This window comes from Fundulus heteroclitus, unplaced genomic scaffold (genome assembly GCF_011125445.2).
Source record: "Fundulus heteroclitus isolate FHET01 unplaced genomic scaffold, MU-UCD_Fhet_4.1 scaffold_697, whole genome shotgun sequence".
Taxonomy (NCBI): Eukaryota; Metazoa; Chordata; class Actinopteri; order Cyprinodontiformes; family Fundulidae; genus Fundulus; species Fundulus heteroclitus.
Window position 1 is genome coordinate 168 of NW_023397140.1, and position 61,864 is coordinate 62,031.

At 38.8% G+C, this 61,864-nt stretch overlaps 4 protein-coding genes across 4 annotated transcripts; all 4 read left to right on the top strand.

Annotated features, from left to right (window-relative positions):
• Positions 1 to 4,586: 4,586 nt before the first annotated feature.
• Positions 4,587 to 19,486, top strand: myo1hb (myosin IHb). The gene is made up of 32 exons (XM_012849357.3): positions 4,587 to 4,613; positions 6,452 to 6,613; positions 6,979 to 7,094; positions 9,334 to 9,532; positions 9,620 to 9,700; positions 9,812 to 9,991; positions 10,075 to 10,173; positions 10,254 to 10,367; positions 10,463 to 10,534; positions 10,619 to 10,738; positions 11,649 to 11,716; positions 11,795 to 11,900; positions 12,017 to 12,097; positions 12,175 to 12,266; positions 12,371 to 12,465; positions 12,744 to 12,790; positions 14,169 to 14,249; positions 14,327 to 14,432; positions 14,576 to 14,693; positions 14,780 to 14,893; positions 15,003 to 15,079; positions 15,308 to 15,376; positions 15,519 to 15,603; positions 15,710 to 15,872; positions 15,954 to 16,037; positions 16,566 to 16,659; positions 17,218 to 17,273; positions 17,354 to 17,489; positions 18,121 to 18,191; positions 18,635 to 18,732; positions 18,823 to 18,922; positions 19,016 to 19,486. The coding sequence occupies exons 2-32, from the start codon at positions 6,488 to 6,490 to the stop codon at positions 19,040 to 19,042; spliced, it is 3,075 nt and encodes a 1,024-aa protein (XP_012704811.2). The 5' UTR covers positions 4,587 to 4,613; positions 6,452 to 6,487; the 3' UTR covers positions 19,043 to 19,486.
• A 3,111-nt stretch (positions 19,487 to 22,597) lies between these two features.
• On the top strand, positions 22,598 to 38,059 carry LOC105915296 (sushi domain-containing protein 2). The gene is made up of 16 exons (XM_036133892.1): positions 22,598 to 22,727; positions 25,794 to 25,992; positions 26,080 to 26,231; positions 26,338 to 26,505; positions 27,895 to 28,069; positions 28,214 to 28,415; positions 29,737 to 29,822; positions 30,584 to 30,852; positions 30,928 to 31,062; positions 31,148 to 31,312; positions 31,592 to 31,840; positions 32,088 to 32,271; positions 34,526 to 34,620; positions 34,697 to 34,876; positions 37,297 to 37,393; positions 37,523 to 38,059. Exons 1-16 carry the CDS (start codon positions 22,667 to 22,669, stop codon positions 37,566 to 37,568), a joined length of 2,463 nt encoding a protein of 820 aa, XP_035989785.1. The 5' UTR covers positions 22,598 to 22,666; the 3' UTR covers positions 37,569 to 38,059.
• Positions 38,060 to 39,902: 1,843 nt separating this feature from the next.
• LOC105915295 (heat shock protein beta-1) lies at positions 39,903 to 44,115 on the top strand. The gene is made up of 3 exons (XM_012849355.3): positions 39,903 to 40,525; positions 40,665 to 40,728; positions 41,142 to 44,115. Exons 1-3 carry the CDS (start codon positions 40,138 to 40,140, stop codon positions 41,296 to 41,298), a joined length of 609 nt encoding a protein of 202 aa, XP_012704809.2. The 5' UTR covers positions 39,903 to 40,137; the 3' UTR covers positions 41,299 to 44,115.
• Positions 44,116 to 44,735: 620 nt separating this feature from the next.
• taok3b (TAO kinase 3b) lies at positions 44,736 to 60,464 on the top strand. The gene is made up of 8 exons (XM_012849353.3): positions 44,736 to 45,518; positions 48,844 to 49,080; positions 49,198 to 49,326; positions 49,432 to 49,635; positions 51,387 to 51,626; positions 51,761 to 51,973; positions 52,157 to 52,339; positions 58,653 to 60,464. The coding sequence occupies exons 2-8, from the start codon at positions 48,895 to 48,897 to the stop codon at positions 58,812 to 58,814; spliced, it is 1,317 nt and encodes a 438-aa protein (XP_012704807.1). The 5' UTR covers positions 44,736 to 45,518; positions 48,844 to 48,894; the 3' UTR covers positions 58,815 to 60,464.
• Positions 60,465 to 61,864: the final 1,400 nt, after the last annotated feature.

Here is a 61,864-nt window from a genome sequence, read left to right on the forward strand (position 1 = left end):
CATGAAGCGACAGTGGAGAGGAAAACTCCCCTTTAACAGGGATGAAAACCTCCAGCAGAACCAGGCTCAGTGTGAACGGTCATCTGCCTCGACCGTCCGGGGGTTAGAGAAGACAGAGCAGAGACAAAAAAAGCACAGAAGCACACATTGATCCAGGAATCCTTTCTACGTTAGAGGGTAATGGAGGATGATCTGCCTCCCCTGGATGATGCCACACCTAACAGATAATGTAGGGCTGTTGGTTTCAAACTGTGCCCTTCAGCAAACATTGGAGTGGCTAAGTGCAGAATATGAAACGGCCAGGATGTAAGTCAGCTCCTCTTAGTCTGAGGCCATGGTTCTCAATCAGAAAAAGGAGGATTGCATCTGCCAGACTGAGATCCTTAGGAGCCTCAAGAGAAGGAGTTTGTTTGTTGTGGTGTTTTTTCCCCGCGTTAGGGCTCAGCCTTAGAGATTGGGTGTCCATCATTTGGGGACAGCTTGGAGTAGAGCTGCTGCTGTTCACCAATGAATAGAGTCAATTGAAGTGTTTCACCATCTGATCAGGATGCCTCCTGGGCACCTTCCACTTGGAGGAGACCCAGAAAACACTTGAGGAACTACATTTCTCTCTTTTGGTCTGGGGACATCTTGGGATCCCCCAGAATTACCAGTGGAGTGTTGCTGTGAGAGGGATGTCTAGGCTTCCCTCCAGGGTCTGTTTTCCCAGCCATCAGATCTCAGATAATTAGAAGATTAGATTTTATTGGACATGTTTAAAATACACACATTATATTTCTAATAACTATGTGATTATTGGTCTATTTATAGCACTCCTTTTGGCTATATGCGGATGTCAGTATTGGTGGAATATTAGGGCAGAGATGTTTTAAATTAATCGTATTCATAATATGGTGCAGTTTAATGAGGTTTTTTTGTTGCAGGTTTGCTATCTTTAAACTTGTTTACTCTTACAGACTTAATTTACTTAAATTCAGCTACTGCTGAAGGCTGCTTGGTACAAAATGTGTTTGAATAACTATTCAGGAACAAACTTGAATCAAATGATTAGTCAGTCCTGACAAACAAACATTTTATTTTGAAATCTGTCAACATGCAGTACGCCTAATCTCTAACACACAAAGGTGAAGACATTCAGCTGGACTGTGTGTAACTCCGGGAGGTACATTTTGGGACTGGTGCCTTTGAAGGACTTATGAAGGTCAGGTTTCTCCAGACACCTGCAGCCCCCCTAAACTTATGTTGCCCTTGGTGATGTGTGGTGTCACTCAATGGCCCATGAGGAGCGCTATCTCTTTCAGGAGGCTAACCGCCACTTTGTGACCGGGTAACAGGATCCAGCAACCATACTGGACAAACACGGACAATGGGGCGTCCTCTCAGGTGATGATGTTCAAGTCAGATAGGCTTTCCTGTTCAGATATATATATATATTTATTTATTTTACTGTGTGTGGTCATACTGATATGTGGCTAGTTAGTTTATCATTGTTTTTTTATTTTTTTTATTTGGCTTACAGTTTGGCAAGTCAGCACCATTTAATGAAATAAGAACATTACCAGTAAAGTGATTGCTTCCTTTAGTGGTTTTTGTAACATTCCAGCATTGTGTTTTGTCTTCCGTCTGTTTTCAGAGGTCACATTTCCTTTGATTAGCAATCTGTCTTCTGCACTCAATGATACCCGATAACTTAGATGCTCAAAGAAGCATGACGTGCCGACAACAGCCTTGATGCATCTCAACTTGTTGCCATGCTAATTTCAGCACTTTGCTTCATACTTGACAATTTCATCTGCTAAAGCATGGGCTGCCACCAGCGTCTAGAATATGATTAATTGATTCAATACTCTAAAAAAAAAAACGTCTGTTCTTAATATTTTTATTCGAATGAGCCAGATTAACTCTTCACCTTTTAACATGTGATCATACAGGTTTTATTTTATTATTTTTTTAATTTTGACTTTGGCTGTTTTGTCTATTACTTGTTCTAACTGGAAAGTGCTGAAAAAGAGGAGGGAAGTCTAAACATCTATCCATAGAGGTTGAAACTTACCTGAAATAGATCTCTTTAAGGGAGAAAAACATCCAGCAAAAACCAGACAGGACCTAGGAGATGCATGCACCTCTTTTGTGCTAAATAGCTATTATATGTCAGCCAAAAATGTGTTGTTTTTTTGTGTTTGTTGCACTTTCACCTAAAGAAATAGAAACAAACTGCTGCTTGTTTTTTGATGGTTTAAATATACAGGTAGGCACACTAAAGATACTTTATTTTGTTAATATTCCTGTTACATAGGGAGGTGTAGTGTGGAAAAAAAGTAAATATCACAAACAAAAAAATAAAAATAAAAAAAACCCCTCAAACTTAAAACAAAAACAATCATAGAAAGGGTTAGAGGTGTAGGTGTAATGTTGTAAGGCTAGGAATACAACAAACAAGCCAAAAACAGTAACTTCAGAGTAACCAACTAATGCACAGGACCTTAGTTTAACCCTGTTATAAAAATATGTGTTTTTTACTTGTTTTTTCAAGTTTTCTTTTGTCTTTAGTCTTGTATGCGGCTTTGATTGCTGGATCTCAGGTTACCTAATGGGGCTCTAAGGATTTGACATTTCAATGACATATGCTGGTGCTTATCCATGCAAAGTCCTAAAAACCAGAACCAGAATCTTAGAGTGAACTCCTGAATTTTAGGGGGAAGCCTGTGAAGCTGGAAAAGCAGTGGGGTGACAAGGAAATGACTTTGTCAAAAGCCTAGCACAAGCATTTAGAAACACCTGACTGATCCAAGAACGTTTTGTTAAGACAGGTAAAAAGGGAATTGTGGTCGTCCAGATGTGATGAAATTATATCAGGGACAACAATTTCCAGTTCAGAGCAGGACTCAGTGGAATTCAGCTTCACTTTCAATATAAATGAGATGATAACGCGAAATCGAACCAGAGACCTGACATGACGATCAAGAGCTAAAGCTGAATCAAAAGTTACGGAAAGTTTCCCAAGTATATGATGCAAGTTGACCAAGAGAAACCTTGACCTTCTTTTCAATTAATTGCAGAAAGTTCCCAGCCATCCAGTTTTTAAGAGTCCAAACACATATGCAACAACAAATACATAGACATCTTCTAGGATTTAAAGGAGATTTACAATCAAATATCATCTGCATAAAGGTGGTAGATTTCTTTAAAAGAGCTAAGACAGCACTATTTTTAATTGAATTGAAATAATTTCTGTAATGTTTGCATACTCTTCCCATTAATGTGTGGGTTTTCTCCAGATACTCTAGAATGTAGGTTAACTGGCTGCTCAGAGGTTCCCTACATGTAATTTTGTGGTTGCAAGGTTGAGCTTCTGTAGCCCTGTGATGGACCGCTTACCTGTCCAAGGTGCGTCCTCCTCTAAGCCACGACTTATGTTAAAGATTCATGCCTTCCCCAAGCAAGCAGGTATAGAAAATGAAAGGATGGATCAATAAGACCAAAGTGGCATTACCGACAAAAACATTTTAATAAATGGAGAGGAAAAAACAAGTCAATCAGAGAAAACCTGGCTGACATGATGCATATGTAGAAATAGTGAAGACAGACACAGGAAAACAAGAGAAGCAAAAGATGCAAAGCTAAACATAAAAAAATCACAAAGACATATCCATAGATCTTAAAAATCAAGAATACAAAAATAGAAACTAAGAACCAAAAAGTTAACTGGACCTTAAATGAGTCCAGAGTACAAAAAAAGAAGAAAAAAGACCAGCAGAAAGCAGGTATTTTACTCATAACCCCTTTAAAAGAATACACCATTCATGCATTACTGAAGCAAAGTAAAAAATAATGAAGAGGTGGCAATTATAACAATGAGATTTGACAGAATAGGTTTTCTGATCAAACCAAAATTACTATGAGCAACTTCCTGCTGGTAGATATAAATCAGAGTCACGTGATGAAATTTCCCTACCATGAATTATAAGAAGATTAATGAAATCTATCTTAAATCATCTGTGGTGGAAACAAGTAAAACATCCACAAGCAGGATACAAACTGATCCACGTATGGCTCTGTGTTATCTTACAACAAAATAAGCAAAATTGAAGCAGCAAAAAGAAGAGAGGCCAGAATGAAAAGCAACTGTTTTGATTGGGTTTCAGTTTCTAAAACGATACAATGGGGAACAAATGGAGAGACAACAGAGTTTTAAAGATCCAAATGGAAAACAGATTAACTTCAAAGAATGCATTCCTTTATTTATTTTCCTACATCCCAGTTTTAAGGCTCTTTGAGTCGTGAACTGATGGAAATTTTGGTAGAATCTTTTCTCCCCCAATCACAGCTTCTGTGATAAATCTATTCCTAAAAGTAGAAGATAAAGTGATCATGTTTGTGCTTTTAACTTCATCCATCCACAAACATAAATAGAAAGAACACAAAAAAATGCATATTTAAATACAGATATACTTCCTTTTTGAAATGGCACTACATAATTTATGACTTCCTATTAGAGGAAACTGAGACTGTGATCCATCAGTGTTTCCTGTGTTCCCCCAATAAAAGCAGATGTTCAGGTTCAGTTTGGAAAGAAAGAAGAGGGCCACAGACAAGCATCAAGGACTCTGAGAGTAGGTCATTTTTAACTTGTTTCCATGTAGTTTTCCAAACCTCTGGGATGAATTGTCTCAGTAGTTGTAAGATTTTGCTGTGAATTTCTGCTGTGTCATTGGATGAGCCATTTGTTTTACTGGAGACTGAGCTTTAGTTTCACTTACTGTGACTTGATAACAGGTCAGGCCAGCAGGGATAAAATGGCAAATTACTGTAACATGACACCAGAAGGCTCTTTCATACCGCCGTAATTAAAGTGCAAGGAATCACTGTATATGATATCCTGTATTTATGCATATAATCATGAACTGTACTACCTCTTAGCTTTGCCTGTAGATGCTGCTGGCGTTGTTAAAGCGTATTCTGGCCTTGAAATGAAAACTGTTTTCCAGTCTATGTTGTCTATTTTGGTATTTACATGCGTACACAAGAGTGATGGGTCTGCGGAGAACACAGAAGCAGATAAGATAGTGGTGGCTGAATTTAGATTCAACATAAAAAAAAGTGGATGTGGCCAAGGACACTAACTGGAAGTCACAGATATAAGCAAAAATATGCAGGCAGTGAGACGCCCACTGGGAGAGATAAATTACCAGGATTGTTGTCAGGTGTCTGAATGCCTTCCTGACAGACGGCACACAAAAAAATAACTTTAGAGAGAAAAATTCACACACGTAAAGAAAATAACAGCTGCACCCCCCCCCCCCCCCCCAAACACTGAAGGTCTGTGGAAGTCTTTTATATGACTATTTGAAGTTGGACAGTTATTGGTTGGAGTGCAGAAAAATATCTCGAAAATATGTTGAAAACTGTTTAAGCTCAAATAAAAAGGAAATTGAATGTTAAACCAAAGCAATGATGTTAAAAGTCAAATTTGGTCAGGTTATTGATTAGCGCAACACTCTAGGTGCTTTTTCCATATTTCACTTCTCAATCGCATTTGCTCTTTGCTTAGATGAAAGGAAAAATTGTCTTTTCTATGTCCTTTCAATGAAAGTACACAGCAAAAGTCCTGAGATTTCGATCATATTTTTCTAATTGTAATACTTTTTAAAGCATCTTGTACTCCTCTCTACCAGTCTTTTAGGATTTGATTCAGATTTTCACTTGTCCTGAATTAAAGAAGGTCCAAAAAAATGAAAGAAAAAAAAAAGTTATTTTTCAGGATATCTATCATCTATAGCACTTTGGTAATTATATTATTCTATTTTCCCCAAACTGTTATTTGTCATATATTTCTTATAAATGTAAGTTAGAAAAATGTGACTAATTAATTATGGAGATCAGGGAGAAAAATAGCATAACGATTTGTTCACACAATCCTGGATCAGTGCTGGTTGCATGTGCAAAGTCCAGCTTTAAAGGATGTTTATAAGAGGAACTACGAACCTAACAACAGATTTCCTGGCCATCGTCATATTGGAATCCTGATCTTTTGTTTTTCTTTTGTTTTTATTGTGGAACCACGACTTCTCTAACTGTATTAACTGGAACACTTTTTATTCAGGTTGACCCCATTCCCTGCTCCTATTTTTGATTTCCGAGGCAAATGAGGCATTATACTTCCATTATCCAGTGTTTCCGTGGCTGTTGGCTTGAATGGGTATGAATACTTTAAACAAAAACTGAGTAAAAAGTCAAGAGCAATAACACTCAGGACCACTTTGAAGGTTTACTTGTAACTCTGGCTATTCAGAAGCGAAATCTACAAAAACTAAGGAGTGACTCGAGTTTTTCATACCCCCACCATAGGTCCGCTGTTGATGGAAGGCGTTTGACCTGAATGAACAATAACATGTTATCTCTACTCATACTTCTGCTGTTTCCTTGTCATATCGCTGATGTTTCGACACAGAGCCTGGAGGAGCGGTGTAACCGGATCCTGAGGAACATGGAGGCCTCCCTGACGGCCCGGGATCGCGTGGGCATCCAGGACTTTGTGCTGCTGGACGCCTACACCAGTGAGAGTGCCTTTCTGGACAACCTGAGGAAACGCTTCCATGAGAACCTGATTTATGTGGGTGTTTCCTGTGCAGCTCGTTCCCTTTAGTCTAATGAAACCTCACAGCCCTCGGCCTTTAACCCCCGCTGTCCTAATGTGGCATTTTACCTTCTGCTGAATCTGTCACCTTGTGTTGCTGAGACTGCAGCTCTGCTTCTTTTAATTTGCAGAGCGAGCATAAAAAAGGTCACTACCACCCACTGGGTCACGATGACAAGTGATTAACTAAAGTTATTGCTGTTGGTAAAGGACAAAACTAAATATAATGCTGGAGGGGTATTTTGTAATGTCATGCAATCATTAAGAAAAAAAATGTTTTATTGTCGTTGAATGTGCAAGAGCTGCAGAGCACGAGCTCATGTCCTTGTCTCTGTTTGAAGACCTACATTGGGACGCTCTTGGTGTCGGTCAACCCGTACAAAGACTTAGACATCTACAGCAAGAAGCAAATGGATACCTATATGGGAGTTAACTTCTTTGAACTGCCACCTCACATGTAAGTCTTTATTTTTTCTACAGCTTTTTAAGCACGTTAGATTTGACAGATGTGTCTCTTCAGAAATTATTGGCTATAAATTGTTTTAAAGAGCATAAAGATGTTTGAAAAACTACGAACCAAATCGGCATGACATTACTTGTACATATTTATAGTTGTGGTTCAACGTTACATAAATTGTGCAGGCTTACTAAGAGGAAGGAAATCGATGTGCAAAATAAAGCAAAAGTATTCACATCCCTAGAACCGTTCCACATTTGATCAAATTTAAAGGGCCTATATCATGCAAAATCAACTTTGTTATATTTTGTTATATTGCTTTTCCTGCATCAAAATCATGGCCAAAGTGGCATTTTGCTTTATTCATGCATGTCTGAGTGATCCTCGTGAATTCAGCTCTATGAGCAGCAGCCACTCCCTGTCCAGGAAAACGAGTGGCCATGACCGGATCTGCGTTGAGCGATCATTTCCCGCCCCCTCCAGGAATAACCTACCTTGACCACTTTCCCACTTTCTCAGATCAGCGAGTGGATATGTGAGGTCGAGCGTGATCGAGTTTTTATTTTTCTATTATTATTATTATGGTTATTTATTAACTCATAATATTATTTTTGGGGGATTTTTGTGGCTCTGGTGGCCCTTTTATTGGAAGTAGGCTGACAGGAAGGAGGGCTGAGAGGGGGATGACATGCGGTAAAGGACCGTGGGCCAGAGTCGAACCTGTGTATTAGCCACATCGAGGACTAAGGCCTCCGTACATGGGCTGCATGCACCACCCCTGTGCCACCAACGCACCCATTTCGGCTTAAAGTTAAGACGACGTGGCTCTTTTAGCACCTAGTCTGCACAGTGACAGCAACTGCTCTTTTTTTGGCTATAGATAATGTCTAAGTTGTGATGATGTGTTTTTTTCGGCTGCGAGAGAGCTCAGAAGAGAAGTGGTGTTACCATGCTGCAGCGACAGTAGGGCAATGTCAGGAAAAGGGGCGGCACCCACACGTGGCAAGGTGGCGTTGCAGTGAAGACAAGGGTCTTTCTTCTTCAGTGGAAAAATAGCTCCAACAAACAACTAATATTTCATAATAAATGAATACCCCATAGAGCCAAAGTCAATATTTGATCATATATGCCTATAGTTGACTTTTGAGGGCTTAAGAAATCATGATATAGAACCTTTAAGTTTGTTGCGTTGATATTTTATGTGACATACCAACTCAAAGAAGTACATGAAGTGGAAAGAAAAGGTTACACTGTTTAAAATTTCTTTCAAATGGAAATCCTAAAATAAAATTATGGCCTCAACTTGTACTTAGCTCCCCTGAATTAAAAAACTTGTAATCACTTTTTGCTGCACTTCTCACGGAAAAGCTTTTTGGGGGTATGTTTCTACCAGTTTTGCATATCTAGAGTTTTAAATTACTGCCCGTTCCTTTTTAAGCTTGTTGTCCTTTTTGGAAGGTGAACATCTACCTCAGTCTGATTAAGACTGAATCAAAATGCAGTAAATAGTTGGAAATTCTGGAATCTGATAAAATGCAGCATAGATATGCAGAATTTTTTTTTTTACCTATAGTCTGCCCATTTTCAGAAGTGGTCAACTCCCCATTGATTGCAGATGCAGTAAAGCAATTGAAAACTTGTTCAAGCCAGATTTGATAGTTATATTTTCTATCTGGTGCTTTTACCCCCCTCTTTCTATTGACAACCTGGGCAACAGCTCATATGGCCCATGTGAAAAGCCGCCCCTGTTTACAGTTCACAAAAGATTTGACTATTTTTATGTCCCTGCCTGTTTAAATAGTGAGGGTGTAACTTCAGATTTGTGGATAAAAAAATAGGATTGGGTTTGAGCACTTCTATATTCAGGCTAAAAAATGGATTTAAGATGTATTTTATTGTCTCAATTATCTCTGGACCAGAGGGAAGCTGATACAACAATCCCAACAAACAGTCCACAAAACAAAACTTTCAATAAATAGCCTCAAAGAAAACACAAGTTGGCTTATGATAATTTATAAAACAGTCGTCAGAACATATTGTATCTGTTGTGAAAATTATGTGCTTAGGTGCCAAATATCCAGATAAAATAGAAGGTGTGAAATAAAGACCTAAATCAGCATATTGGCAATACTATCAAATAATATAAAATAAGGTAGAACATTTCTGAGCTGATAAATTCATTTATCAGAGGTAAACAGGATTTTCCTTGCATCACCTTACACTGTTACCATATTCTTAGCTACGCCCTGGCAGACAACGTGTTCCGCACCATGCTGTCAGAGTTCAACAACCACTTCATCCTGATCTCAGGAGAGAGCGGGGCTGGAAAGACCGAGGCCTCCAAAAAAATCCTCCAGTTCTATGCCGTCAGCTGTCCGAGCACCAGACTCCTGAACAACGTCCGGGACAGGCTGCTTCTTTCCAACCCAGTGCTTGAAGTCAGTCTTACTCTTAGGTTTTTTTTTCTCTGCTTTAGATGAACATATTATTTAAAATCAAAGATGATTTCTCCTTTTTTGTTGTAGGCTTTCGGAAACGCCAAAACTTTGAAAAATGACAACTCAAGCCGCTTTGGGAAATACATGGACATCGAGTTCGACCATCGGGTAGACTACAATACTAAAATACCCAAATTAAGAAAGACAGGAGACCAATAAGATAGAAATGTTGACAGATTAGGCACAAATTTTAGTTCAGACACTACCTTTTTTCCTCAGGGTGGAGCTGTAGGTGGTCACATCCTTAGTTACCTGCTGGAGAAATCCCGCGTGGTGCACCAGAACCATGGCGAGAGAAACTTCCACATCTTCTACCAGCTGGTGGAAGGAGGAGAGGAGGAGCTGCTCCGCTGGCTCGGCCTGGAGAGAAACTGCAAGAACTACCGTTATCTCGTGCAGGCAAGAGGGAGCTAAGCCATCGTTTACTTATGATACAAAACCATTTTCACTCAGAAGTTCATATGTCATGTTTTTTTTTTTAGGGGGATTGTGCCAAAGTTAGCTCAATCAATGACAAAAGTGATTGGAGGACAGTGCGTAAAGCCCTGTCGGTCATAGACTTTAGCGAGAGTGACACCGAGGTGAGCTGGCACAGTTAATTATGTTTAAATATGCAGAATGGTTTCTTTTACTGACTGCCTCTGTCTTGTGTCAAATGCAGCATTTATTTGGAATTATTGCCAGTGTGCTCCATTTGGGGAATCTAAAGTTTGAAGCCGACGCCCGAGGTTATGCCACTGTCAAAAACAACCAGGAGATGCAATGGGTGTCAAAAGTAAACCTTTTGTGTGTGTTACAGCAACTTTTTTTCATGTGTACCTTGAATATCTTTAATGCTCAGTGTGTATTGTTGTCGTATCTTTGCTGCAGTTATTGGGTATTCCTGGTCAGGTGCTACAGCAGGGCTTAACCCACAGAAAGATAGAAGCCAAAACAGAAGAGGTGACCCCCGATAGATTTGACTGGATTTGATGAATTGCTGATCTTTAGCTGCGGTCAAACATTCACATTGTTTTGCTGTTAAAGGTGTTCAGCCCCTTCTCTGTGGAGCATGCAGTATATGCCAGGGATGCTCTCGCCAAAGCCATCTATGGCCGAACCTTCAACTGGCTGGTCAACAAGATCAACGAATCACTGGCTAATCAGGTCAGCTTTATTTTGATATGCTTTACCGACTATATCATGCTGGTTAAAGCAAGGAAACCCGAATGTGACACGTGGTGAGTTGAAACATATTATTCCAGCAAGCTACTGTACCTTGCAATGTAAATAGACAAATAAATACTCACTCAACTTTTTCACGTTTTGTCATGTTACATCCGCAGTCTTTATTGTGTTTTGTAGGAAATAAACTACTGTAAAGTACTGCACAGTGTCCCTGCTGAGGGAAATCATTCCCAAATGCATGTTGCTGCCGATGTTGTAGTGTTCGACTTTTGCCAAAATGTAGCGTTGTGTTTACATATCAAAGTTTCATCTTACTGATCATTCATCAAGGATTTGTAAAACTCTTGACTTTTTGGTGTCACGTTCACGCATCATCCTTACCTGAACTGGATTTTGACAACTCCTCCGGAGTTACCATGGGTCCCTTGGTTGCTTTTTTGATTAATGCTCTCATTTTCCAATCTGTTACTGTAGTTGGGCCGCCATGTCTTGGTAGGTTTGAAGTGAGTCTTTATTTCGCCCTTTGATGAATTGAACAGTTTGTTGCTTATGTTCAAAGCTTGGTATATCATTTCCTGTCCTCGCTCTGTTTTGAACTTTATCTCTGGTCTGTATGCTCTGTTCTTTGGTCTTCATGATGCTGATTGTTCACTAATGCACATTTCTGTGTGCAATTTAATGCAACTTTACAAAAAAAAAACCCTCAGTAACATACATTGAATTTGACAAGTGGCTGCTGCGTTACAAAATGTGAAACTCTTGAATGGGTATGAACACTCTTGCTCTGATCTTGAATTCCTCAATATATGCCTACGCTTCTACCACAAATATATATCTGTATATACCACATGCATATCTGTATGTGTGTGTGTGCATGTGCTACATGCAGGATTCCTCCAGGAAGACGGTAATCGGTCTGCTGGACATCTATGGGTTTGAAGTTTTCAGTGTGAACAGGTATGATCATGCACATTTGACTCTTTAGGCAAAACGGTCCAAGAATACGTTTGTTTTTTTTTTTTTTTCCCATTTCAGCTTTGAACAGTTCTGCATCAACTACTGCAACGAGAAGCTGCAGCAGCTTTTCATCCAGCTGACGCTCAAATCTGAACAGGAGGAGTACGAACTGGAAGGGATTGAAGTAATGATAATACGGTTATTCAGTTTGCATAAGTAAAAGATGGAATTAAGTAAGCAACCTAAAATACAAGAAGATATAAGCAACTGTAACTGCTCACATGTTTTTTTTGTGCAAAGTGGGAACCGGTGCCATATTTTAACAACAAGATAATCTGTGACCTTGTGGAGGAGAAATTCAGAGGAATCATCTCATTGTTGGTGGGTATTTAAACAAGTTATGCCATTGGCTATATAAAAGACATACACCTCTGGACAACTGATTTTCATCCTGGTAGGATGAGGAATGTTTGCGTCCTGGGGAGGCCACCGACCTCACCTTTCTGGAGAAGATGGAGGAGAAAATTGGTGGTCATCCTCACTTTGTCACGTAAGCTTTTAGCGCTTTGAGTTTGGAAAACCCACATTTCTACAGTTACACTGCAATCACCTCAAAAGTTATTATAATTTCAAATAATGTTCCTTCTCACTTAGCCACAAACTTGGGGACAAAAACACAAGAAAAACCCTGGAAAGAGGAGATTTCCGTCTCCTTCACTATGCGGGGGAGGTTACATATTGTGTTGTTGGTAAGAAACAAAACATTAACGCTCTTTTTATGCGCTTTGAATAATTTATGCATGTAGGCTATGTAATGAATGCAAAAATATGAATAATTTCAATACTTTTGCATCCCACAATTTTGAAAATTTAGTTGCACCTGTAAGGGCTTAATGTTCACCAGTGTTTGTTTCATTGCTTTTATACCAGAAGCATTTTTAGTGAGACAACAAATAGGGTGTTTATATTTATGGATAAAAAAGTATATGCTATATATTTTTTCTCTTTATATTTTTCTTTATTTCAGGATTCTTGGACAAAAACAATGATCTGTTGTATCGAAGTGGAAAAGAGGTGATTTTATTCTGGGTCTCCTCAATCAGCAAAGCATTGATTCTGTGTTCAGAAATAGGTTTTATTAACACTAAACAGTGTTTAACAGTAATATTTCTCAGTGCTGTTTTATACAAATACATTTAACTTAAATTAAGGCTTTGCATAAATATGTCAAGATGTAATTTATAGTCACCCACATCGAAGATGAATTTCACAGCAGCATTCTTTTTTTCCCACCAGCAGAATTTTAAACTATTCTTGTTCTGAAGAAATAATACAGAAAAATAGGGAAAACCTTAGTTTTGGTAAAAATCTTTCATTTGTTTTTGATCATGCTGTGGTTTGAGTTGTTTTAGAAAAAGCCAAACATCTAAAAGTTTGAAAATGTATTTTTTCTTTTTAAAATTCCCCCATCAAATTGCACCCAAACAATCTACCTGCTTTACAATGGATTTACTTAAAATAATTACCCTTTAAAAAAAATGTAATAGAGATAACATTAAGGAATTGGCTTTCTTTCATTAAGCCAACTTTTGAACCCTAACCTCGACCACTTTCACTCAATCAAGGACCAGCAACTATAGCCTGCTCCAAAACCTTAATGTCCATTATCCACTTCACATTTCGTTTCATCCCATTTGTGTGATAAGTGGAGGCTGTGCTGAAAAACCTTGAGACCACCCGTCCAACCTGTTTGGTCCAGAATCCCCATGATGTGCTGTAGTTTTGCCTGAGTTCTATACTTTATTTTTCCGTACCAAAATCACACCCTCTTTCACTTTTTTGTCCAGAAACTTTAAAAGAAAATAGTTCCAAAAAGTTGTTTGCAAATTCTTTGCTTTGCTTTATGGTGGGGAAGATATGGCATATGTGTGCTTCCAAATATCTCTTTTGCAAATATGTATTTTCTTTTTATATCTAGCAGCCCTAATCCATTAATTCTTGGATTTTTCTCGGGCTTTAGTTTACTCCTAGCATAGTCTGTTCATAAATATATTCCTCCTGACCCTGGCAAAGTCATCATGCTTCCTTCTTATGTTTTTGTTGTCCTTTCTGTTGGTTAGCACAACGATTGCTACTAAACCCCCATGAAGGCTAATAAATATGTCAATCACTTTGACAAACAAAAATCTAAGTCCCCAGCTACTGAGATACATTTTACACCCAATAATAAACATTTACTGTAATTTATTTTGGCTTTTTTATTTATTTTCAGAAACAAACAATAAAAGCAAATTTGTGCAAAAAGCAAAGATTGTTGCTTATTTTCCCCAGGAAATTGTTATATTTTGCCAAAAGAAACCCCAATTATCTCTAAATCACAGAAATCACAAAGGTGATCAGCATCTCTACTGCTTTTCTAACCAACAATTGCATTTCTTCTGCTCTCCATAAGGTCATGCAGCACTCCAAAAATGGCATCATCAAACACTGCTTTCCCTCCTCAGAACCCGACACCAAAAAGAGACCCGAAACTGTGAGATGTTCAGATGATGCTTAATGTTCCTCTGGTTTTAATCTTGCAGTGGTTCGAACGCTTTATTTTGTCTTCAGGTGGTGACCCAGTTTAAGAACAGCCTGGTGGGTCTGACGGAGATCCTGATGTCCAAGGAGCCGTGGTACGTGCGCTGCATCAAACCCAACGAAGCCAAGCAACCAGGTGAGAGCTTATGTCTGTAAAAATGCCTGAACGGAAAGATCCGATCAATTCCTGAAAAAAAAAGCACATTCAGCTGACAGTAAGCAATCCATGTTGAGGCAGATAACTGAGCAGAAATCTTGCTCTTGTGGTGTGTTTTGCAGCAAGATTTGACGATGTGCTGGTGAGACATCAGGTTAAATACCTGGGGCTCATGGAGCACCTGAGGGTCAGGCGGGCTGGCTTTGCGTACCGACGTAAATATGAGATCTTTCTCCAAAGGTAACAGAACATCTTCATCCTCATTATATGATCTTCTTTCATAAGGTTGGTCGCTAAACCTACAAATGCTCCTCTTCTGCGCTCAGGTATAAAGCTCTGTGTCCAGACACCTGGCCCAACTGGAAAGGCACCCCAGCAGAAGGGGTTCGTTGCCTTATTAAGCACCTGGGCTACAAAACTGATGAGTATAAGTTCGGCAGGTTGGTGGATGTTAAGCTTGGGTTGTCAAGATCCCTCACAATCCATAAATCCCTGGAGCAAAAAGGATCTTTCAATGATTTATCTAAATGTTTGTTTTCCCACGTTAAGGACGAAGATTTTCATTCGCCATCCCAGAACTCTGTTTGCAACAGAGGATGCCTTTCAGGTCTGCAAGCATCAGCTAGGTAAGAAACAGCTTAGTTTCAACTCCTACCATGCTCGATTAAATTCAGAAAGAAAATGTCACAAATTTATATTTAGTAGTACAATATTTTACTATTAGTACATTTAATTCAATGGAGGGGGGCATGATGATGAATAATTGTTATACATCTTTATCAAGGGTGCTAATAAGTGTCACAGTGTTTCTATATCAAAAACCAAGAATGTGAAAATATTATCCATCATTGTAGCAACGAGGATCCAAGCAAAATACAAAGGCTGGAGGGTGAAGGAAGGCTACTTGAAACAGAAAGAGGCTGGTGAGTGACTGAAGAGATGCTAAGGGAGTAAGATAAGAAGTAGTTTTTAACGTCAGAGATTTTAGAAAGGCAATCGAGAGCACAACGTCTTTCTAGTTGTTCGTTTTGAAGCGGTTCATGCCATACTGACTTGTCCAAACAGCCACTAAGATTGAGAATTGCTGGAGGGGTTTGCTGGCGAGGAAGGAGCGTGAGAGGAGAGCTTGGGCAGTCAAGGTCATCAAGAGGTACGTCACAACAATCATAAGATTCAGACGGTGTCTGTGAGAGAACGGTGAAGCAGTTTAATAAGATGCTGTGTTGCAAGCTGACCTGTTGCTTGATTTCCGATAGGTTCATTAAAGGTTTCATGACCAGAAATCAGCCCGCCTGCGTTGACAACAGTGAGTACCTGGCCTATGTGAGGCAGAACTACCTCACCCGGCTGAAGGAAAACCTTCCCAAAACGGTCCTGGAGACGGACTCTTGGCTCACCCCACCACCCATATTAAAGGAGGTGAGCCATCACCACAGTATATTTAGAAATTATTACATGTTTCTAAGGTGCTACAAATGGTGATATTTCTGTATTTTGTAGGCCTCACAGCTGTTGCAGAACATCTACACTCGCTATTTGGTGAGGCAGTACGTCAGAGAAATTGCCCCCGAAAGGAAATCGCAGGTAGGATCCTCTCTCTTCATGCCAACACATGCTGTACATTTTATGAGAACATAAACAATCTATTTAACAAAGTGACTCTAACACACTTTTATCTGGCTGCAGCAATATCAAAAGGTTTGTTCCATTTTACCACTTTAATGAACACGTATTTTAAACAAATGTGTCATTTTACTAATTATGATTTAATATAAATTTGACATCTGTGCATAGAGGAAAGGTTTGATAATTAAACAAAAGGCAAAGGATTTCTGCAATAAAGTGGATAAACTATAGAGAAAAGTAGTTAACTTTTAAAATAACCCTTAAAATAGCTTAGGGAAAGTGCGAAACTTAAAGTGTCGGACTAAAACCTCTGGATTTGTAGTGCTTGGAAACACAAAAGCCGCAAAAGTACAACATAGAGTCCCATTCATAGCATCTGTAATCATCTCAATATTGTTTTTGCAGCTATTCTTTTTCTATCTTAAAACTGAATTTAATTAACAAAAGTCATCAGGTGACATTGTCTACACATTTCTCCTTTTCCAGCTGCTCCTAAAAGCCCAAACGAGCTCCATGTTCAAAGGAAAAAAAGAAAACTACCCATTCAGTGTATGCAGACCATTCGTGGACACACGGATTGGTAGGATTGTTTTTATAGCTATTTTTAATAATGTGGAGGATAACATTACATGCAATGACTTGCAAAAGTATTTATTTTTGAGCTTTTTTTTCACATTTAAATGAAAATAAAGCAATACTGTTCACCACCCTAAACACAGCGTCTTCAGAGCGAAAGACGGCGGTGGTGGAATCATGCTGTGGGGATACTTTTCTTATGCTGGGAAGAGACAGCTGGACACAAATTCATTCATCAATTTCTATTTTTTATTGAAAATCTGAAAACCATTTTCCTGTCTTTTCATTTTACAACCATGCACTGCTAAACAATTTACACGATGGTTTGTGGTTATAACCTGAAAAAAATGTGAAAACGCTCACAGTGAATTAATATTTCTGCACAGCACTACATTTTTGTTGGAAAAGACATGGTGAACATTACTGTGACTTTAATAAACTGTGGGGTTGTGTTTTTATCCAATTACGTTTTACTTGTTTAAAAAAATGCAAGAATAAAAAAGGTTGAAACTTTATGTTTAATTTGTTGATCAATTTGTCTCGTTTTAAATCTCCCATCAAGCTCTAGAAGACATAAACTTGAAGGTCCTTCAGACCGTTCAGCAGGAACACATCAAGGTAAATCAAAACCAGAGTTTACGCTGCCTCTTTTTATTTTTACTGATTTTTTTCTGAAGCGTTTGTGCTTTGCCCCACAGTACAGCGTGCCAGTGGTGAAGTACGACAGGAATGGGTTCAGGCCTCGTCTCCGGCAGCTCATCTTCACCCAGGAAGCCGCATATCTGGTTGAGGAGACAAAGATCAAGCAGCGGATTGATTATGCCTCTCTGAAAGGTACCAAGAGATATTGACCGTTTTGTATAGCTACATTTTAACATACTCCTCCACTCCTGTCAAAAATATATTAATGCAAAGACAACCTTCAATTTTCGTAACTTCATTTTGCTTGGGAAAGAAATGCTGCATTAAGAATTAATTAATACTTTATTTTACAAACCACTTAATGACTCCTCTTTGATGGCTACTTTGTACAACTCAATTTAGCCAATAAGACATCACTTTTCATTCAACATTTTACATAGTTTGATCGATAAGTGAAAAAAAACTTTCTAGATAAGTAAGTGATTGATGCTAATTAAAAGTTCCAATACGTTTTGACCAATATGTAAAGTTTAAATCAATAAAATGCTTTAGTTACATATATAATATTGGAACTTTTTGATAGCAATTAGATTTTTGTCATTGTTGTTTTAAAATAATATTTTACTAACTTGGGATTTTCTTTTGCCCAGTGAATAAATGTACTCATTAAAGGTTGGATTTTTGTAAATTTAATTCTATGAAGTTAGGCAAGTAAAATAAAAGATGGATTTATTTGGAGGATACTTGCAGATCTTCTTATGTGTTTGAATAAGAGTGCACAATGCCTTTTCCATCTGGTTTTTGAAGATAATCGTTTTTCTAGGTGTTTCTGTGAGCAACCTGAGTGACAACTTCCTCATCCTCCATGTTATATGTGATGACATCAAACAAAAGGTAGATCCGTATCAGTCCTTTTTTTTTCTTTGCATTGAAAGATAACTTTGACGCATTAGGTCATTGGATAATTGCTGTAATACAAACAAGAATGCTAAAAGTACCACTACGCTGCCATTTTTGCAATCAATGCTGAGAGTGCACACTGAAAGTCTAACGAAATTGCTTTCAAAGTTATTTTCAAAAATCGCGAAACATTGGTCCCAAACAGAAGTCTGTTCCAACAGGAAGTTAATGAAGTCGTATTAAATCTACTGACCTTAGATGTAAATCTAAGGTCAGTGGGTGTCAATGTTGGTGTTGGGGTTAGCAATCAGGGGAGGGGATAGACCGCATGTATTACATTTCTGCTAAATTTCGGTGTGAACGTCCAGCATTGATTGTAAAGTCGGTGACGCCATGCGACTGCAGGAGGGTGCCTTTCAACAGTTTTGCTGTTCCAGGGAGATCTGGTGCTGCAGTGCGACTACCTCTTTGAGGCCTTGACCAAGCTGAGTGTCATTGCCGACAAGCAGAGCTGCATCAAAGTGGTCCAGGGGAGGTAGAGAATTTGCATCATATGCAGCGTTTTTTCAATAAATCTGCTAGAGAATCCAAATTTAGTGTGGAAATGTTTCCCTTTTCTGTTCAGTGTGAGATTTGACATTCAGCCCGGCAGAGAGGGGTTTGTTGACTTCAAAAGCGGTCAGGAGTCCATGGTCTACAGAGCAAAGAACGGCCATCTGATGGTGGTGAGCGTGGAGTTCCTCTAACAATATTTAATAACCAAACACATGAGCAGCTCATACAGATATTTGTGTTTTTGCTGTTGTTGTTGTTTTTAGGAATCGACAAGAATGAAATCCAGATGAAGATAAAGCCTAACTGGGATGATGGTGCTCCTAGAAACCTCAGTGATGTACCTCTGAAATAAACAGCCATGTTTGCACTGTAATAACAGCTTAACAGGAGCTTTACAGACGACGGTGTTATGTTTTGCATGTTTATGGCATTATTCTACTGTAATCCAATGTTGTTCATCAAATAATGCCAATATTGTAACAGTAGAAACAGCAGCTCATAGATGAGCCTGATCAACAAAGTAGATTCAAACAAGACAAACTATATAAGCTAATTAAAACCTATTTTTTATTTGATTTTGGTGAAAATGGCAATAAAAGACATGTGTATGAAAAACAGGGCTGCACAGGGGTGTAGTTGGTCATTTTGTCTTGCAACAAAAAGATTCTGAGTTTAAATCCCAGCCTGGGATCTTTCTGCATGGGATGTTCTCCCTGTGCATGTGTGGGTTCTCACCAGGTACTCCAGCTTCCTCCCACAGTCCAAAAACATGACAATTAGAATTGTCCCGAGGAACTCTATGTAATTTTAGAATAAGTATCTTTAAAAAGCGATCTCAGTGCAAATACATAATAAGTAATAATAAGTAATTGTCTGTTTACATCTTGTGTGCTGTGATGTTCCCCATGTAGCAGCTCCCCCTGCTGAGTATTTGCCGACTATGCATGAGGTCATCATGGAAAAACAAATCTTTGAGTGTCTTTGCTTGGTCCGTTTTAAGCCGAACGCATAATGATGTTCTGTGTGGTTAAACCCTGAGGTTATCTTACCCACTAGTCCACCTCTAACCCTTTCCCTTTGCAACAACTGTAATCTCAGGCTGAACTGTCCTACTCAGAAATGGGTCACTCCTTTAAGAAGCTGATACACAATCAGTTCTCTCTGATTCCCACTACACAAACATACCCACTGTTTACATGTGTTGTGTCATGTAAACAGTCATCAGACCTGCAACAGATGTCAGAATATATAAATTTTCTACATGTTAAATGAGAACAGAATGAAGTAAAAATACTTCACTACTGTACTTAAGTATATTTTGGAGTACTTTATACTTTTCTCGAGTATAACATTTTTTGATAACTTTTACTTTTATTTTACTATATTTCTGAACTTTATTACATACTTTTACTCCAATATATTTTCAATGTTTGGTTTAGTTACTCGTTACAAAAAAAGAGAGAGAGACTCACGCACGCAAGTGTTTTGACCCCACCTACTGATTGACTGCGACAAAGTCGGGACTTGGCTGGGCTTGTTCATCACCACCAACAGGATAAGAAGCTGGTTCAGTGGTAAAGCAGGTTAAATTAACCTTGTGGTATAGGTAAAGCATCTAATAGCAGAGAGTCCTAATTTTCTGAACTAAATGATACCTGCAGGTGTATCTATTAGCAGGTTTACCACTTCCTGTAGGTTAACTAAGCCTGGTTTATCACTTAACTATGTTCATAGTATACACCCCCTGGTCTAAATTTTGCCTGCACTTGGTTGTGTACAATTTTAAAGTGGATACCACTGACCTTACTTGAAGAAGGGAAACTGAAAGCTTACAAAAAGGTTGTATTTTCAGTCTAAACTTGGTCTAAATTTCTCCTGCACTTGGTTGTTTATATTATTTCAAGTGAATTTGGCTTTCAAAGTTTACCAAAATCTAAAAAATGTTATTCAAGCTGCATTTGCTTTGTTTTACGTTTTACTTATACTTTTTATTACATTACTTGAGTACATCTCTTTTTACAGTAATTTTCATACTTAAGTACAAGACACTTCAGATACTTTAAGACTTTAACTCAAGTAACATTTCAGTCAGTGACTTGGACTTTTACCAAAGTCATATTTTGGAGAGGTACCTATACTTTTACTTGACTCTGAGATTTCAGTACTTTATACAACACTGAACAGAAATATATACAGTATATGGCCAAAAGTATCTGCTCTGGCCTGTGTTTTTGTAGGTATGAACTCGAGTGACATCCCATTCTTAATCCATAGTGTTGAATGTAATGTCGGCAAAACCCTTTGCAGCTATAACAGCTTCTACTAAGGCATTCAGTGAGCTTTAGGAGGGTGTTTGTGTGAATTGTCGACCAATCTTGTTATCTAAGCCATAACAAGGCCTTCGTTTGGCAATACTCTAAAGCTTGGAGCTCCACACTATTCCAGACATTTTGAATTGAGAAAGCTTTCTGGATGGGAAGCAAAACGTCTTCAAACTTCGGAAAAATTGTCCAGTTGTTTTGTTTTTTTAACTTGTTTGGAACTTCCAGAAGTGTCTTTCTGAGATCAGACTCTGATGTTGACTTGGCTTGTGGTCTCTGCTCTTTTAGGCCCCATTCAAAAAAGAAAAGAAGACGAACACAGTAAATTCTCCTAAACCATTAAGAAAAAGTGTGTGTCCATATGAAAGGAGGCAGCACCGAAAACGCTGTACTAGATATGCCGTGCCTATTGGTGGCGCTGTGACACTGCCACAGAAACATGCATAAAACATCGGGCTTGCACAGATAACTCATGTGAAGTAAACGCAGCAACATGGCGTGGGATCAGACACAGACATTTAGACACGTTCAATGTGATTTTTACATAGTTTGGCGGGGGACATGGCGTGACGAGTGGGCTCGTTAGAAAGGAGGAGTCTGAGGACGCTACTGGCAGCCATAACGAGGCCAATATTTTCCTTAGCATGAATGCAACACTGTGTGGCGTCGGCAGTCCTGGCTAACCATCTTTGTTGTTTCATTGTTGTGAGAGTGAGGCGCATACAGGTTATGAAGACGACGTCACCGTTTCAGAAAAGATGCGGCTCACATGTACACATGGCAAAATGAAACCACAGTTTTGAAATGTATTCCCTCTGGGACCCGTTTTTAAAAAAAGATCATATGCAGTCTCCTAAAAAGTCGGATCCGTGTGGACGTATAGCTTAAACGGCAAAATATCTTTGTGGATACACCTAATGTCGTTTCCTTGTGGACGGGGCCTCAGTTATCCCAAAGGAGGACTCTGTGCCGCCCTTTCAAGGTCTTCCACATCAAACCTGCTCATCCATGGAAATGTTACCCTTTTTAAACAGCGGCACACAGTCATGTTGATTTGTTTCGACAAAGATGGAAGCATGAAATCAAAGAAACAAATGTTTTCTTATGCAGAGGCTCCTTTCACTTAGGTGAAATGGGATTCGGGCTAATACTGAAATGCTGAATATTTAATCCGTCCCACAAATAGACTTGACATAAGGTTCAGTTTATGCTGAGGTTACTATTGCAATAGTAAATATTAATGTTCTCACAATCAAACATGCTCATCCCTGTTTGCTTACTGTCTGTCTTTTTAAGATAAAATGCCTCTAAATAGGTCAGCATGTTTAATTTATCTTATCAAACACGATGTGCTTATCTTATTCGTTTAATCAAGTTTGCCTTTTTTTTTTTCTAAAGCAAGTGGTGGTCAAAGTTAGACACGTGAGCATTCAGCTGAAAATGTTGCCATAATGATTCCTAGTTAGTGATTAACAGGAGCGTGTGTAAATGCAGGGCACCAAAGGTCCAAGGTTTGGAGAAACGCTGAGCGCGTCAGTGTGGCAGAAACACGGTGACAGAACAGAGCGGAGCTGAAAATCTGCCTCTACCAGGATGAGAAGATCAGCAGCAGTAACATTTATCCTTCTGCTTTCATATATCTGCAGAACATTAGGCAAGTACCACCCACATTATGGGTTCTTATTGATGATCAGTCTCATTTTCATTGTTTCTTTGTTATGAGATGCAGTATTTCACTCCAGCTCAGGTTATCCCTCGAAATACGTTGTAAATAAATAGCATAAAAGGAGTTAAAGAGACTTAATTTGAAAATCTATTATAAAAAAAGCAACTATGGGGAAATGGTGGCAGTAAAGATTCTCTTTTTTGAAATATTTGGGGAGCTCTAAGTGAGGTTAAGTGATCCGAAAAATCTGAACTCAGTTTAATACAGTAAGGGTGTTTTGCAAATCAGCTCAGATTCTTTTATTAAAAAAAAAGTTATCTTAGCCACGGTGAGTTTTAACTCCTGACATAAATCTACTTTACAGATTAAATGTTAAAAAATATATATGTTTTATGTTTGATACATAATATTAGAATCAACTATTTTAACTATTCATCCAGCCAAAGATTGTCTATGTTATTTTAGGTGTTTGTCATTTTGACAAACTCTAAGCATGTTAATGACTTTAGCGGTTTACATTTTAATTTTACTTTCATTTATTCAGCCATAACCACTAGAAATAACATCAGTAATGAACTCTGATCCAACCTAAATTATGTTTTTATCTTCTAAAAGCATGTAATTACGTTGAGGTTGAAACTAGTAATTTCTTCCAGTCAGAAGTAACTTTGGTTTGATGTTGCCAATTTGAACTTGTGGCATAAATCAAAGAAGAACATAACAGACTGTTGCACAAAGCTTAGAGTGCTTGGCTCAACGAGATGTTCTGTTTGTGCAGTTCAAAAACAAGATAGCGTGTAGAGATTATAACCTTAGCTTTCTTGCATGAGGCACACGTGTGACATTGGGCCTTAGTGGCTCTGGTGTTAGAAGAAGCGCTGCTGTCTCTGCTCCTCTGATGTCTCAGGTTTACTAACTCACTCTGTGTCAGGCCTCGACTTTCAATACAAATGTTCATGTGAAGTAAAAGAAGAAAGGATAAAAACAGCAGGCTCAAAATGTTTAGAGGGAATCAACATTTAAATGAAAAAGTATTTAAAATACCTTCATTCCGAATCTCAATTCCGGTAAAAAAATTTCTGATGAACGCGTTTCGATCAAGCTTGTTCTTCATCAGGACCAGTTATGGTGCCCTCTCTGGTACCTACACCTATATATATCCAGCCGTCAGGAAAAATTGAGAGCAAAAATGCATCATGAACACAAAGGAAAATATTGACAATCATGAAATACAAAAAGAAAAAGAAAAAGGAAAAAATAGAAAAAATTAAATTAATTCTGTTGACTCCACGTTTTTGGATTTGATTTTTGTCTATCTATAAAGAAAGCCTTAAATCAAACGCTACAAAACAATATGTTGGGTTTAACAACAATGTTATAAATCTAAGAAGGTTGTTGCTATTCGAATATAACAATGAACAATAAAATCAATAAAACAATAACTTATTCTAATTTTGAAGAAAACAAAAACAAAAAAAAACAACAAAGAAAGGCTATGCAAGTTAATTTCTATAACACAATTCATAAGACAGGCCGTCCAAACAGCTTAACACAAAATCCAAGGAACAAACATTCAAATGACAAAAAAAACTTTAATCTTTAAAAAGCACTGCATGAAAAGAACTGAAAGTGAGAATCAATCCCTCATTAGTGATCTACTGTAGATCCCATTGCTGGCTGTGTTAACAAAATACAAACGTGGTAGAAAAGTAAAAAATCAACATGTGTCTGTTCATCTCTAAACAGAGTCAAAATGTTACTGGATGTAATCGGACCAAGCTTGTCTCTCACTGGCTTTGTTTAGGCTACATTTTGATACTTTTTCCAACATATTTTTCAGAGCTAGATAAAAACAAGGACAAATACTTACATGCCAAAGTAAAGAAAAACAAAAAGCAAAAAAAAAAACAAAAAACTGCTTCTCTTAATGTTAAATGTTGGTTGCCACAAAACTTTAACATTTAGTGAAGACACTATGTCTATAGATTAGTCATTTTCTCAGCCAGCAGTTCAAAGTCTCAAGCTGCTCAGTCTGTACGCTTTTAAAGCTGAGACCTGACCTTATGCAGACTAACTTTACATTACGACTACAGATGTGTGCACCTGTATTTTGTGCAAAGGCAGATCTACAGGAATGAATCCAGAAGCAAACACAGTTTTGTCCTTGATGATTTCTAGAGGGCTAAATCAGGAGGAAAACTTTTCACATCCTATAAAACGGAAAAACGGAGGAGCTGTGTATTTGTAGATTTTCTTTAAAGCTTGCACACGCAGCAAAAACTAAAGTTACACTTTGTTTCACACAGGGGCACAAACATTTCTGCTCTTATTAATGGGAAACAATAGGTGCACGACACATCTACTGTACAACCTGTATATGAAAGAATAATCTGGATATTTCTTTGTCACTCAGAGACACAAAACTCCAGTTACACTTCTTCAAATTTGTTAAAACAAAAGTGGGAATACAATTGCTACAAATCTATTTTCAAACATAAATTTTAAGAAAACAAAGCATCTAATCTTTCATACAATAGGAAAGAAATAAACAAAGCCCTCATTAGCAGCCTTGGATAACCGGTGCCATCACAAAAGCAGCTAGTGCACTGCAAAAACAGAACTAAAAATAAGTTAAATTTTCTTAAAATAAGTGTATTTGTCCTTGATTTGAGCATGTAAATAAGACTATTTGCCAATGGAATAAGATTTCTCCTCTTAAAATAGGAACAGTTCATCACCATCATCTTATTTCAAGTGCATGACGTCTAATTATCTTATTTTAGGGATAAAGATACTCATTCCATTGGCAGATAATCTTATTTACTGGCTCAAATTGAGGACAAATAGACTAACTTTTAAGAACATTTTACTTGTTTTTGCATCCGTTTAGGGCCCGGTTCTTACCGTATTAATGCAAACCACTTTAAGTTTTATAAATATAAAATAAAAAAATTGTCTTTCTTCTTTTTCTGACATGCAGCACTCTGCACGACCAGTATGAATGAACGAATAGAAGTGTGCATTTATTTATTTATTTATTTTTATTTTGGACAGGAGAGACATGTGCAGAAAATTGTGGGAGAAAATTGGACACTTGCTCCTGCCACCCAACGTGTGAGTCTCTTGGGTCCTGCTGCTCTGACTACAAAGAGTCCTGCGTTAATACCTCCCCGTACTCCGGGTCCATCCTGGGTGGGACAGACTTTCGTGTCCTTGATGCAACTTTCAACCAGAGCTCTTACATTGTTTGTAGGTAGGATGTTTTTTTTTTTTTTTCCTCTTGCAAACGTGACAGCAAAACCAGGTGAAAAATAACTGATTGCTCTTTTTAAACTGGCAGGTTTGATGATAGAATTAACACTGTTGGGTACGTGGATAAGGTTGGAGGAGGCCATTGCATTTCCCCACTGTTATACGAAACAGGTTGGGTTTCTTTGCAGATCTCCTCAGATAACGGTACCACATTCGACAAAGCCGGGTCCTGGCTTTCAGGTACTGCACTTGAACGCACATGGCTTTCAAACCTATAAATATATAAACTGGAGGTCAAATGTTACACTACAATTTATTTTTAACTGGTCCACATGGCCTGCTGCAGTTCACACGGGCAAGTTGGATTCTCGATTCAAAGCCGTTCTGGTGAACTCTACAAAGTGGCAGTACTACGGAACGCCAGGTGTTGGAGGAAATCTACAGATGACGTGGAACACCACTTTGGTCAACGCAGAAAAGGTCAACATAGAGCTCTGGGGATACAGAGAGACAGGTAGGAATAATGTCTATCCACTTTAAGGATTACAGATGTTTGAAATGCAATTTTCCCTCTTGCACCTTTTTTTCACATTTTAAGGTTACAAGTGCAAACTTATTGTGACTTTATGGATGTTAGACCAAGACAAAGTTTTGCATAATCATGAAGAAGAAGGACAACGGTATATGGCTTTCGACATTTCTTGCTTTCTTTACAAATAAGGATGTGAAATGTGTTTTGCGCATTTGTATTCAGCCCCCCTGTGACAATCGTTTGCAGAACTACGTTTGCAGCAATTACAGCTGCTGTTCTTTAGTCTCAGTCAGATTGGATTAAAGCATCTGTGGAAAATTTAAAGCCTTACCAAATATTTAGTTCTGGACTAAAGTTTAATTGATCCAGATTATTGTGGCTCTGGTTGTATTCAAGGCAAAACCTCCACCCTAGTCTCAAGTGTTTTGCAGCCTCTGACAGGTTTCTCGCGTTATTACTTTTTAACTCCATCCATATATACATGCACTCTGACCGGATTCCCCGTCCCCACAGGGCAGTCTTATTTTCCCACTCTGCACTGCATTTTTCAATTAGGACAAAAAGTTTAAAACTTGAAACAATTGTTGAAAGGAATGTAATGACTTGAAAAGGAGGAAATTATCAGTTTGTGGAATCAGGCGATGGTTGACCTTGAAGCGCTTTGATATGAGGCTAACTTTAATTACTGTTGTGTTGACAAATTTAGACCGTGTTTCATAGTGTGCAGATGTAACGCTTTAGTTATGGTTGTCCTGGACCTGTGTATGTCTTTTTTTTATTTAAGTGTACTGTTTGCTCTTTGTGTTTCTGTTAATGCTACAACATTGACATAGAATACAAATATTCTCAAAACTTGAAACAGGACCCCTTATTGCTTTCTTTCAACAATGGCTTTCTGGTTTCTAAACTTCTCAATTTAGGTGGAAATCCATGTCTTGGAAAGTCTCAGTCGTAGCCAACTTGTCTTGACTCTTAGCTTGGGTAGTACGCTGTTATGTGTTGAAAGTATATTGTTTCATAAACTTATTTTGAGCATCTCTACAACATTTTCCCTGGCCTGTGTTGTGTTTTTAGCCTTCAGTTAACTTTGGTGGATTTCCTTTAAGGGTATCCGAGCAAAGGGAACTCAACACCACATTTGTCAGATCTTAATTTGTAAAGAAAAAAAAAATCAATGCCTTATTTTTATTTTTTAATTTTACAGTTATGCAGTACTTCATATTGGTCACATAAAATCCAAATAAAATACATTATGGCTTGTGGTTGTATGGTGATAAAGGCATGTTTTAAAGGATGTGAATGCTTTTTTAAGCTATTGTATGTGATCATTGCAATTTAAGAAAATATTGAAAGCAGAAATGTTCTCCACAGGAGAGCCCTACTCAGAGTACTGGCAGGGCGAGTGGCAGTACCTTTACTCCCTCGCCAAGGATCACCCCAACAGTGGCTCTTTTAGCTTTTTGCCCAAAATTGCGGAAGATGGCTTTTCAAACTGGGAGCTCGGTGCCCTTCGTGTCAGCTCAGGCAGCTACCCTGACGGCATGTGGTATGTTAAACTACCCCCAGAAAACTGCAACATTACTTCAGTTTTAATTTTCTCACACAGTAGATCCTCAGAAGACCTTCAAGGATCCTTATCCATAGCTTCCAGCGTAACAGCAGTGTTGTCCGTGTGTTTCGTTTTCTTCAGGAACGTCCAAGCAGCGTGGAGTGAGGACCACGCGCTGGCCTGGCATCTAGAGGAGAGCTTCAGGCAGAACTCAACAGCATGGGCTGTGGATAAGTGTCTGGCCTGGGACCAGCTGGAAAACGAGCTGCCCAACTTCCTCACTGAGATCATCGACTGCCCGTGCACCCTGGCTCAAGCGAGAGCAGACACGGGGAGGTTTCATGTAGGTGCAGATGCTCAGATTAGACTAGAATACCTGGATATTGAATTCATCGTTAACTGGTTGAAACAAGGGTTTGACTGGAGCAGAACTTTTAAATTGGTGCAATATAAACAGGATTAAAAAACATGCCATTTCACTAAATAACTGCCGCAAATGAACAAATGCAAACATGAAATCTGACCCGCCAGAGCACAGGAACTGAGCTTTAACACTTTTTTTGGAAAAATAAATAAGAATAAGAAACCCTTTTGTAAAACGAACCTCTACATGAAGTCACCCCAGTGCACTGAGCTATATAATACACTGGAGTGCTGATTTTGCCGGAAAACTGAAGTCACTGGCCGCCATCTTGCTACTCCCTACTCTCACAGAACCCCATAGGATTTGCTTGCAATAACATGCAGTTTTCTGGCTGAGTGAAAACGTTTTACAGGTAATTCTACAGTCAGTGGATGTACTAACACTATCAACTACTAGGAAATTAGGTGCTGAAATATTTTACATGTTATTCATATTATATATATATATATATATGTATATATAAGTATGTGTATATGTATATATGTATATATATATGTATACACATATGTAAATATATGTTTTTGTATATTGTTATTTATATATTTATAAATGTTAAACATATATATATTTAAATGAATAAAATGCAAAATATTTCAGCACATGACTTTCTCAGTACTTGATATTTTTAGAACATAACATTAAAGTATATGGCATTTGACATTTTAAAAGCTTTAAGCCCCCCTGAACATGAGAAAATCCTCGTTATTCGATGCTGTAGCGCACATATTCCCTAGTTACTGGGGGGGAAATAGGGAGTACCAATATGGCGGCTGGTGGCTTCAATCGACTCGTTCAAACAGACGGTGATTAGCACTCCAGTGTATTATATAGCTCAGTGCCCCAGTGCAGGAATCTGAATCTGTGCAGTAGATTAATGTGTGATGGTTTGATCTGTTTATGATAACGTAACACTCATCAGTTCAAAGTCAAGAAGAAGCGGCCCTCTAATTATAGCATTTATGAGAACACTATCTACAAGCAGTACTCTGCAGCACAAAACATGTTTCTTCCACAAACATACTCCGCACACCAACGGGTTCAAAACCATAAAATCCTTTCTGCTGTATGATCTCTGCTGTGGATCATTAAACCACTGATGGTCATGCTGGAGTTATGTAATTTACCAAGCAGGTTTGACTGAACATCTTTGTTTTAGATATCATGTGGTTATTGAAGTGTATAATAAACAGTGAATTGCACAGCCTGGTCTTACGCTCTCGATCTTTTCTATGTTCCTCAGACTGATTATGGCTGCGATATAGAGAAGGGCAGTGTGTGCACATACCACCCTGGGAGTGTTCACTGTGTGAGGGCAATACAAGCTAGGTGAGTCCCCGTCTAACTGAACATTGTTACTATATCTATCTATCTATCTATCTATCTATCTATCTATCTATCTATCTATCTATCTATCTATCTATCTATCTATCTATCTATCTATCTATCTATCTATCTATCTATCTATCTATCTATCTATCTATCTATCTATCTATCTATCTATCTATCTATCTATCTATCGAAGAGATAATTTATTTCAGTAAGTCATTTCTAAGTGAAACTGATTATTGTTTAATTGCACACAGGCTGATGTTTTCAAACCCTTATTTCTGTAAATTATAATGATTTTTTTGTTTTACTTACAGAAATAAAAAAAAAATACATTTCTTAGACAATTATACTATTACAAGAGACCAACAAAAATGTTGTTTATGCAGAAATGTGAGTTTAATGAAAATATTCTCGATACCTGCTGGCTTCCTCCAGCAGCTCACAAACATGACTGTTATCTTAATTGGCCCCTTTTGCTGTGTGTGTGCTTAGTTGTTTGTCTTGTGTATCTCTATGTTGTCCTGTGATGAAACGCCGACCTATTCAACCCCTGAACTATTACTGAATTTGGAACTGAATCTGCACTTGTGTGCTGCATGGTCTGAGAAGTACTGCACTATTCCAGTCTAGGCTAATTTAAAGTTTATAATTTGTTTGTGACAATTGTTTTTCTCTAATCCAGGGTGTCAGCAAGTATGGGGAGGTTCTTGTGGGTAAAATGTCAGGTATTGAAGTAACATGTCGTTTCCCTTCTCCAGTCCAAAATATGCAGCAGGACAACAGTGTTGCTACGACAGCACCGGCGCTCAGGTACTCACAGCAGACTCGATCGGGGGTAGTACCCCAGACCGGGCTCACGACTGGGGGTCACCTCCTTTCAAGAAGCCCCCTCGGATCCCAGGGCTGTCCCACTGGATCTACGACGTTCTCAGCTTCTACTACTGCTGCCTCTGGTCGAACAACTGCCACTACTACTTCAAACACCGGCCCTCCAGTGACTGCAGGCGCTACCAGTCTCCCAGCTCAGGTACAATTTGTTGTTAAGCCACCATTAATGGGAGGAATACTTTGTGCTTATGGTTACATTTTGGTTTGATATCAGCGGTGGTGTTTGGAGATCCACACTTCATTACCTTTGACGGCGTCAGCTACTCGTTCAATGGCAAAGGGGAATACACGCTGGTCCGATCACAGGAGAAAGAGCTGACGGTCCAAGGCAGAACAGAACCTGTGAAGGGTGAGTGCTAGAGGGGTTGCGATCGTAAAGGAGGTGGAACAGGAAGCATACAAACATTTTCTTTCCTCTAATGTGACTCTAACAGATTCAGGAGCCACGATAAAGGCAACAAAGTTGACGGCTGTAGCCATGAAAGAAGGCTCGTCCGACATCATAGAGGTGCGGCAGGATGGTAGACATGACGGCCTTGAAGTACTGCGCAATCAGCAAAGCCTCTCCTTTGCAGAGCAGAACTGGATGGATTTAAAGGGTGAGATTCCTCAAACATCTTCAGATCATATTACAGGTTTTATAACTTCTGACAAAGAAAGAGAAAAATATTCCCTCGTTTGTTTTAATTAACAAAAAGATCAAATTTGGGCCTTTGCATTTGTATAACTATGTTTTTTTCTCTTTTCTGACAATATTATTATTTTTTTACTATACTGGTTTGGTTTTTAGATTTGCAACGGACGGTTACTAAAGTTTTAAAAACACTGAAACCAAGAATCTTTTCACTTTGTCTCTCTTCTCATCAAACATTTTGCAGGCGTGTTCGTGTTTTCTCCCACCTCTACAAATGTAACCGTGATGTTTCCTTCTGGAGCCGGGGTGGAGGTGCGACGTCGGGGGGAAACTATGACCACCACTGTCCTCCTGCCAGAGGAATTCAAAGACTCCACTCTTGGACTGTTGGGAAAGATGAACGGTGACGCCAAAGACGACCTAGCCCTGTCCGATGGGACGCTAGTGCAGAACCACAGCAACCCAGAGGAGCTGTTCAACTTTGGGGCGAGCTGTAAGAAATCTCCATGGATGATTTAAAGTGTTTTATCCAATCTGAGAAATAAGAAAACTAAATAATTAGAATGTAAACACCATGAATAAGAATTTGTAGATAAATAAAATAAATCCCTATACATTTTCTGTTTAGGTTCTCCTATATTGTGTCAATTCTTCTGATTTCCAACCCCCCCAATGAGTTAAGTGACTCCATGTTTAATGCATTTTAGTTCTGATCAGGCATTTTTTTTTTTGTCTTCCAGGGTCGGTACAGAACACCTCCGCCTTGTTTACATATGATTCTGAATATCTTCTGAACACCTATTACTTCGTTCCAAGACACGATCCGAGTTTCATTCCAGTATTTTCAGTCCCAGAGAATCCGGATGATCCGCTGAACATTCAGGCCGCTGAGATATGCACCGGAGAGGGATCTCAGTTCTGTAGGTGAGAGGAAGAGACAACAAACACGTTCGGTTTACAACACAGCAGCAGAGCCGACGCAAAGTTATGGTGGGCCCCGTGCAAGATTGAATACGGGGCCCGCTTTTAGTTAACCATCACCCACAAGCTTCTACAGCACCATTAAAATGTCTTTACTATTGTTCACATTTAGTTGTGTTCTCATTCTAAATGTGCCACAAGTTGTTTTGTGTTTTCTAAAATCAGAAGTGGCCAAATCTAACCCTCAAAGGCCAGTATCCTGCATGTCTTAGATGTGTTTCTGCTCCATTACAGCTCATTCAAATGGCTGTCTCAGCTTCTTAGCATGTCATTAAGCTCTGCATGAACGTGCCACTCGATTCAGATGTGTTGAAACAGGAAAGACAAAAAAAATAAACATGCAGTGTACCAATCCTTGAGAACTGCCTTTAAAGACCACAGACCACACATCAATTCTGTAAAAGATTTGATGTGTTTTGCTCTACTACATTAGCCACGTTGCATTTATTTTTTTTTAAATGTTCATTTTAAACAGGCTAAAGCAAACGACAGATTTCAAGGATGAGTTTCTGAACATTATTTTTTCAGAACAGAAAATCTGAGGGGAACCCCTTGTCAAAACATGACCAAACAGAACCAAAGTGGAGTTGTACCATTTTAAAACAACTCTAGTTCAATAAAGTCATGCCGTTTCAAGGGAACAATGTTATATGAAACCTTAGATTGTTTGGATCAGGTGATTATTTACAGAAATAAATTTACATGGGAAAGGCAGACAGGTAGCGGATGGCCAATAATCCTGTTTTGTGAAACACACAGTAGGGTTGAAACTGAATTATGTCCGAGCCAATGGAAAAAACAGATCGTATGAAGTTGTAGCAATTACACCTGGTTGAAGTAAATGGGGCCAGACAGACCACCCTCAGTTCTATGTAACTGGGTCTACGTCGTTCCAACCAAGGTAGACCCCTTGTAACGATCAGAGGTGGAGGACCCAGAATTCAGCCAGACAAGCAAAGAACGTCTTTAGACAGTTTATTAAAGACAGGCAGTGGTTCAAAACCCGGGGTAAGAGGAGCAGGCGGGAAGACTGAAGGGAGAATCAGAGTCCGTAAACCAAATAACCAGTCCAGGGTCAAGCCAGGTGATCAGATGTACAGGAAGGTCCAGAGCAGAATCCGGGAGCGGAGTCAGAGCGTCTATAAAGGTCTGTTAACGGCAGGCATTCAGATCCTACAAGGTCTAGGCAAACTCAGAAAAACAGGAGACAAGGCAAGGATCGAATAATGGGCGGGCAGACAGAACCGCTAGATATGACTCACTGGAAGGATTGTAATGATCCGGCACTGTGGAGTAGACTGAGACGAGTATAAGTAGAGGAATGAACAGGTGACCGGAATTGAAAACTAATTAACTGCAACAGGTGGAGCTGATCTAAAGCAGGGTGGTGACTGGAAGTGGAACAAATTGATTGGTTAGTGACTGGTGACAGGGGAGTGATAGGCAAACAGATTGGGTAACTGCTGGTGACTGAATAGTGACAGGGTAAACATAAAGGTCCTCTAAGTCCAAAAGCAAATTAATCAGAACCATAACTATGACACCCCTGATCTATCTTGCTCGAATCTACACAGTAATTTGATGAGAAAGTCATGAGTCAGCAAAATAAAACTCATCCGCTTTGGGAAAATTTCAAAATAAAATCTCTGAAGGTAAACTGTATGCAGATGGCCAGGTTCATCCTGATATTGGTCCTGGAAACACACAGCTTAATAAATAAGATGCAGCTTTACGTCACGGCCCGGCTTGTTTATGCCAGTGAAATCAGTGAAATTTCTGATACATACTCTCATGTAAATATGTGATATCGCGAGTCCAGTTATGGAAGAAATATAGTCTCATCAGAATCAGACTTTTTTCAGACAATGAATTTATTACACTTAATTTTTCACCCTGTGAAATTCTACCTGTGGTTCCTTTTTTTTTTTTTTTTTTTTTTTTTTTTACTTTAAATTCACCAGCAATAATTTAATCTGCAGAAATTAACCTGTAAAGCTTTCTGTTGCCAAAACCACTGGAACATTTCTGAGACTGAAGTTTTGAGACCAGAGAGGACAGAAATCTGATTTGGGCTTGGCTCTTGTCGAACCAGCTGCTAGGCAGGCTCTGTCCTGTAAACCTTTCTGTATGAAGTTGGTGTCTTTAAATATTTATATGTTGAGGTTTTACATCATGAAGGTTGTATTTTCTACTGCAGATATGACATCCTCGTGGGTCGCAGCCCATTGATGGGAAATAGCACCAGAGTTTCTTTCCAGAGTCACATCTCTCTGGTGGATGATCTGAAGCCAGGTACGGTGTTTTGAAGAAGCTCAGAGAGTTATTATGTCCACTCTTGCGTCACAATGTCGGTTATTGTTTTGTGCAGTGATATCCTGTGGATGGCTCCCACCACCTGTTAATGGAAAAAAGCAGGGGACCACCTACTTACAGGGAGCCACGGTGAAATTTTCTTGTGACGAGGGCTACACGCTAAGTGGATCGGCAGAGCGCACGTGCCAGAGCAATGGCAGCTGGTCTGGAGAAGACACGAGCTGCGTGGTTCCCAGTATGAAAAGCCGATGACAATAAAACAAATCAATAAACATTGAAACTTTGATTTTCAAAAATCAACAAATCAGTGTCTACAAATTTTTGTCGTCTGAACTTGATCTTGAGTTTGTCTCTCACTTTATCCTCTTCCAATCAAGACGCATGATTTATGTAAACATGTTGCACACTCTCCCTGATTGATTTCCTTGAATCAGAAAACTGACTGAAGAAAATCACAAGCCACTTCTAGAGTACTATGTAAGTATTTATATTTCTGGTCTTAAAAAAAAAAGGCTTCTGTTTCCTTCTATTCACGTCCAGCACTCATCAGAACAGATCCATGCCAATTTATATGGGACCTCCTACAAGAATGTTTATTCAGAAAAAGATTATTTAGTTTCCTCTCATTTTTTATTTAAAATGGCCAGTCAGTTCTTTTCCATTTGAACATACCTGCAAGAAATGGAGTTGACGGTAACTTAATATTTTTATCTGATATGAACTTCATGATAGATATAATTGATTTTATTTAATGTCAACACTGCAAGAAAAAAAAAACATGTAAGTTCCATGAATATCTGTCCAAAAACTTTAAGATATAGTACTGAAAGGTTTCAGTTCAGTCAAGATACTGACCGCGTTTGGTAAGGCCTGTCTGTTTCTTACACGTTCCTAGAATGGTTTGAAATCCCAGCTAATACATAACTCAAAAGAAAACAGTATTTTGCTACATGATTGGTGTGTGATTAGATCATTACATTACTGGTGACCTCAGAAATGCATTTAATAGATGGAATGATAGAAAGGATTTCTCACGGCCAGTACATAAATAAGGGATAGTGTAGAGCAATTAAGACGGTTTGTGAATCTTTGTACATAGACATTATGTTATAGTTGTCACATTTGTTATCAGTGATACAGATGATACTCTAATGTGTGTTCATTCTCTGTCAAAGTTCAAATCCACCGTAAACTAAATTTCACACACATCCATTGTTGGTTATAGTTAAGGAAAAGCTATCAAAGCATATGCACTTACTGAAGAGTGGGTCTAATTTTCCAAATTAAATATCCGTTTGAGGATTAAGAAATTATTTTTGAATTAAAATGAACAGAATCAAAAATAACCACATGCAGATTTGCAGGCAGAAGGGAGCAGCGACAAATGTGGAGATTTGTGTTCAAATATCCTCAAATGTTTCATAGGGTTTGTTTGAGCTTCAAAAGAGTGAATTTCACCTTTGGCTAAGATTATCCACCCAAAAATTATGTTTTTTTTATATTTGGTAAATGCTAAATGTGATGACATAAATTACTGACATAATTATGACAGCAATAATAAATAATGTTTGTACTTTGTTCATAACTAGGGCATTTGGCATCTACGTTCACTTCAGTTTTTATTTTCATTTAAGTTTAAGACTTAGGAAAGGAGAAATCATTGCTATAACCCCATAGAGTATGCTTTCTTTTTACCTCGACTGTTCGAATTTGCGCAATATTTTTTGGCACATAAGGAACCATTAAAGCTTCGGATAAAAAGTGTCTTCAAAACATGCCTGACAACTCCTTACAAATACATCAGACGAAAGCGTCTGGACAGTTTTCAGACATTAATAGTTTGGACTATTGTGTCTGTTTTTTTTTTTAAACTTGAGTTTAGTTGTAAAGAATTTTGAGACCTGATAAAAGCAAAATCTTAAAAATGTAGGCACCAGCGCCCCTCGCGACCCCAGCAGGGATAAGCGTGTCTGAAAATGGACGGATGGATTGATGTTAAAACCTTGAAATTTTCATAGGAGTTACTCTGTTTTTTATTGTAACTGCATTTTGCGCAACGTCTCAAATACAATATGGTGTAATTCGGCTGTCTATGTAAAAGTGAAGTTTGTTAAAGTTGGCTTATATCACCCCAAACCTTTAGCCAGTATATTTCACAACAAATGTGTTTTTTGAAGGGATGTGTACAAATAACTTGGTAGTCCGTGATGTAATCTAGCCATCCAACCCATATTAGCACATCCAGTGAAAAAGCCTATGAGCTGGGTGGATCTCAAGTGGGTGTTGAGAAAATCTGCTCACATTTGGCAACCTTTTATCCATGGGTGTCCTAGACGAACTTGTTACCAGTTAATATGCGGTTTTTATTTAACCTGGAGACAACTAGATTACATTTTAAAACCAGTTTGTGGCCATAGAGCTTAGACACAGGGTAGGAAAGATTGCTTACTCACAACATTTATTGAAAACAAACTAAATGGTTAATGGAACTGTTGATGGGTGAAATTTGACTTGTTTAACATTATTGCATTAAAACTGTATGACCGATGCACATAAAAAATAAATAAATCAAGATCAAAACTATCTTTCTGAATTATGGCTCTGACGCTATGTGGGCCACTTGTTGAAATAATGGAAATCCTTGTTACATTTCAGATAACATTGCTGGAATAGTAGCCGGTTCGGTCATTGGAGCCTTGACACTGGCTATAATTATAACAATGATTGTTCTCCACTCCAGAAAACAGAAAAGGTAATTAAATTAACTTTCCATCGTGAAAACCATGCATCACAACAATGGGATATAACAATGCACATTTTGCAATATTTGCTCTGGTTTCACAAATTATTCATTCTTATTTTGTGCCACTTTCTGTTTTAGGAAAACGGCAGATTCAGAAGAAGATGGAAGAAGTAACACCTCTTAACTTCCATCTTTAATGCCGTCGTTTACCTGCTCTAAAAATCTGCTGTTTGTAAAGATAAAGACATATATTCTCAGATAAAAACATTGATTTATTGCAAAAGGTACAAACAAGTTCTGTATTGCTATTGTTCTTGTTAGGAGACAAATACAAGCAAGGTAAGCTTTGATTGTGGGCCTGTATGTTTTTCTGAAAATTTACACAAAAATTAGACAAAACATTGAGCTAATGCATCATATGTTTTAAAAGAATCACCACAAATAAGGCAGTTTTTTTGTACTATATTTTTTTATACCATACACCTTTCTCTTAGTATATATTTAGCCTATTTTAAGAAGACAAATTACTTTTATGGATCAGTAAAGCTATTAAACCTACCTGTATATCAATGTTTTTCCTTGCTAGTTAATTCTTCTCACTGTGCTGTGATACATCTTTACATGAAATTTTATTAGCAACTCAGAGCTAATAAATCTAGCAGCTGAACAAACGTAATTGACAGATCAGCCGTGTTTATGTTTCCTTGCACTATCATGAGCTCCAACAAAGCATTAAGGGGAAATAAGCATTCAATACGGGTGCACTTTTCAACTTTAAACTTTTAACTGTGTGGGAAGGTAACACTGTGGTTAATGCAAACAATCTCTGCACATTGGCAGTAAATTTACTATTTATATGTCTGGTCTCCCTTTTGCCGTCAAAGAAGTTTAGAGACATTAAAACCTAACCATATAAGGACTTCCTGGATTAGCACATTGTTAGCAAAAAGTGATCTATGAGCCCAGAGGGTTGGTCATATCATTATAAACATGGAGATCTGCAGAGAATGCACCATGACGATTGGAACGCAGCCTATCATTGTACGCTGACAATGTAATTGTCCATTTAACAAACCTTTGATCCAGCCGTCCTCGTTTATCTGACTGAATAATTTGGACAGCTCTTTGGCTTCCATATTGGGACAATATCACGTTAGTGTGGCTCATCCGTGTACTTCCCTCATGTGTCCAGACAACAGTATTAACATTTTTTGAACTGCTTCCGGTCTATCCCTGAATTTATTTATTTTCTGTCATATTCTGGCAGTACCTCTCCTTGCTTACTAAGTAGTCCTGCTTTGATTAGAGCTGGGCCATATTCCTCTTGTTGAGCTATGAACTTGGGCAAGTTTTAAGCTTTTTCTTTATCATACTTTTTTAATCTCTTTCAAGAAACAGTGAAATAACAATTTAACTAGAATCGAAATTGTCTTACTAAACCAAAAATACACAAATTTGAGACCGATGTGCATAGTGGTAAGATAAGACCTTTAAAAGAAGACAGAACTTCTGTCCCAATAACTTTATGGTACAACCTGTTATTTCATACCAGAAAACAATTTCCTCTAGAATAAAAAATATTTTTATTTGCCATTGCAATGTACATATCCCAATAAAATTGGGAGGTGAACACACAACAGGTCAAAGGGTCTTGCTCTGGGACCCAGAGAGGCAGTCTCAGAACTTGCAGCCTTTCCAGAACTCAACCATGCCTCCATCCCTCACTTAAACTCACAGAAAGGAACAGTCTTCACGTAATCTTAACAGTAAAGCCATGTTTTCTGTTTAGGGAAAACCCTTATAGTTCAAAGTTACAATCTTTAACAGTTTATTTAGTTGAAGGCCCTTCCTGTGCTGCTTTTTAACTCGAACACACCGCGGTAAAAACAAACATAAATTATCGGTACTTTGCTTTACTGAATGCGTTTGCCAGATAAATACTCGCTGTTTATCTGACTTAACCTTTGAGCATAACCGAGAAAGCGTTAGATATTACCTAAACGCCTCCCTCGCCACAGACATGATTTATGGCCGCTTCATTACTTGAACAACTCGTCACTGACAAAGATGCAGCTGTGAAATTCCTCACCGCCACCTGAATTCAGCGACCCCTCCATCCATCACATTGTCCTGGACTGTAAACACGACCTTTATCCTGTGTTGGGGTTCCCTTTGTCGAACCCACTTGCCATGAGATTGTGATATTTTGTCCTTTTTTGGTCTATCCTTTAGTTTGGGGGGACAGGAGTAACGCGTTTGTTTGCTGTGCGACTTGAAGTGAGCAGTTGTTCCCTCACATAACAGACTGCAGTGGTTCCTCTGGACAAGGAGCACCAGTATGTGACAAGACTGCAGAGGGCCAGAGCTGAATAAACAGGCTGCTTGCTGCTTCCAGAGTCATTTCAGTCAGAGTCAAGAGTTATAAATACAAATAATTAGCATTGTCCCCTCCACGTCCCGGGGCAACAGAGGTGGGTCACCTAGACTCGTCGTACATCAAGCCATTCTCATCTCTTACATCACACTTTCTGCTGTGCAAGTGCTACATTGTGTCAGCTGCATATATAAAGTGTTTGTGTTCAGCAGAGCTCAGGGTAGCTTTTTTTTCCTCAGACCTCCTCCTCACTTGTTACATGTGAGCCACAGCGGCTCCATTGTCCAGCGGTTCAGTCGTCAGACTTGTTTGCCTCGTTGGGAGCTGCGGGGATTGCGCTTCACGTTTTCCTACAACCTGAGCTGATTTTTTCGAAGAGATGGATGAGCCGAACAAGCTTTTATCCCGCCCCATCTTCCGCAGGGATGTGAGCTGGGAGCCTTTCCCGAACTGGACCCAGCCAAGCCGCATCTTCGCTCAAGGTTTCGGGCTGCCTCCTTTCCTGGAGCCCGGTGACGTCGACTGGCTGGACTGGGCAAAGAAGAGACTGGCTTCTTTCTCCTGGCCGGGGTACACTCAGTCCCCGCTTCTGCCTCCGTTCACCGGCCAGCACCAAGGCGACCAGGACAAGAAGTTGAGACAGCTAACAAGCGGCGTGTTGGAGATCCAAACCGGGCAGAACAGCTGGAGAATTACCCTAGATGTCAATCACTTCTCACCAGAAGAGATAACAATCACAACCAAGGATGGGTACTTGCAAATATCAGGTATGGTGCATTGTTCTTGATGCATTTATTGTCAACCTTCTGAGGAGACCTGTGCAAAGATACAATAAAACTTATTAGTTAGCATTTTGTGGATTTTATTAACTGATATTCTGTTTAAAAAAATTGTTTCGTTGTCAAGGAACTCATGAAGAGAGGCAGGATGAGCATGCAGTGGTTAAAAGGTGCTTCAATCGTAAATACAAGTAAGTTGTCTGACAGCATAATCATGAAGTATTTCAAAAGGTAAACAGATTTTCATTGGGGAAATTAATAATTTTTTTGCTTAACTGATTATACTCACATGATAAATGAAGAAATAAAACTGTATTGCTGGCCATCGCCCTGCCTGACCTCCCTTGGTAACATTAATGCATGTTAAAACCACCAACAAAAAAACAATATATATATATATATATATATATATATATATATATATATATATGTGTGTGTGTGTGTGTGTGTGTGTGTGTATGTATGTATATATAGTTTTTTTGTTTTTAGTTTTGCTTTTTTGGTGGCATTAGAATAAAAAAATTGACTAGCTCTACCCCACCCCAGATATGATGTATTTTTGCTTGTTATGCATTGACGAACTCTCAGATTTTCACAATTTAAGGTTGCCAGAGGGGGCAGATTTGCAGCACATCAGTTCGGCGCTGTCTGATGGAGTCCTATCCGTAGAGGCGCCCGTCTCTGGCTCATCTGTCAGCAACCTGAGCAACGAGATTGTCGTTCCGGTTCAGATCAAACAGACGGAAGACGGTGAGAAGTGAGCAAAAGACCCAACCGTGTGATGCAGCATTTTTAGGAGCAACATACAGAAAAGTGAAACTAAATTGTTGCATGTTTTGTTATGATTATTTACTAAGTTTACTTACTTTTAATAACTTATCTGCTTCTGTAGATTACTGTGAATTTTTTGTAATCAGATGGACGCATCCCAAACATTTCCTTTTTGAAGCACAGGAACATTGTAGCAAAGTTTAGTTTTCTGAATCCTCCTCCCAAACTGCTGAAGTGAACAATAATCTTCATAATGCTGCCCTGATAATCTACAAGTGTAATAAAAGGCTTTTGGCATCTGAATAAAAAATAAATCATTTTTAATAACTATGTTTTTTTTGTTTAATTGTTTTGTTGCAAATTCTAAGATTATTTCTGATCATATGTAATGTTCTCTCTGTTGGCGGCTTTACTTGTATTAATTTCCCCCCTCAAAACAATCCATGGGTTTCTTGAAAAGGCTAATAAAAGTCGATGGCCCTTACTTTTATTCAGCACAGAAAACATGTTAAATTAGGGTTTCTTTAGCCCATAAGTCCTGCACGACTTTAACCTATCTTTAGTCTTAATGTATCTATAAACTGTAAAATATTGTTATAAAATTTGCATAAATCCTAAAGAATTTCAGGTGAAAAAAACCCTGAATCATAACAGCTACCTTTAGGACACCATCAAAGAAGGGAGGAAAGTGATGGGCTTGTTCCCAATAGGGGATTATGAACGATTTGTTATCTTAAATGACTTTAACATGAGGCTCCTTGGCACTTATGTCACATTTTATGCAATTGTCTTCTTTTTTATTTGATTTGTTGTTTTCTTTGTGCAAAAGTGCTGTGACTATTATTTTCTTCCAATTATTCTGTTTTCATTAATGCTCCCCCTGACCAACTTTTTGTTTTCTTCTTGTTGCTTTTCTTTTGTTATGAACACATTTTTGTGTTATTGTTATTTACTAATACAAATATATATATATATATAAAAATAAAGAACAAGGTAGATAGGAAAGGGAAATCGTAGCATGGTCGTGGCTGTCATTTAAGTCAACACTGACATCTAGTGGCCAAAAATAAATTCAACATGACATTTAGAATTTAAAACTTTAAAAATGCAATTTCCTAAATTATTTTTGTTTCATTTAGAATCATCTGATCTGATTAAAAATAACTAATGGAAATTAAACATTCAGTAACTAATATACATTACAGTTACAAATACTTGAAATAGAAGATTGAACTAAATACCCATTGGACATATTTTGTCTGCTATTCACCTTTATCACTAAAATAAAAATAAATAAATAAATTTATTAAAGTGTACAACACAGATTATCTATTAATCATGGAACATGCAAGTGGATAAGATATGTTAGGAAGCACATGGACATTTTTTTCCCTTTAGAGCTGATGTGTTAAAGAATCAGTAAATATGGGAAAGTAAAAGGATTTGACTAAGTCTGGTAATGGCCAAATTATGATGGCTAGACAAGTGGGTCAGAGCCGAGGGGGTTACAAGGTGTGGGACTTATGTTTCAGGTCTGCAGGGGTCAGTTGGTATCTACTAAAAGTGGTCAGAGGAAGAAACAGAGGTGAATTCTCAGATAGGCTCATGGTTGTGAGTCTTGCTGATGCATGGGAGGAACATTGTGCGGCCAGTGTGCTAGTTCTAACAGAAAGATGTCAGAATACATAGTGCATCGCAGTTTTTTTCCATTGCTGCAGACTAGTTAACAACCCCTGTGAGTCTGATCTTTTAACAAGATTTTGCACCCTGCCCTAAATCCAAAATAGTTCAGGAAACTGAAGGAGGCTGCATCTGCATGGATCAGAACTTAGTTACAGAACTTAGAGGGTTCACGGCCAACATCTAGGAACCAGATAAAACGAGGTGTGGTCCAGACCATCCTTTGGCACAACAACAGAGACCCAGCGATAAACTCTACTTGAACATACAGTAAATCCATCACTTGCCTGCTTCTGGATTTTTAAGTTTGGTCGATCCGGTCCAACTTCTTTTATCTGCTTTTGTTCCTCCTGCAAAATCCTTGTGAAATTATCTTGTAAATTAATAAAAAACATTTTTTGCCGTCGCCGTCCTCTCCTGTCTTGTAGTTGTTGTAGAGTGACTCTTTTGAGGGAAATCTGCACCTGTGTGTCTAAACCGCCAGGAGTGGGACTTTGATTGACATCTATGAAGAATTAATGCGACTGGATGAAGAATGAAACAAAAACAGCTGATTGGTTCTGGCCACAGAGAGCTGCGCCCCAAGGAGAATATTTAAGCAACCAATTAGAGGGCCAGCATGAAGTCACATGGAAGCCAAAAGCGTTACACACTCATCTGTCCAGCGCCTCTTGGCACTGAAACATTGAAATGAATTCCAAAATGTGGAAAAGTCTGAATTCAGTCACATTTTATGAGAGAAGAAATGTGATAATTTCACATTTTATTTCATAATTTATGTTTACTGTCTACACTTCAGCACAGCTCACTGTTGCAGGACGTTTGAACAGCGACCGTTAAAGAATCGCATTGCTCATCGCTTCACAAATTGTGTTTATGATCTTTTTTTATTGACCTGTGCTGTGATCGTGAACATTTGAGCAGATTAGGGCTGCAAGGTTTGTGTGCAATGGGTTACTGAGAATGTTAGCTTCATAATGGTGATCATCAGCCGCCACGGTGAAAACCTTTTATGCTCTTACTCACTGTAACACAATTAAAAAAATATACTCACCTGTACACTGTGACTTTTCCTGCATTGTCTACATTTCAATTGTTCACTTTTAAATCACTGCTGCACCTTATACTGTAATTTAATTTTACTGCAATTTACAAGCTGTATGCAACGAAATTTCGTTCTGTACGCACTCTGTGCACACAAAATGACAAATAAAGTTGTCTAAGTCTAAGTCTAAGTCTAAAACTGATACAATGTAGAAAACATTAATCCAGAATATTAATGTTTTATATGATCCAGATCTCAATGGGGCTTACCTGGTTAAATAAAGGAAATAAAAAAAATATCTATAAGTAGCAATGCTTTCATGTCATAAACCATGTACAAAAACCTCCGTGTTCGTTATAACCGTTGTGTTCACTTTATCCAGACACTTTATTTTTAAAAAGTCAAACATTACTCCAGTTTATTCTCTATTATTTTTCTTTCTTTACAATTCAAGTATTCAAACAGTTGGGGCTCAACATACAACATTTTTACCTTTAAGAAAACGATAACGCATATATGCTGCATTATAAAATATGCAATAAATCAGTTTTATATTACAGATTCCCTACATTGTGAGGTGTTCTTCTTATATTACAAGCTAAATGATAATGATAGTGGAAGAAAAAAAAAAAGGAAAGAGATTGCATCCCTTTAGAAATTACCTCAGCCTTGTTGAGATGTGACTGTACTGTTGTGTCTCTTTAAAGGAAGGGGGAGTGTAGGAAAGGGACAGAGGAAAGAGATGAATAGAAGGCACCAGAACCACCTACCATGACCAAGTGCGCTGTAAATGTAGGGCAGAAATTCGCGTGGAATACAAGCGGATCACTGAACGCCACGTTCGTGGAAAAACCATGTTGGGATGTGCCTTATCTGAATCGAGAGTTTTTCAACATGCTACCACATTCGATCACAGGAAGACAGGGGAACCATTTTTCCTCCCAAATGTCTCCTGCCTTTTGAAACGGAAAAGAAGAGTGTCAGGAAGATACAGCCGTGAGGTGTCTTTCTGATTGTTAATGGTAGGCATTGCGTAATTCGCCCTCATCCGGCGGAGCCGTTTGATTCCTCCAGTTTTCCAAGAGGAGGACGCCAGAGAGAGCGATCACATCCAGAGAGGCTGCCCCTTTCGGCGTTGCCCGCGTTTGCGTTCGGCAATGCCCTTTTCTCTCATAGGAAGGACTCGCACGCAGTAGCCGGGGAGCAAGCAGGGGAAAGGATGCATTTAACGCTGGATGCGTGCTGCTTTCGGGGAGATTCGGCACTGACAGCGGCTCCAGCGGGAAAAACGAGCGCGGCGGGCCTGGGAAGCACCCAGCCCCACTATCTCCTCCTTTTCCTCCCCCCCTGCAGGACCATGCTTGCGTGAGGGATGAGGCCGTGCACAGGGACGCCAGGCCAGAGCTGCGGCCTACATCTAACTAGAGTCGGTCTCTCGACTGCCAGATCCGTGAACACATCACCACCATCAAATCAGCACCTTTGGTACGCTGCACGCCCGAGCTCCGCCGTTTGCATGAAAAATTGGTGTGTGCGCGTGCGCGCGCGCATGCACGGGCGCGCGTAAGTGTCTGTGTTCTCAGCTGTACATCTGTAGTCATGGCAACCAGATCCAGTTAATGGATGTCATCTTTTTTCCCCATCTTTAGCTTCCCCCTCTGCCTCTGCTTTTATGCGTGGATTGCATTTGTATGTACAAATATATCTGCCTGGTGTCTCCATAGTCGCAAACGTTTGTGTTTTTTTAATAATTACACGTGAAAGGTTTTTATTTCCAGATACTCTGAGTATTCTCATTTTTTTTAGAGGGCTGTCGCAATCAGTCTTTTTTTTTTTTTTTGCTCAATACTCTTGTTCATTACAATAGTTTTTCATCAAACTTGGCATTAAAAGACAAAATACTGTATAAAAAGTTGATTCTAATAGAGCTGATAAAGAACATCTTTATTTAGCTGAAATTTCCTATATTTAAATCAAAAAAGGGTTAAAAATCAAAACAACTGGACTTCAGTTCATGTAGATGAAAATGTGTCTTATGAAGGGCTTTCTCGAATCTTTTGAATCGAAAAAGTCCTTTGTATGGAGAGGAAATTGTTCTTAACTACATGAACTGGAGTCCAGTTGTTTTGATTTTTAATAATTTTTTTACTTGCCATGTCCTGGAATATCTTCATCAGCATATTCCTTTTGAAATGCAACATTTTTTCAGCTGTGGGGGGTCATGTCTTGACCATAGACCTTTTATGGAATTTAATGTGATAGGCTTGCACAAAGTGGGCCTTTATTGTGACATGAAAGGAAAATTATACTTGGTTTTAACATCTTTTTACAAATAAAAATCTGAAAACTGTGGTGTGCATTTCTGTTCAGCTCCCCTGACTGTTTTATTAAACCTTTTTAGGGTATGACTCTACAAGCTTTCCCCATCCAGAGGCTGAGCTGTTTGATAACATTTCTGACCGTCGGTCTTCAAGTCCCCCTGCATGTCCTCGATTTGATTTTGGCAGCTCTCGCTGAAAGTTAAGATTTTTGTCTTGGATTTAGCTCCATGTTCCCTTTAATTTTGACCAGCTACTCTGTCCTTGCTGACAAAAACAATCCCCGCAGCATGACTCTGCCACCACCACGTCACTGTGGGGATGGGTGTGCTCAAGGCTTTAGTTTTCCTGCCACAAAAAAACAGTTTTACAGGAAGAAATAAAGACACAACTAGCCAAAAGCCTTTCTTCCATATGTTTGCTTTCCCCCCTAAGTAACCTGTGCCAGACTTTAGACAATACCTATTTTGGCTTTCTTTCATCAACAGTGTACCAAAGGATTAGGGTCTTGCAAAGGATTTATTTGGACAGAGCACAACCAATAGCTGTCCTGTCCACAGATATTCCCAATTGAGCTATGAATAGCTGCAGCTCCTCCATAGTCACCAGGCCCGTGGTTTTCAATCCTGGTTCTTGGGACCCACTGTTCTGCCTGTTTTAGGTCTTTCCCTGCCTCCACACACCTGACTTAAATAAATTGGTGATGAAGATGCCTCTGCAACCCCTGATGGCTGGTGAGCAGGTAATGCGATCATTTGATTCAGGTGTGCTGGAGCAGGGACACAACATCCACAGGACAGCGGGTCCTGAGGCCCAGGATTGATGGCCATGTCTTCCTTGGTAGCTTTGCAGTTGTGTCCTACTTTTTCCCCATTTCTGGACAATGACTTGCAAAGTGCACCCTGAGATGCTAAAAGCTTTGGATATTGTCTTGTAACCTGACTCGGCTTTAAACCTCTCCATACCTGTATACCCTCTGCGATTTGCTCACGAATGATCTTCAAGGAAATTCCTCAGGCCTTCGTAGACCATCTTTATTTATACAAAGATTAAATTACACACAGGAGCACTCTGTTTAGTAATTAGCTAACTTCTGAAGGTAACACATTGCACTCCATTTACTTTGGAGGTAAAAGGGACAGAACACACCGGCATACCACACTTTTCCGATTATTATTTTTCAAACTTTTTGAAAACCATCCATTGTTTTCTCTTGAATTCACAACTTTGTGCTGCTTTGTGTTGTCATATTGACGCTCTGATAAAATGCATTAAAGTTTGCAGCTGTAATATGACAAAGAGGGCAACACTTTTTGGATTTTGATGCACTGTTAATACAATGGCATGAAAAGAAAGCAAAAAACAACAACAAAAAAACTCAACAATCACTGCAAAATGGATGCTCAAGACTCAAGAAAATCCAACACACTTGTATAGAGGCTGAATTAAATGAAGTGACATAGTTCTGCTGAGCTGCTTGGCTTTTCTTTTCGTTTTAATGTTGTACTAAAACCGTTGTTTTACACTGCTTGGTGATAGTAATGAATCCAAGTTAACTATGTTCTGGACATAATTTGTTGTCCAAACAACAAGATTTTCTTCTAGTGGCAATGATGTCCTAGAACCATCTTATAAAGGTTGTAATGGCGAGTATTTGCTTACAAACAGCCAAGCAGCATGATAAACCATTTCTGTTTTTCATAAGACCAAACAGTTACATTCATGTTAACCAGATCGCCACAGTCTAATAACCTAACATAACCTGTTTGCATAAGTGTGCAAAAACCTCAAAAAGCCCATTTTAATCCACCTTCAGCTCAACGTCTTCTTGGGGTCACACCTGCCATTTAATCTGACCCTAAACCAAAATTCAGCTTTCTCACTAACATTTTCATCGCATTAGCCTGTTTTTCTTTTCCTTTTAGCGAAAGCCATAGATTGCAAAGAGGTTACAAAGTATCAAAAGGATCTCATTGCACAGAGGTGTCAGTCAGGAGAAGAATATTAATATATGCACAGCACTATTTGTACACCATGGAACATTGTAGAGAATCATCCATAACCGGACAATTTAGACATTACAAAAACTGAACATTTCTCCTTAACTGAGGAAAAGATGAGATCGAACAAGACAATCAGGCTGGATTCAGGACTACATTTGTCAGAAAGTCTGTGGGACCACAAGGAGAGGACTGTGAACAAGAGACAAGATCCTAATTTGATAGATCTGGAGAATCTGTGCAGGTAGACTGGGCAAGAAATGAGATGCTGATTGATGTCTACCAAAAAGCTGAGGTTGAAACATTGCTTCAACAAAGCTTTAGTTTGAGGGGAGCGCACACTTATTCAACCAGCTTGTTGTCCACTTATCTTGATTTTTCTGGGCGTATGTGACAGCTATAGTTCCAAGTTTCAAGTTTGCCTTCGTACACCACGTTGTTGCTTCTTTCTGCCTGCTCAGCTCCTTTCCCACCCTGCGTTCTCCTGTCTAGGGCATCAGGTAGATCCAGGAGCATGAGCAGGACTTTGAGCTGCGGGAGCAGATGTCTGGGTATAAGCGCATGCGGCGACAGCACCAGAAGCAGCTGATCGCCCTGGAGAACAGGCTAAAGGCCGAGATGGATGAGCACATGCTCAGGCTGCAGAAGGAATTAGAAACTCATGCGAACAACACTTACATTGAGCTGGAACGGCTGGCCAAACGCCATGTTGCTCAAACGGATAAAGAGGTAAGGCCTCAACAGCCGCTAGGTATGAATGAGCGGGAAACGAAGGAACGCTCTTAGCTCTGTACTAACGTTCAGACTCGTACAGGAAAGGGTGAATATTCTGTTCTCTCCTAACAGATGAAATCAGTTGCGGCAGAGGAGAGGAGAATACAGCAACAGATTGTTGCCCAACAAAAGAAAGAGCTGACTGGTTTCTTGGAGAACCAGAAGAAGGAATACAGGCTTTGCAAAGACAAGATCAAGGATGTAACTACCGCCAGCAGATTATGTTCACCGAGTTATGCATGACTTCTGTCAAAAAAAAAAAAGAAAGAACTTTAATGTCTCCAACCTTCGATCCTGTTTGTGCAGGAGATGAATGAGGACACCTGTGCATCCAAGGAGGAGAAACAGGAACGGCTGTCCAGGTACAAAGAAACCGTGCAGCACTCCCAGGCTGAGGAGGAGGCCCACCTGCTGGCCCAGCAGAGGCTGGTCTATGACCGCAGCTGCCGGGCCCTCAAACGCAGGAGCCTGATCAGACGGCACGAGTTTGAACAGGAGCAGTTAAGAGAGGTAATGTGATTTCCTGCCATTACGCAGCTCTGAAGATCATAACTATAAAGGCTTTTCCTGTTTTAGAGTTAGGGCTACACATTCTTCTGTTTAAAACAAGGTTTCATGAACTATCCTGAATTTCTTGGCTTTTTTTAAAATTCCTTTTTGTTGTGGTACGCAGAATAAGATCTCTGTTACGCTCACATGTTCTCTCCAGCTGCAGGTACTGCTATTATTCTGCTTTTTGGTAGTACTGTGGGCAGATTTCAGCCATGATATCAGGCAAAACAATATGACCAGGCAATCATTTGTTCTGTTGATGTGGTTAACACGGCGTCACCTCATAGGTGATGGCCAGGAGCGTCTAAAAGTGGTTCATAGGGGGGGAAACAGTGTAACCGGTGACAGGTTGCTTAGCAGCTCATGTATGCAAATGGTGAGGGGAGGCCAGCCTGTGTTGTCCACATTAGTACAGCCACTGCAGCTTAAACTGCTGAGAAAATTAAAGCTGATTTTAAAGAAATGTCTGAGAACCCCTAATGTATCTCTGTTTGGTTTGCGAGAAAAAGTATGTCTGCAGATCTGTTGGGATGTTTATGCTGGTCACCCTCTGCATAAAAATGTTACCAGTGGAACACGATGGCCTGTATGCTGGATCGAAAGCTTGTTTTATATAAAATGGATAGCTGTGTCTGGAGCCTGGATTTTTTTTTTTTTTTTTGCTTCCTGCTGAAAAATATGTTGAACCAGGATGTGTTGTGGATACAATGCAGAAATAGGGGGCTCTTTTGGGTTAGTGCTTCTAGGAAACTACTAATTCTGTTTCATGCAGATTATATTTCAGCTACAGCTACCTAAACAGGGTTCCTGAACAGATGTATCCCCTTAAAAAAAACCTGAAACAGTATTTTCTGGCCTCCTGGAGCAGAACAACACTGCATGCCGTGCTGGAAAACTGGTTCATGAATGGGCGAAAACAGTGGCTCCTAAAATTGGGGACTGGGCTCCACTTGGGGCTGCAAATCAACAAATTTTGAGTTTTGAGGTCCTCTTCTTATTTTAAAGTGAAAAATAAATGATGGTAAAAGGCATATTAACACTAAAATGCCACAAGAAAATGACAAAATAACTAAACATATATGTTATCAATTCATGTTGTTTTTGTTGTTATCATATCCATGTTTAATATATTTATTAGTAATGATTATATACTCAATCTGTGGTAGGTGTCTTTAGAAACCACATATTTGCTTGAGTTGATTTAGTTTGCACATGGATAGCTTTCTTTGAAGTCTTTTTGTCAAACAGGTTGAAATAAAAGTTTCATTATGTTAAAAATAAGGTTACCGTATGTGGACGGAATCCGTATTGCTTAAAAAAGCAACAACTGAAAAATAGAGGTTTTTGTAAACTGTCTAAAAATTGCAGCAATAAAATTCTGCTCCCAAGGAACTTTCCAAAAAAAAAATCATCAAATGTTTTCCATACAGGCTTTGGGAACATTGGGAGGTAAAATGACATGAGAATTTAGCTTAGCTTGGTGTAGTATTTTGCATCATCAGCATAGATGAAAAACACAAAAGCATCGGAAGCACAAACGATCTATGTACACGTTTTAGAGGTTATCATCTTGTGAAGGCGGGATGTTGGATTAAAAACTAATGGAAATGAAATGTAATGTTGGTAATAAATAAATTAATAAATAAGCACACACAGAAAGATACAAAAAAAATAAAAAAATAAAATTGCACTCAATCATCTTGTTTAAGGAGCTGAACAAGAAGCGGACACAGAAGGAGATGGAGCACGCCATGATGATCCGGCAGGATGAGTCCACCCAGGACCTGGAGCACAGGCAGCTACAGATGCTACAGAAGCTGCGGGTGGAACTCCTGAGGCTGCAGCACCAGACCGAGCTAGAAAACCAGGAGGAGTACAACAGCCGACGACAGACAGAACTGCACAGAAAACACACCCTGGAGCAGCGCCAGCAGCCAAGAAACCTCAAGGTGTTTGGGAAATTTACTTCTTTCTTTATTTTTTTTGTTTCGTGCTATTTAAATCTCATTGTCGTTTTTTTCTGACACTGGATGTGGCTGAAACTTTGCATTGTGATTCACATTTGCCCGTACCTTTTGCGCAGACCCTGGAGATGCAGATCAAAAAACAGTTTCAGGATACATGCAAGGTGCAGAACAAGCAGTACAAGGCTCTGAGGAACCATCAGCTGGAGGTTTCTCCCAAAGGCAACCATAAAATGATCCTGAAGAACCTGAAGGAGGAGCAAACGCGGAAGTTGGCGGTACTCGCTGAGCAGTACGAACAGAGCATCAACGAACTGATGGCCTCGCAAGCGGTACAAAGATTTTTCAAGTCACCTGTACAATGTTTTCATATTTTAAGAGCGCCACCGTTCTACATTTTACCCAGTTATCGGCTCGTTGTTTGATAGCAGAGGCTTGAGAATGATTAAACTTTGACACCAACATCTCCCGCTTGGTTGTTTCCTACATTTTTTTTTTTTTTTTTTTTTTTTCAGATGCGACTAGAAGCAGAGCAGGAAGGCGAGGTCCAAGCTCTGAAGCAGCAGCTGAAACAGGAGATGGAGCTCCTGGATGCCTACCAGAAAAAAACCAAGTCACAGATGGAGACCCAACACGAGCGAGAGCTGCAAAAACTTGAGCAGAAGGTTTCCATCCGGAGAGCACACCTTGAACAGAAGGTAAGATCCGAGCAGTGGTAAAATACTTTAATAAAATGATCTTACATGCTGGGATTACTTCAGCAGCAGAGGTCTTAGAAGGTCTTCCCCTAAGTAAAGTTTTTGGGGCATGAAATATAAACCCTAATGTGTAGAAGTGGGTGTACTGCAGCTGATTACAATGTAGGTATTGACATAGCATTTATTTTTTTTTTTACCTTTACAAAGCAGTGTATATAAAATTAGCCAAGCAGGCTTTTGAAACAAACATGTACACAGCAAATGCAAATAATATCCAAGTTAATTCTTTAATTAATCAAAAACTCAAATTCACATAAGAAAGATGGCTACAAAACAGGGATTGTGTCCTTTTGTCCACTTTTCTACCACTAGGGTTTGTTTTACATCAACAGGTGCTTTCCATTCAGCACATCTTTCGACATGAACATCAAAAGGGTAAAAACCAATAAAAAAGGAAGCAGTGATAAATTATTTATATTATATCCCCCACCTTTAATATGACATGAGTTGTTTATATGTTATTTTAAATATAACAATTTAAAAAAATGCATACTAAAAAAAATAATAAAATAATCCTATATCCTGATTGTAGAGACTGACTGTGGATCAGTGGGTAGAGAATTTGTAACCTGAAGGTTGTGGATTTGATTCCAGTTCCCCTTAGTCACAAGTCAAAGTGCTCCTGAGCAAGGCACTTTACCCCAAGTTGCCTGCCGTTGGTGTATGAATCGGTACACGTTACAATTGGGAGTGTGTGGCAATGTGGCTCTAGTGTGAAATGCTTTGAGTGGTCAGTGGAACTAAAAAGGCGCAACATAAATTCTGTCCGTTTGCTTATTTAAAGTAATAGTTTTCTAAAGCACCTTTTTTTAATCTCAGCATTCACTCTTCATTGTTTGAAATCCAACATCTTGTCATAGCAGCATTTGATCAGTATTTCATAAAAGTTCTCCAAACCTGTCATACTTCAATTATATCTGTTGACCACTGTTCTTCTCAGAAAACCTCACAGATTTTCTGATAGATTTAGCTCTGGGCTTTGGTTCAGTCATTCCAAAATATTATGTCCGTTCTGATGAAACCATTCTCTTGTTGATCTCACTGAGATGAAAGATTCAATTTGTCTTCATATTCAGCTTTCCCTCAGCTGCCTGACTGTTTTGAGCATAGACATTAAATACATAGATGCCTCATTACGTCCTGGAGCGCATTGTGTGGCGCCGCCATATTGGATGGGTCTCTCATACTCAAGGCTTCAGCTCTAGTTGCAAGAAGGGCAGTGGGGATGAGCTGGCAATTTTAAAGAACACTTTTCCAGGCCTTTAAAAAAACTGTTTATGCAGTTGTGCATGCACAGCACACAAAAATATGAAGACATTTATGTCGGTGTTAAGAGAAGGCTCAGGATTGTACCTGTGTGAGAAAGGAGAGAATTAAATAAATTTAAATGAACAATCCAACTTGTTTCCTTATTAAAATATAAATTGTATTAATTTATAATAACACATTTCTCTTAGTTTAAGAGCATAAAACAAAGTATTTCAGCATGAAAGCACCTATTTATTCAGATATTTAATAATATGCCATACCTCATGTCTCCCTTTGGTAAATAGCATAAAACAAAGTATTCCTGTAAGAAATCACATATTTATACATTGATATGCCATATGTATGTCTGTTAAAGAGCATACGTTTATTAAATAGGTTGTTTAAACAACCTATTTCAGCATTAAACATGTTTTTTATGCATGACAGCATCCTGTATCATAACCATATCTCCACAGTTTCTAATAAACCAAACCGTGTGAAGATTGGGTCAAAATTCAGAGAGTTATGATTTATTTTAGTTGGACAAACAGCTTCCTCAGTACAAATAAATGCACCGGGGGCACATGTTTGTTTTGGAGTTAGGACACAAGGTTAATTGGACCATAATATGTTCTTACTTCTGTTTTGGAAGATTTTAGTTGGGTTTAGATGCTATCTTTGGAAGAAAATTATTCTGCTTTGAAAGCCCAAAGTTATTGTCAAGATATTTTCTTCAGTTACTATTGATAACCATCTTCACTGCATATACGATGATGTTAAATTCTGTTTGTGCTCTTCTTCTGACTGACACCGGCTTTACCTAAAGGATGCAGACCAAACATTTATCAGGAAAATCCAACTTTGACAGCTAGATGTTCTTTCAGATTAACCAGATTATTATAATTGATATTAGGTGTTTATCCGTGAAGACTGAATGCTAATGTTGCATAAAAAGTATTGGCACAAGGCATTAAATAATATCTTGTATCTAAAAGAGACAATCTGTTTGAATTAGATTAGGGTATACACATGTATGAGACCAAGTTATTGGAACTTCCAACAGATTTATTTGTTTTTCAGTGGAATTTTAAATGATATATGTCACATTAAAACTGGAAAATGTTTGAAATTATTTATTGTGCAATTATTTTATCGCGCAGGAATTATGTCAGTGTAACAGTACACATTTGAAAGACACTATACCTGTCTTGGTTATTCTGTAAATCAGCTGAAGTTCTTCAGGTGTAGACTGAAGCAAAACAATTATAGCTAGATAAACAGGAATAATTATGGTGTTTCCATTTCAAAGGATCTATTCATTAAACCAGGTAAAAATAACTCATCCAGACATTTGTTATCTGTGGAACAACCTATGGTGTAAAAGACAGTGTAAATTGTCTCTCTTTACTTCTATAGAAGAAAACAAGTGTTAGCCAAAGTCTGCTACTCAAATACAGTTGACCAGCTCAGGCCCTAGCAACAAAAGGGCAAATAAAAGTGAGTCCCAGCATGCAAAGCATATGGATCAACAGGAGTAATTCATCAAAAGAAGCTTATTTTCTGTAATCTGCATTATAATTTTCAAAATCTTTTACATGGACTCTGGGATTACAATAAGAAACACTTTAATACTTATGTTGAGCCAGTAGGTGGCGACAACACAAAATTAAATGGGCCTACTTACACTCTATGGCTATAAAGAACAGGAAGAAAACTATATTATCATCTTCAAATAAGAGGCAGCTACTGGCATAGAAATTTGTGAACTCATAGTGCGCGACTAGGCCAAATTTAAAAACATCAAAACTCCCAAGTGGATCCTGATCATGAGAAACCAAAATTGTAAAGATTCTCCCAAAACAACTCTATATTTGTTTGACACTGTGTCCCCCTCTTTGTTTCAGTCATTATCTTATTAAGTTTATGTTTTAAGTTTAATGAAAACAAAATCAGTATCAAAGCAAATTTGGACAAATCCACAAAAACCTTTGTGGATTTGTGGTTGTGGTTTCTTGTCTGACCAAAGTAAGACTGCGCAAAGCAGTTATTTTATCTAAGAGCTCCTGCTTAAAATCTACAGGCCTCAGGTTGCATGTTAAATGTTACACCCTGTCTGAACAACAGACTAGACCAAAGTGTAGAAGAAAATGCACCAAAAGAACAGACATTCATACCAACTGTAATGCATGGAGGCAGTGGCCTGATGGTTTGGGCTCGTTTTCTATCCACAGGGCCTGAGCATCTCGTAGTCATTAAGTTAGCCCCGATGTCTCCTAGGTGTGTATTTGAGGGCATCAGTCCATCAGCTCTAAATTGAACTAGCCCAGGAACTTCTTCAATAAGCACCAGAACTTTTGAAATAGAAGAGAATTGATGTGTCATAATGATGATTAAAATTCAGCCAAAATGAAATTTTGTGGCTGGACCTTAGAGAACTCTGTATAAAATTCATGCAGACATCAGCAAATACATAATTTAAGCAACATTTCTTCCAGTTTGAGTCACAAAAAAGACAGTTACCTCAGGTCTATAGCTTCTAAAAAAAACTACAGCTATCGAAACATTAGAATAACTAATGACAGTTTAATACATCAGCAGAATATGACTAAATCTCAAATGTCCTATTGGCAAATTGATTAACGGATGTGGAATTGGAGCTACAAAAACAGGAACCACACAAAGGAAAGTGAAAAGAGAAGTCCTCTCTAAGAAAAAAAAATACTCAACCTTACCATAAATTTTAAAGCTGCTGAGTCAGCCTTGCTGTTGGGATTAGAAAAAAGGAGAGAAAAAAAATCCTTGAGCACTTGGAAAAGTGTCGAGAGATTTGCAAACTGGCTCAAAGACATGTTTGTTGAGACAAATAATAGGCCTGAAAACACATTGCACAGTCCAAAATATACATATTAGTTATCTTATTCAGTCAAATGTAGTCAATGTTTGGATGTTTGTTATTCATAACAGTGCATGACTCCTAAATATGACGTATTAATTGTGAAATGTATAAGCTGTCGTGTGATTTATTTGTTTTTTTTTGATATCCTAAAAGTCTTGTTTCTTAACATCTACCAACCATCAAGATGATTTTTATGAAAGTAGCTCACACTCTGTTGAGAAATCTTACTTTATTTACCGTTCATTTGATGTTGTTTGCCATTTAAACTATTTAGTTACCTTGTGTGAGAATAAAAAAAAAAGAGTGGTACTCCCGCAACATAGCATCTGTTGGCACAAGTTTCAGTGAGAATTAAGATCACTTCAGGTGTCAGACAGCCTTCTGGTTTCAGACTGAGGTGTGACCATGAATGGCACTGCTGGCACAGTAACCACTGCATGTAAATCTCACTCTCTCCATTATCCTGCAGGGATTACCTGCTTTAAGACTCGGGCGATGAAGATGTCCGGATTCAGGAACTCAATGTTCGGTTCCAATTTTCTTGCTTAGGAATTAACACAAATAAATTATGCAAAAATGTACAGGACACTATGCTTGGTTGGTTGAACAATGCGGGACGTATGGAGTAAAACAGCCAGCAGGACGTGTTTATTATGGCTGTTTCTACTGTATGAGAATATAAATTATTAAGATGTTTTTGTTGAGAAAATAGTATGAGTTGTCTTTAGCGGGACAGATTGGCAGACCATCCATATATGGAGATATACATCAAGCTTTTGGGGGGATGACTCATAGTCCCACACAGGTTCCCACACATAAGTTCCCACACAGACAGATTTAAAGTTATTCTTACCCCAGGTTGATATACTGTAGGTCTAGAGTAAATAGTTTAGCTATTATGAGCACTGGCAGTAAATATTTTTCCATCCATAATTGAGAAAAGGCTGCATAGATGATAGCACTGTTGCCCTGCAGCAAAACAGTCCTGGGTTTCAACCCCGGGTTCAACCTTTCTGCATGGAGTTTGCATGTTCTCCCTGTGCATGTGTGGGTTGTCTCTGGGTACTCTGGTTTCCTCCCACAGTCCAAAAACATGATTGTTAGTTTAAATCAAGGGTTCCCAAAGTGGGGGTCAGGAACGACTCTGCCCCCCACCTTTTCTTTATTTGCACTGCAAAAAAGGAACTCAAAGTAAAATTTTCTTGAAATTAGTTTATTTCTCCTTGATTTGAGCATGTAAATAAGACTATTTGCTAATCGAATGAGTATTTTTACCCTTAAAATAAGATGAATAGATATCCTGCACTTCAAATAAGATGATGGAGATGGATTGTTCCTATTTTTAGTGCAAAAATCTTATTCACTTGGCATATAGTCTTAATTACCTGCTCAAATCAAGGAATAAATAAACTAATTTAAAGAAAATTCTACTTTTTGTTCCCTTTTTGCAGTGTGCAAAACTGATACCACAGTATAACTTAATAAGATGTTCAACGTTCCTCATTTTAAAGCAGGAGTAAGACAGCACTTTTCTGTAAGAGTTCTTTTTCAAATACTATTTTATTCTTGTAATTTCCTCCCCCAAAAAATCCCACCTACCATAAGGGGGTCACCAGTCTGTGGTAGTGCTATTTTGGGGCTCGCAGTCTGAAAAGTTTTGGAACCCCTGCTCTAAATTGCCCTTAGGTGTGAGTGTTGTTCGTCCTCTATGTCTCTGTGTTGCCCTGTGACAGACTGGCAACTTGTCCAGGGCGGACCCCGCCTCTTGCCCAATGTCCGCTGGAAATAGGCACCTGCAGGTAAAGGAAAATAGATGGATTATGGAGAGCGGAATACTCAATTTCTATCATGCCTTTGTTTATTAAAATGAAAATAAAATCAGAGAAACTATTTGAAAGTCGATACCCTTTTACCTTGTCTTTTGAGAGAGGCCTGACTCATTTATAAACAGACAATTGAGAATCCTTTTAAGTCTAAATCTGCCAGTGGTATGAATAGTTTTGATCTTAACTGAATGATGCTTTCTTCCAACTTCACATTTCCCCATCTCTTAAATATGCTCATGTTTTTGCCTTTGATATAATCAAATACCAACCGTGCTGGTTACAGATTGAAGAGGAACTGGCTGCCCTTCAGAAGGAGCGGACGGAAAGGATCAAGCACCTGCTGGAACGTCAGGACAGAGAACTCGGCGCTTTTGACTCCGAGAGTCGGAGCCTCGGTTTTGGAAGCCTTGGATCGCTGGACTTCCCCAAAGAAGACAACAGATGAAAGTGGATCTATCTTTTTAAAGGACAACATATCCGTGCCCCCGCTCACATCCAATCGGCCGTTTCTGCTGCATCCGTGGAGACAAACTGGATAGCTTTCGCCGCTACTCTTCTTCTTCTTCTTCTTCTTCTTCTCTCTCTCTCACTTTAGATATTGCATCTTCGAACAGAGGCTGTTTTGCTTTTGCGGTGACACTCGGAGGGAAAAAGCAGAACAGAAGAATCCTTAAACATGTCTGCTAACAAGCAAACTTAGTGTAACTTAACGTGTTCCGATAACAGACTCTTTCCTCCACGCCATCTCCTCTTTTTTGGTATGAATCGAACAAATCAGGAAATTTTAGTAAAATGGGCACTTTGATATGTTTAATTAGAAACCCATCATGTTCATATGATGCTTAATGTGTGTGTTACATGGAGGGACATTGTGGAATGTGAACTGCGGACTCCCCCGTGGTGTTAAGCTGCTTTTATTTCTTTATTATTATTTGATTTTGCTGTATTTATTTAATTTAAATCTCTGAATGTGAATATTACTGTATGGGGGGGTCATTGGGGGTTTGCTTTTTTTTTTTTTTTTTTCAAGGATTAATTTCTCCTACTGGTCATACAGCCACAATGTGCTTACACATACAGTATACTGTGGTCCCTAACTTTTCCAGCAGATTTCATTTATCAGTATGTAGAATCAATTGGCATCAGCTCGATCGAACCCGTTCGATCCTCTCACAACTCGGCATCCCACTCGCTCAAACTGCTTATTATTGCATGCACTTTAAGGACAAATTCAGGTTGTGAAGTGAAGCATGAATCTGTCAGAGATTTTAGCCGTTTGTAAATAAGTGGTCATAGCATATGTTCTTTTTTTTTCAAGCCTATCAATATTAGACATAAGCGCCATATTTGATATGATTCTTTTTTTTTTTCTTCACAAATGCCTTTATTTGAGTTGTGCCTGAAGCAGGTTTGAGTTAAGTGTTTGTAATATCGATATTTTAACTGACTTAGGCCGGCACTGTTTAGTTTTTTTTTTGTTTTTGTTGTTGTCTTTTTTTTTTGGGTTCGTCTAAACTTGTGAATCATTTTAACTGTTCACTAATCTTGTAAAGGAAAAATGGTGAGATCTGTGCTGTATAATTTTTGATATGAATATTTGTACATGAGAACATAGCTAGAATATACAGAGACACTGGTCTATTATCTGATAACAGAGCTTAACGATAAAAGATTTTGCTTGGTTTTTTATAATGTTGAGAAATGGTCATACAATAGTTCAGTATATTGCTAAGTCGGACCATTAGACTTTCAGATTGTATAAATGCTGGTGAATGGAACCACGGACTTCTTGTTTTTTCCCCGTGACCATCTTTGAGAGATCAGAGACTCTGCAAACATGTGGGTCTGGGCTGCATTCGAGCAATTTGCGTCTGAGGGTTTCGATATTATCCACCATGTTCATTAGAGTCATTGAACAGGTTGCACAATTGTTCCATTCATGGTGAATGGAAAGATAATTTTTGGTGCTTGATTTCTAATACCACCTTTAGCCTTGCTGTCTTTTTGTTTTGGGGTTTGTTTTTGTTTTTGGAGAACGATTGAGTTTCACAAAAGGTTCGTGAGCATTTTGCAACCTCCTCTTGTTAAAAAAAAATGCAACAGGTTTTTCAAAGATTCGTGACCTATTTGGAGCCCTCTTAATGCAGTGAATTTCTCAAATAATGAACTATATGTATAAAAAGAAGTTATTTCATCATGGGTCACTTTTTAAACATTATCAAAAGTGGTCTTTTTAGTTTTATTTTTCCCCACATCAAATGCTATCATTAGTTGAATTAGTTCTTCACAAGGGGGGCTGGAAAGATACCCCCATAAATTCCCAAAGTATTTTAAACTGTAGGAATCTAATAACTCTCAGTTTGTGAAGGCAATAGAACCAGACGGCTCTTGTCTGACCCGACTGATTTCTGAAGTTTGAATGGCAAAGCTCGGTTTTTCATGAACTTTCTAAGAATTTCAAGAAACTCTGTCTCATATGCAGTAAAGCCTTTTTGTTGTTGTTGTCTGGTCACGTATCAACCGAAGCTTTTGAGGTGCTCGAGCGTGTTTGCCTGAGAGCTTCAGAACAACAGACCTTACAATTTGTGTACATTTTAGGTTACTAGAAAGATGTATTTAGTTAGAAGAAAGGGGACTTTCCTAAAGAATTTTATTCACCATTTCCTGTGCAGTTCGAAGACAAAATAAAAGAGATTTTGTTGAAAACAAAAAAAGAGAGTCTCGACATTCAACATCCTGCTTCTTGACACAGAGGAATCCTTAGTGTGTGTGGTTTAATTTCTCTGCAATGCCTGCTTTATGTGGTGTGAAACTTCTCACGTTTTCTCTTCTTTGGTGGGAAATGACCGCCGTGACCTACATTTATTTGTTTGTTGCTTCCTTACTTAACAAATGTAAATACAGGTAAGAATAACCGGAAAACCCGAAAGAAGAAAAACGGGAACAAGAGATGAGAGGGAACTTGACGTGCAGAGGTTTACTTTGAGGCTTGCTGTCATTTAAGTGTGATGTTGCTCGATTTAAATGGCAAACATGAGTTTCTTTTGACACACTGATGGCAGGAATTCTACTGTAATTTCCTTGAACTGTCACCCTCTGAAATAGACAGCTGCAGCAGTCGCCCCGCCTCACCACCAACACCACCCCTCACCCCATTTATTTAACCCAGGGGCAGGTGGAAAGCCCCGTGGCATGGCATGAAGAGTGGTTAGCCTTTACCTGAAGTGCTGCTGACATGTTTGCGGCGCATCGAGTTTCCCTTCCTATTCTCAGGTAGTCTGTGGTTTGGCAATCAAAATGTGTTTTACCGGGGTGAAACCGAATTGCAAATGCCTTAAAAAAATAAATCATCGGGGTCGTGTCAGATCACAACAAGTTGTTTCACTTTCAGCTCCAGTCATTGCGAGGATAGTCTATGTTGCAGTCTGAACTCTTACTTTCAGACATGATGCAGACTCCCAAGAGAAAGTTTTTGAATAAATAGGCAAGTATTCA

Bases quoted from the DNA above. Each gene is read 5' to 3' on its own strand.
- LOC105915295 (XM_012849355.3), top strand. From the start codon at position 40,138: ATGGATGAGCCGAACAAGCTTTTATCCCGCCCCATCTTCCGCAGGGAT. The intron at 40,526-40,664 runs GTATGGTGCATT...TTCGTTGTCAAG, and splicing joins TGGGTACTTGCAAATATCAG to GAACTCATGAAGAGAGGCAG. The intron at 40,729-41,141 runs GTAAGTTGTCTG...TCACAATTTAAG, and splicing joins TGCTTCAATCGTAAATACAA to GTTGCCAGAGGGGGCAGATT.
- LOC105915296 (XM_036133892.1), top strand. From the start codon at position 22,667: ATGAGAAGATCAGCAGCAGTAACATTTATCCTTCTGCTTTCATATATC. The intron at 25,993-26,079 runs GTAGGATGTTTT...TTAAACTGGCAG, and splicing joins AGCTCTTACATTGTTTGTAG to GTTTGATGATAGAATTAACA. The intron at 28,416-29,736 runs GTAGGTGCAGAT...TATGTTCCTCAG, and splicing joins CAGACACGGGGAGGTTTCAT to ACTGATTATGGCTGCGATAT.
- taok3b (XM_012849353.3), top strand. From the start codon at position 48,895: ATGTCTGGGTATAAGCGCATGCGGCGACAGCACCAGAAGCAGCTGATC. The intron at 49,327-49,431 runs GTAACTACCGCC...CTGTTTGTGCAG, and splicing joins GCAAAGACAAGATCAAGGAT to GAGATGAATGAGGACACCTG. The intron at 49,636-51,386 runs GTAATGTGATTT...ATCTTGTTTAAG, and splicing joins AACAGGAGCAGTTAAGAGAG to GAGCTGAACAAGAAGCGGAC.
- myo1hb (XM_012849357.3), top strand. From the start codon at position 6,488: ATGGAGGCCTCCCTGACGGCCCGGGATCGCGTGGGCATCCAGGACTTT. The intron at 12,098-12,174 runs GTGGGTATTTAA...TCATCCTGGTAG, and splicing joins GAGGAATCATCTCATTGTTG to GATGAGGAATGTTTGCGTCC. The intron at 16,660-17,217 runs GTAGGATTGTTT...TCTCCCATCAAG, and splicing joins ATTCGTGGACACACGGATTG to CTCTAGAAGACATAAACTTG.